The following is a 71800-nucleotide window of genomic DNA, read 5'->3' as shown; positions in this document are numbered from 1 at the left end:
TCTAAGTAAGTTATAAGTCGATGAATCAATTTACAAATAGATATATTTGATGATAAATTATATATACTAATTAGGATCTTCACAAGTCTATCCCTAAAAGAACCCGACCCTGTGGTCATAGCGTTTCGTGTTCTCATATATATACGGCTATACCTCTCTACACACACACACTTCATTGTAATACTTTAACTATATATATAGCTTGTTATAATATATGTTTGTGTGTGTGTTTATATATATATATATAAACACACTACGCTTCGTTGTACTACTTTAACTACATATATAGCATGTTATATATAGTATATGTTAGTGTATTCATTATTTGTATTACAAAAGTGTTAACGAATTACATTTATATTATTTAGATAGTAAATATAAAAGTAATTCAAAAGTTTGACCAATGTTAATGTAATAACCGACCAACTTTGGTCGGTTATTTTGCAGAAAATAACAATTACCGACCAAAGTTGGTCGGTAAATGCTTCCCCTGCATTAACCGACCTACGTTGGTCGGTAATTTTAAATATAAATTCTTAAATATTATAAAATATTTTAAATAATAAAATAATTATTAAAATTTAAAAAATTGGGTCCAGATTACCGACCAACGTTGGTCGGTAATCCAAAATTTTCTTGTTTGACCAGCTGGGTCAAGTCGTTGACCAATTTACAAACCAACGTTGGTTGGTATTTAATTTTAAAAAAATATAAAAAAAAATTCCAGTTTACGTCCAAGCTGGACGATTTTTGGTTGTTTTTTTTTGACCGACCAACGTTGGTCGGAAATATTTGGTCGGTTTTTAACGGATTTTTAGTAGTGAAAGAAAAGAAAGTTTCATAATTTAAAGAATGGATGAAATTGTTTCAAGTTTAATTATCAAAAATCAATCAATTTTTTTTTGTTGAGACTTCAATACTTTTATAATAGTATAGAATATTTAGATAGATATAGACTGCGAGTTGTAGTAAATTTTATTTCGGCGAAATTAGATGTATGATAGAGTAATATTTAGTAGAACCTAGCAAACTACAAAAGGAAATAATTTCCTATGTGCACTTACAATTTGAATATGAAAAAATAACCTTACAAAGTACAAGCATACATAAAGAAAGTTTATCAGCGTCATTTTAAAAGATACAAAAAGTCATTCACACTCTATTTGTAAATAATTATTTTATTTTCAACAAATATTACTTTTTATTACTACTATTAATAAGAGGGAATGCGAGGAGCTTCAGGTCAAAGTGATTTAACCAACAAAAATGTCAAAGTGAGTTAATGAATCTAATGTAAAAAAAGAAAAAGAAAAAAAGGGTAATATACTACAGCTAAACAAAATGTTAAAAAGAGTTTATAAATTTAATGTAAAACAAAAGGTAAGATACAACCGTTAAACCAACTCTACGTAATAGTGTAAGCAAATAAAAAATATTAAAATGAGTTAATGGATGTAATATAGAACAAAAAGTAAAACAAAAACTGTATGATATAGAATTAACACTTCATGTCCAATAATTTAAAGATACTAAGATCAATAAAGTACAAATAACATATAATGTAGTGATAATTTTAAGAAAAAAAAAAGTAAAACAAAACTATTTTAAAACATGGGTTTCTTCTCTAAATATCTCATTTTTTCAACTTTAAGCTTTAGGGTTTATGGTTAGAATTTACGAGGATCAGAACTTAAAAAAGGTAAAACAAAAGCTCCTTTTTGGAGAATATTTTTCTTATTATTTTAAAGTTTATTTGTTTGAGCTTAAAATGATTAAAACTTAAAAATAACAATAAAAAGAGTGTGAGAAAGGTACTTATGTCCCCCATTTTGTAATATCTCATTTTATTTGAAATTTAGAGGATAAAAAAATCAAAGTAGAGACATAGATCAAACAACTCATTGTGAAAAAAAAAATAGCAATCATTATTAGGTACTCTTAGTTAGTTGGTTTGCCTATTCATTTATAAAAGATCAATAAATCTATTTGTTTTACATGTTGAAACTATCACGTTTGCTGCTCATTTATTTTTGCTGGGATACTGAAAAAATTAATAATTTCTCTTCAATTATCCAATATTTCGTGGTTCTTAAACATCAAATTGGTTTGTAAATACGATTTATTAATTTTTGAAACAAGTTTAAAAATTAAGAAAAAAGAATATATTTATGTTGTAGGCATTTATTTGAATGGAACACATGGAATGAGATTTTCTTATTAAAAATATTGAAGCACTTCTTCCATAACTCTAAATTCAGAGAAAGTAATTTAAAAATAGAAAATAAATTTCGGATAATTGATTAGAATGTGAGCACAACCGCATTGATAAACCTTTGCATTATTTATAATTAGTGTACAATAAAAGTTTTTACATGATAATATCTTTTAAAACCTCAATTCAAGCATCTATATGTAACTTTTACATTTAAAATGATACTATTATTTATATTATTGGTATGTTGGATTGCTGCCATTAAATATTTGTCTAATTCAAAACAAAACAAGAAGAAGGAAAGCTGGCACAATCAACACTAAAAATCATAGCACTGTATAAATTATAGTTGTATCACAGCTACACAAAGTCGTGGCAAAGACAATGTACAAAAAGATCCTACAATTATCAAAAAGAATACAATCTTCATAACTTGTAACAAATGCGAGAAATGAAATCATTGGGGAAAAATAAGTTAGTCAAAATACCCTAAAAATGAGAATACAAGAATGCACAGTTCATATTTTCAAGTTTTTTATTTATTTTTAATATCAAACGAATAACAAATTGAAACCACAAGAATATTTATAATGTCCAAATTAGATTAGCAATTTAAAACAAAGACAACTAAAAACAAACACAAGCTAAGCAATGTCACAAGATTAACACATAGCGGACGTTCATGCTAAAAGTTCACAATATACAACGCCAACTTTTACTAGTGATTCCATATTATTGAAGCAAATAAAAGGTCAACTGACCATATGAGCTACACAGCTTTTACAGGCCTTAATAATCTCGGTATTCTTTTTCCATCCCGTGGCTAATGATATTATGCCCTCTGGTTAAATGCTAAAGAATCAGATTGGGTAGAATTCAAGATACTTGTAGCATTTTTCTAGTTGTTTGGCCAAGTTTCTAAAATTTGCTTATTTTATGAAGTGCTTTTTTTAAAAGTGTTTTTCAAAAAAATATTTTTCGTAACAAATAATTTGTGTTTGACTAATTAATTTGGAAAACACTTTTGAGCAACAATTAGTGTTTGGCCAAACTTTAAAAAAGTGTTTCTAAGTGTATTTTCTGAAAAATACTTTTCAAAAAAGTGCTTCTGAAGAGAAGCTACTTTTTTCTGTTTCTCAAAAACTGCTTCTGCTTCTACTCAAAAACACACTTTTTCCTTAAAAAAGTTTGGCCAAACACTTTAACTTTGAGAAAAAAACACTTTTGACCAAGAAAAAAACTTGGCCAAACAAGCTAGTCAAGCTTTTAAAATCAATTTATTTTAATAAGTGCTTTTTTTCAAAAATTAATTAGCCAAATACAAACAATTCTCACCAAAATCACTTTAAAAAAAAAACACTTCTCAAAGAGGCTAGACTTGACCAAACAGGCTAGAATCACATTGTGTAGAATTCAAAAGCTGTCACTTTGTACATAACTATTATACACAGTTCAACAATTAAACTGTTCCAGGTAGTAACTCCTCAGTGACTAGGAAAGTCTTCGACGCAGCCTTAAACGATGCCGTTTACATTAGATAGTAAGGACAGCTAAATTTAAGGAACAAAGGAGAGTAAAGTCCACAGCTGGAGTGCAAACAATTTTAACCTGTTAACTCGACGAGCGAAACAAGGTAGAATTGAGTGAAAATGATAAAGATACTTGAACAAACTACTTTCACTTTATTCAGGTAACAACGTCAGAATAACACAAGAAAGTTTGTTTGGTACAACATACAACCCAATCACCAAAACAGTATACTCTACCAAAACAAACATTGATTTTCTTGGATTAATCCTTCAGCACAGCAACATATTTGAAATATACTACTATCAGCTTCACATTGTGGGCCTTATGTTGAGACGGGACGCGATCTTCTGACCAAGAGATTTGTCAGCCTGCACCATATTCATGCAATACATTGTTATCTTTCTGTCGCTGGATATACGTGGGACTAAAGAAACATCTAATGGAAAGGACTCAGACCTGTGACCAGTATGAAATCCAGATACTGCGTATCTCATGAGTGACTCGAGGATCGGATAGAGCATCAACCCATCTGCAGATAAATCTTTCTTGCCTGCAATAACAAGGCCACCAGATAAGCAATTGAGAGGGTGGAAAGTTGGTGAAGTTAAAATAGCAAAGGAACTAAACTACCTGTCAGGCGCCCAAGATCTGTATCTCTCTCCCGGCTGCTTGAAGTTGTTCTCTTTTTCAACGATGCACTGCAATAGATGACAGCGTCAATTCATTACGGTTTATGAAAATCAACTTCACACCAAAATCAAGCTTTTCGACATGAACAATAAAATAAACAGATCATTACCTTGTCGCGCTTTCCAGTCAAGACACGAAGAGGAATTGGATACTGTTCTGCATGACGACAAGGATCAAACCTTGAGGGGAAATAGTTGACCTGAGAAAGCATACAGCATCCAGTTAAAAAATGAAAAGAATTAGAACTATCCACATATCCACCTTTAAAGAAGGTGTGGGAACCAAAATTCACAACATCGATTCATAATCGACCAAGTACCTACTCCTGCCCTCCTAAGTTCACATAGACATAACAGAACAACTAATCTAATAAGTGAATAACGATGACTCCTTTTATTCCTTTGTGAAATGGATAAACATTTAAAATTTTGCAATCCACTAAAAAAATTACTACACCAACAACTTGTGTAGGAAGGGTGCACTATACCTCTTCATCACGGTGCATGAAATTCATGAAACCTTCATGGTGATTATTGTGATGAGCACACTTGGGAGCGTTAGCTGGGAGCTGCAGATAGTTTGGCCCAAGACGGTGTCTCTGGGTATCAGAATATGAGAATATCCTAGTCTGGAGAAGCTTGTCATCTGAATAGTAAACACCAGGGACAACAATGGCAGGGCAAAAGGCAAGCTGCTCATTCTCTGCAAAGAAGTTATCAATATTCTTATTCAATACCAAGCGACCAACTGGCTGCAATGGCAAGATGTCCTCAGGCCAGGTCTTGGTTACATCTAGGGGGTCAAAGTCAAATCTGTCTTCATGATCAGGATCGATAATTTGGATGAACAGTTTCCACTCTGGATAGTTTCCAGCAGCAATTGAGTCATAGAGATCCTTGGTGGCGTGACTATGATTTGCTCCTCCTACCTTAATAGCATCGTCCTCCAACAAGCACTTGACTCCACAAGTTGGCTTCCAATGGAACTTCACATAATGTGCTTTCCCAGCTTTGTTGATGAGCATGTAGGTATTAACACCGGAACCTTCCATGTGCCTGTAATCTTGTGGGACACCGAGATCATCGAACAGGAAGGAGAACATATGCAGACTTTCTGGATGATGAGAAAAGAAATCAAGGATCCTCCAGTTCTCCTGAATGTGGGACTTTGGATTTGGCTTCAGTGCATGAACCATGTCAGGGAACTTCATTCCATCACGGATAAAGAAGACAGGGAAGTTGTTTCCAACCAAATCAAAGTTACCCTGCAGTACAAAAAGGCACACAAGCAGAAATATGCAAATTTCAGTACCAACAAAAAATAAATTAGAGAACAACAGATTCAACAAAAATAATCCATGGAAGCAGCACGTTCATGTTCAGCAAATACAAAAGCAGCACCTTCGTTGTTCAGGAAACACACGGTGGCCTTTAAGTAAATGGTTATTGCCACCACAGGAAAATCATAAGGAATAGAACAGGGAAGAGAGGACACTCGATACTTTGCTGATTTTGAACATTTAACTTTAACACGTAAAAGATCAGCATTTCTCTTTAACAAGTGAATACTCCCTGTTGATATCATATTTGTTCACATAGGCACAGAGGGTTGATGTCTAAAATTACTCGGAAGGACCAAACATATGGAAAATCATGCAAATTAAGCATTACTAAAGGCTGAAATTGAACCACTTCTCATATAGAATACTTAATGTTTCAATTCTTAGTTTCCAAATGGTCAACGCTTGATGCTTCAATGTTTTTTTTTAATAAATCAATTGCTAATTGCAGTCAGCAATCCCGAGAAATGAAATATAAGCTTGGTTTCGGACAACGCTCTCATACAGCTTAACAGGCATACATTCAAGGATACTAAAGAATAACAATCTGACTAGAAAAACAATGCAAGAAAACCTAGCTCTGATTGAAAATTACCTCTCTGGTGTAAAATTTTACAGCAAATCCTCTGGGGTCCCTGAGGGTTTCAGGGCTTCCACGCTCGTGGATAACAGTAGAGAACCTCACAATAACAGGTGTCTGGACCCCAGGAGCTCGGAGAAAATCAGCACATGTAAGATGGGTAATATCATGTGTGACCTCAAAGAAACCCTTGGCACTGGCACCTCTGGCATGAACAACGCGCTCCGGAATTCGCTCACGATCAAAATTGGCAAGCTTCTCCACCAGATGATAATCCTCAAGAAGAATTGGCCCTGCCAAAAAAACAACGAGTTTCAAAATTCTTCACCCATTGCACATAATCCACTAAAACTGGAAAATGTTGCAAACATTACTATGATGTCTCTAAAACTGCAAATCAGAGATTTTTTTTGTACTGATCTCATGAGAAACACCTTTAATACAAAGGACAAATGGCATGAATTGAAATATAGAAAGAGTTCTTTAGCACTTTAATCAAGTTCTACCAAGTTTTGCCTGATTCAAATTATTCAAATGCCATAGAAATGGAGAGAAGTGACGATCTTGACCTTTCAACCGTACAAGTTTTCCTTTCTTATTACAATGTTTACTGCTGAACATTATGGACGATCAAGCATCAAGCTAACCACATGTTTAGATCTAGCTCCTACTCATACCATGTTAATTATTTCTTTAAAAGAAAAGTGAAACATCATTGCAGATGTCCAAGAACAAAAAGAGTAAAGCAAATTCTTAGTTGTCATTCTACAACTGATCATCTAGATCACACTTTTTCCATCTGAGCATCAGAAGGACCAAATCAGGCTAACAAAATAAGAAACGCAGTTCCTGTTTGCTTATGCATTTATGTATTCATAACGATTAACGCAAACCGGCTGATGCATTCACCTTATACCTGATTTAGAAATACAATAAGGAAGACATGCACACAGAGATGACATGTACTATATTGTCCTAACCTCTATCATCTTAACCATTAAAGTAACAAACCAAATGTATCTCCCTAACTTCAAATTATATGTAGTAAAACATTAAGGAGAAACTCATCACATCTAAAACAGCAAAGATATCATACTGGAATTTGGTTTCCCACACCCTTTTAAAAAAAAACAAGTTAGAAGGGATAACTGTTCCTATCAGCGTCCGTCAACCATTTTTTTTTTCACAACCCTCTTCCGTTATTAGCGGGGAATATGGTCTTATACTAAATATTAAAATAAAAAAGAATATTTTACACACCAGAAAAAAAGGTGAGAGAGTAAAGAAGTACCTCTAGTTCCAACAGTCATGGAAGAGTTGTTGTTCCACACAGGAGCACCGGAATTAGTTGTCATGAAGGGGGAATTGTTAGCGCTTGAAGGACGATACTGCGTCAAAATTTCACAATCGTTAACCATGAATGTCATGTACACATACAACAACAACCCAGTATAATCCCACTAGTGGAGTCTGGGGAAGGTAGTGTGTACGCAGACCTTACCCTACCCTGGGGTATATAGGCTGTTTCCGATAGACTCTCGGCTCACTCCATCCAAGAACTCCCCTTGGGGTGACTCTGAACTGACAACTTCTTGGTTGGAAGTGGAGAGTTCTTTACACATACAATATAAAGAAAACCAAATATCCATCGGGAAAAAAACTCATAATTCTAGCTCTATCAATTTCCAAAACCTTAAATAATAATAATAATAATAATAATAATAATAATAATAATAATAATAATAATAAGCTAAATTAATTTTACAAACATCCATACGAAACCATAACAAAACAAGAAAACAAGGATTAAAAAAATGAGTCTTCTCAAGATCAAACTATACACACATACACACACTCAAATCAACAAAAACAATTCTAAATAAAAATTAAATTAATTTCACGTGTATCCTCACCGCAAACCATAAAATAAGGATAAAAATGCCAAATTAAATCCAAAAAAAAAAAAAAAAAAACTCAAATCAAGAAAAATAATTTGAAATAAAAACTCAATTACTTCGCGCTCATCCTTGGAGAAACCATAAAGGAAACGAGAAAAACGTACAACGAAAAAGCTTCGCAGGAAAGATAGCAGTCTATGAATCAAATGAAACAACAAAAAGAAAAATCATTTTTTTAGAAAATCAAAAGAAATCTTATGCAATCATACAGATCAAATTATAAAAAACAATCAGCAAAAAAATAGATATCGAAAGCAAAGGATTTTTCTTTCGAATAGAGATTGAGAGAATACCTTGTAGGGATCCATGGCGAGATAAGAGGAAAAGAAGATTTTCGTCGAGAGAGAGAGAGAGAGAACCGAAGAAGAAACTCTCAGTCGTGTGGGCAATCTGTTTTGGAAAGAGCAAATTTTATTATTTATATATAGAGGCGTGGGGTCATTTTCAACCGCCTAACTCTCCTTTTTGGCTCGCGTTTCTATTTTTCTCATTTTTAAAAATAATATTCATTGCTTATCCACGTTTTTCTTAAATACCACTCTTATTATGAGTTTGTTTTCCTAATTAAAGTGACAAAAAGAATAAAATACGTCATTCGGTTCATAATAAGTAATTAATTTATCTTTTTATTTTAATCTAAAATAAGTATTCATTTACATAATTAAAAAAAATTAATTTTATTATTCCAAAATTTACCCTTCTTTACATATTTCAATATGTCAAGGCAATAATTAATTAAGGTTAATTTAGTAAATATATATGTTTTTCTCTAGGAGTCCGTATTTCATTAATGAATGTGTCAAAGGTAAAATGATCACTTATTGTAGACGGAAGAGAATCATATTGTTTTCACCATATAAATTTTAGTTTTACTCTGTAATGTAATCTAGTAAATCACGTAGTCAAATTTTGAATTTACCAAAACATGTAAAACTTTTATGTTAGAAATTAGGGCATGGGTGAGGAATTGTATAGTCAATTTCAAGTGCTTAAGAAGAGGGTCATAAAACTAGCTAATTTATGATAGTCTTACAATACAAATATCATTGTACTTGTAATATTAGATGAATAAAATATATAATCTCTAAACTTTAATAGTTAATACTAAAAGTCTCAAAATCAATATCAATTTATAAATTTTTAAATTATATTATAAATATCATAAGGTTTGAATTATAATTTGGTTAATAAATAGTTGTCACCTAACTGTGGATTGCACATAATCTGAAACTAAATTAAAGAAGAGGGTCCGCGAATCAAAAACTTGTACTTTATGCAATGATTTTTTCCCTTTTTGTGGTGAATAACATTAAGATATTTCTGCATCTGAAAAAAATAATAGATCTGAATTTTGGTAGTAATAAATAATTTCACACGTCATTGGAAGGGGAAAAAAGAGTTTTGTTGAGGACGTGAGTTCTTATCCAACTTTTGGAGTTTATCAAAAGCTAAATCACAGCCACCAGTTAAAGACGTTAATGAGTTGGGCCGTTATGATGACGCCACGTGTCACGGAAGGACCTAGAACTGTGTGCAAAGCCCAGAAATATTCCAAAATGGGCTTGAGAAAGCTATCTTGGACTTATTTGGTGAAATTTAAAAATAGCCAGATTTATAAATAATAATTAAAAAATATATAGTCATAATTTTAAAAGCAATCAAAATTTAGTCATTTTTGATATAAAGATAAATATAAATGAAAATACTGTTCAAAATTCGAAAAATATTCTAACATAATTTATTAAAGTTTGAATTTTTTTACATGTTAACTTCCAACATATTATGATGGAATTCCAGTACAGTATATTATGATGGAGTTTCAGTATAATTTATACTGAAATTCCATCATAATATACTGGAGTTCCAACATAAGATACTGGTCCAATATAATATGCTGGAAGTTCATACACATGTCCTCTAATCTCCAGTATATTATGCTGGAACTTTATGTGTGTTGGAGTTCCAACATAATATGCTGAAAGTTCATACACAGGTGCACCAATCTCTAGTATATTATGCTGGAACTTTTTGTGTTACAGCAAAATAATGACTATTTATCAATAACTTTACAAACGTTGATTATTTTTCAATTATCAATCCAAAAACCGACGAATCCCTCCTAGTTTTTACACGGGATTATGCAAGTGTGAACGCAGCAGAATTAATGGAGATTCTGTTCATAGGGATTAGTACAGTATGGGCCGTTCTGCTACTCATTAACTTTCTGGGCCCACCAACAACATTTATACGACGTTTATTGTTGTTTCGATTTTAGTGGTTCAATAAAGGAAATTTTACCTTATACATCATATTTATTATAAATTAAAATTATTTTAAAATATTATTTTTTATATTTTATAATAAAATAAGTATTTTATGGTATATATTACCATTGAGGCATAAAATAATTAGACATACCTATTTTTAAGGGATTATCGTTACTGTATTCATGAATACATGACGCGAATACATGTGAATACATGCGCGTACAGCTGTATTCATGAATACAGCAGCGCGAATAAATGTGAATACATGCGCGTACAGCTGAATTCCCCTGATTTTAGGCATTTTTTGCTGCTGGATTCGTGAATACATGGCACGAATGCATGCGCGTACAACTGGACTGCCCGCATGTGAATACATGCGCGTACAGTTGGACTGCCCTGATTTTAGGCACTTTTTACTGTTGTATTCATGAATACATGACGCGGATACATGTAAATACATGCGCGTACAGCTAGACTGCCCTGATTTTAGGCATTTTTTACTGTTATATTCATGAATACAGTATCGCAAATACATGTGAATAAACTACAGTAATAACTGAATAGTAGTTATAGGAAGTAATTATGTATATGATAGCTATAGAAAGTTAATAGCCACTAAACAACAGTGGTTTCTGAAAATTCCTCTTGAATAAATCAATGGAAAGGCTGTAACTTTGTTTCCACATGTCATTTCAGTTGTAAATTTATACTTCTTTTGTCTCATATTAACAGTCGTGGTTATTAAAAATAGTTGTCTCAAATTATTTGTCATTTTAAAAGTTCAAGATAAAATTGATTATTTTTTTTCTTTTTACCCTTAATAATAATTGTTCTTGAAGATGGAGATAACATATAAATAGAACAAATATTCAATGAATAGAAATTATATCTTAAGACATAAATAAAGATAGAATGATCCAATTCCTTTCCATATTAATATTTTTTAAGGGGTGTGTAAAAGAGAAACACGACGAGACTGATGGAGTAATTTCTCAATCTCATGTGCAAGCTGGAATCCAGTTCCAAACCAAGAAGAAAACCAGAACGAAAATAGGAACCTCCCAACCAAGAAGCGAATTAAGAGAACGCGGAACGACCTGACCAGTAGCATTGATTTGAGTTTTCCCCGAATCAGACTTACATTTCTAGCTAATATTTTTATCCCTTTTCTAGTGATCTATAACGTCAATTATTATTCATATTTTTTTTAAAACTTAGAGCAATCAGTTAAGGTGGTGGTCTTTTTCGGACCCTGCATAAAAAGACCCTGTATGAATGTGAGATATTTTGTGAATCGATAGTCCTTTTTATTATATGGGGAAACAAGATTAGTTGGGGCGCAACCCTTTTTGGATCCTCCGTGAACGTGAGATATTTTATGCACTGCACTATCTCTTTTATTACATAGGGAGACGGGATCAGTTGGGGTGCGGTCCTTTTCGTATCCTGCGTGAACGTGAGATATTTTGTATATCGGACTGTCGTTTTTATTATAAGGGAAGACGGGAAAGGAGAAGGAGAAAGGTTGTAATTGGAGTGAACATACACTTCTTGTGCACAAAACTTCCACTAATACCATTAGACTATGGCGGTCTCAATTGATATTGATTTCGAGAGATAATTGTCAATAATTTTCGCGATTAGCATACATTCAGCAACTACAGCAATTGCTTATAATATATTTTGACGTATATGTATGCTTCTAAGTTGCATTTTATGACTACGTTCTAAATTTTGATAAACAAAAATATAATAAAACGAAGCAACTACTACATACTTAGGAAGATACAACCAAGCATCTTTCAAAAAAGAATCTTTTCTCTTACCAACTATGCTAATTTGATTTGACCAAATCTAACAAGTTACTATCTTTTCGATATAACCAACCTATGCTAGTTTGACATTTACCCGCATTTGACTTTTAAGTTCTTTAATTGTGTAAATATTTTCTACATTGTTAGTGAATACTCCGATCATTTTTACTTAGCACGTTTTGACTTTTTACACACTTTATAAAACAATGATTTACACAGTAATTTTACCACAATAACCCTATTAATTGATACTCAATAATTGAACCCAAATTCCCAAATAACTTCTTAAGAAAAAAATACTCCAAAGAACAAGAGAATAAAAAAATGACTTTAGTGAACTTTTGTGTTTAACAAGGGTGTGAATTCCAATATTGAATATTGGAAAGCTATAATTGACCATTATTTATTCAAGAAATGCTGGTTAATGAATTAAGGGTAAAACATGAAAGAAAAAAATTGTCTTTTCTTGATATGCATAAAGTGACAAGTAAAAATGAAAATCTATTTTTAGTATACCGCCAAGTAAAAGTGAACAGAGGAGTATAACTTTACTTTATAGCACTAGCCGTAGATAGATGGAAACGTCAGGATGGAGAGGGCTAGTCTACCTAATATGCAAATCTTGAAAACATAGGTCAAAGAACAAGGAAAGCATATAAATAAAGTGGAAGCAAAACTTCAGAAGATGAAACAAAACAAATGTACAGATAGTATGAACTGATTATACCCAAATGAATACCAAAGTTCAGTTCCGGATGACTTCTTCTTCTTGATCCCTAGAGGGCTAATCCAAGTAAAAAGCTCGCTATCAAAAAAAAATACTATTAATGTTTAAAGAAGCCTACAGGCTCTGCTCAAGATCTTGTAACCTGTGAAGCAGAAGGCTGGAAATAGGCCGTGCATCAGTGCAACACGAGTTATTGTCATTAGACTCGCGCTCATCATTTCTTGGTTGGGACTAATGGAGCTGTCTGCGTTATGTTAGTAAACAAGGTGGATTTTCCCAAAACATTTAGGGCCTTCACTCGTTGCATCTCCTTTCCTGCGATGATTAGAAAAAAGGGAAATTTTATTGAACTGTTCTTGTGTTGGTCGCTTTCTGAAAGTTTAGCAAAAGCGCCATTAGTGAATGGAAACCATGAATGTGAATAAAGAACTCGCAAGAGTAAATTGAAGGCTTAAAGCCTCAGTCTTGATTTCTTTGAAACCAGTGGCAATTTAGGAAGCTTTCAAACCGATATTTCCCTCTCCAATTCCTCATTGTGCACGTTAGCAAATAAAGCCACTAAATACCTTCCTCTAGACTTCCATTCTATGTGTTTCAAACCTAAAATGATTTTTCGCAGCAACTAATGAATTACATATTTCAGGACAGTGTTATCAAAGGCGAAAAGCGCAAAAAAGCTCTAAGGTATGTTGGGGCTTTAAGCGCAAATAAAGCGTAGGCTTTAACGAAGAAAGGTGCAAATGGAGAAAAACTACAAAAATGTATGTGTAGTCCAAAACTAATATCTATAAGCATGAATACCAAATATATGGACTAAGAAATTGAAGAAAATTTACAATAAAGTGAAATATCAATTATTTAGTGTGGCCTGTTCAGGATTACGCTCATTGGCAAGGAAAAGTATGCCTTAGAGCTTTGATGACAACGCTGAAGCGCCCGCTAAGCGCGGCGAAGCGCTCAATATGTTTTGAGTCTCGCTTAAGGGCGTAACTAAGCGCACCTTTGATAACACTGTTTCAGGAGAGGCAAATTTGAATCCAGCACTTAGCCATAGTGCCTAACACGGATATATTGACTCAAGCATGCTCCAGGCTGCTAAATAACCCCACCAACAAAACATCTCTAGGAGTCATTTTGTTGCGACATCAGTCTACGGAATACGTGGGTGGTAAGCTTAACACTTGATTTATTACAAGAACACATCAAGTTAAGTTAACCAAAAATGCAAGAGAAGAGACTGAACTAGCCAATGCAACAGCATCTACCAACACATTCAGTTGCTTCATCAATTCACCACAGATTATGGTGGCAATACGGAAAGCACCAGTACCACATCTGATGACATTATAAAGGGGCCCCTCCTAGCACTTACAAATGACGGTTTGGAGACAAAACAAAAAATTCCTTAGGTGGCATTTGTTTTCAAAAATTGTAGAAAATTTCTTTCAATTTTGCAAAAAGAAAGAAAGAAAGACATGCAACCAAACCCCATCGGAGAAAAGTTTTTCTGTTTTTGAAACATACGCTAAAGTCCACTCTCTTTCTGAAAGTTTAACCTTACAGACCTTAACTTGAACCCAAAAACCAATGAAATGTATGGTCAGCTCACTCCCCCCATTCTAGCAGAATTGTCTGACTGCTTTTCTTTAACCAGCATTCTAACTAATTTACACCATTAATTTACTCTTAAAAGCTTTTTGCTTTACCCATAGTCATAAACACACGTATAAATAGACATATCAACAAGAAGCAAGCTTTCACCAAAATCAGTAAAGGTTTATCCGTAACTAAGAAGTAAAGTTTTATTCATTTGAATATATACATGCATACATCTACACATGTGAACCATTCAGAAATTCTCATCCATTAAGGGTAGGAGAAAAAACCAATAGTTGAGTGTCAGCTCACCTTCCTCTATTGTCAGCTGGATAGCCCTTTTCTCCAAATCAACAGCATGTCTGCTAAGCTCAGCTGGTGACAAATGTAGAAGCACTGATTGAAAGACAAATCATACAAACAGCATTAATAAGCAGTCAAACAGAAATTAGTTAACTACTGAAGCTATGTAGCAGGACTCTAACACTCACTCTGAATGTAATCTGTTCGGTTCAATTCATCACACTGTTTCAGGAACTTCTGCAGACGAATAAAATGTTCTGTCAATTGTTGATCCTCCACCTTGACATCCAAATTAAGCACTGGCTCTGGAGAAAATTTAGAAGAAACAATTTGAGCAGCATGAGTGCTGTTGGCGGCCTTGCCAAGAGAATTAGGAATTGACGGTCCACCACGTGAATATGTCGTCATAGGTGTCAAATGGTTTGGCATTGCTACAGGAGGATGACTACTACTACCCTCTCTCTGTTGATTTTGTTTTTGAGGAATTTCTCTCTGCAACTGACACGGATGCTTTGATGCCTGAGTACCCTCCACAAATTTATCCACACTGTTCTGCATTCTTCCCTTACCTAGTTCTAAATCAAATCTTCTTCGAGCATTTAGTATATGTTCATTCGTACCATTGCTGCTCAAAGACATATTAGAATTGGTACTTGAAGGGCGCTCAGGTGTAAGCCTCTTAGTTCCGCACACCCTAGTTGGATCTGCAATAGGTCTTGCCCCTAAAAAAAGTGAATTTTCTTGATGACTACTTATCAAGCTGCTTTTTTGGTTCTGCACGTCTCTCAAAGCTGTCTTTCTCGTTACACCAGGCAGCTGCTTATCAAACGTTGGCCCAACAGCTCCACTATTGGTGACACCACTTCGAAGGGGTTCGGAGTTGATCATTTTGAGATTATTCTTGGTACCTTCCGGAAGTAGATAATTGTCTAAATGAAGCCTGATCAGAAAGCAAAGATGTAGAATATATCATGCTTCCTTAACGTTACGAAGACTCTCGAAGAAGATGGTTGAGAGGAAAAAACAGAACTCTTAATGGATTTTACCTATATGAAGAAGATTTAAGAGTCAGTAAGTCACCTTTTTATACACTGCCGGGGAAGTGCACTTTATTCTTACATTTGTACAACATAAAATGGTGTTTCCCGGGGATACTAAACTAATTTTTCGCAGTTGGAGGTACAGGAAGACACCGAAAACTACTACATAGATACTTTCTGTTTGTTTGGTACAAACTCAAACTTGTAGTTAAGGGAATAAACTAATTTGTTTATGGAGTTTCTCTACCGTTTTCTCGGGAAAAAAAAGGATTACTAGTACATATCGAAGCATAGAGAAAGGAGTCCTATATTAGGAGAAACTCCCAAATCCCAACGACCCATGTCCTGTTAACTGAAGATAAAGAAGCCAATAAATACCAGCTCTTTATTTGTAACAAATTATCATCCAGTAGCATAATTCATAACTATTTCAAGAACATTGACAGCAACCAATTTCATGAGGTAAAAAAAGTATTTAGTAAATTACTGTTGTATATAGATAATGCCGAAAATCATTACTCAGAGCTAACTCTTACAAGAAAATATATGGCTAAGCAAATATAGATCTGTTTGGAAAATATTTAAATAAACTCCTTAAAACACATTGAGCATTTGATGGACAAACATTTCCTGTATACTCGGCTAATTACTTACTATTATAAACAAATACAGTAAATAGATAAATACTTTCCCAAAAATTAACAACAGCCAAATAAGTACAAACAATAAAATAAGATAATGAAGGACAAAAAAATTTGAAAAAAAAGCAAAATAAATAATTTAAAAAATCAGCTTAGAGTAAAATTAAGAACAAGCATGTTTCTTCTATATAAATAAAATAAAAATTAAAGCAGTCGCTCACTACCGAAATTGTACACAGAAGATTCTAGAAGCACCCACAAATCCTCTAAATCTTCGTATAAAAATGAGAACCCACCTCCGAAAATTTCCAATTTTTGCCTATAACTATGAATGTCAAATTAAAGAACACATTTTCAATTTTTAAATATTTTATTAACAAAAACTCATATTTCAAAAAATAAAATTCAAATTTATGGCAACAAAGATCGAAAGTTTTTTGGAGATAAAACGTCGAAAACGAGTGAGATTTCTCAAAGGGTACTTACTGTAAAAGCTGATTATAGAAACTGTGCGCAAAGTTGGAGAGACGGCGCCAGTAGGAGAGGGGTTTCAAAAGAGGCAACTTTGGCTCCAAATATTTATTAAAAATAAAATTTGCCGAATTTGTTTCATTTAAAATCATAAATATCTACAGCCCTTTATTACTTTATTTCCTGAAATGTCCTTTAAAGTGGTTAATTTACTTGAAATTGACATTATCCATGACCAGATTTTGACAAATGCACGAGACTTTAGTGACTTATTATTTACACTAAAAAATAAAATAGGAAGCACGAGAAAATGTTTTTTAATTGTACAAATTTCTGTTTCACTATTGGTGAACAACTAATCATAGGGTCATTTGGTTTGACGATGGTGATTATCATAATTACAAGATTACTTAATGGATGAATTCTAAATGGCAATTGCGTAATACGTGAATGAATTTAAGGTATGTATATATATACTTGTTATGAAAATAATTATATTGTGGATGTCAATTTATTACTCCGCTATAGATCTCAAGAAGATTATTCATTTAGTACTCTGTTGAAGTTTATCTACAAGCAGCTCAATGAAATGATTTGCAACAGTTTCTTATTAAATAGGCAGGTTGCAAGTAGCTCATGCAGACATCTTACAAGCACCTAAAGAAAAATCTTGCAGTTACTTCCTGAAAAGCCTTGCAGCTGCTTCCTTTCTTCTATAAATAGAAGAGTTTTCAGTTCATTGTGTACATAAGTTTGAAGTTTGAATAATATATCAGTTTCTCTCTATACTTGTCTTTACTTTACAGTCTTTATTTTATAACACGTTATCAGCACGAGACTCTGTCATCTCGAGCAAATACTTTAAAAGTATCACAGGTACAGACTTTTTTTTTTCTAAATAATGTCAAATCTTTCTAAACTTGAATTTGTAGCCCTGGATATATCGGGCAAAAGCTACATATCTTGGGTGCTTGATGTCGAAATTCATCTTGATGCGATTGGTCTGGCAGACACCATCAAGGACAAAAATCAGGCATCAAACCAAAACCGTGCCAAAGCAATGATATTCCTACGCCATCACCTTGATGAGGGCCTAAAAATATAATATCTTACTGTTAAAGATCCAGTTATACTGTGGGATAATTTGAAAGATAGATATGAGCACCTAAAGATGGTCGTTCTTCCACATGCACGATATGATTGAACTCATTTGAGGCTACAAGATTTTAAATTTATCAGTGAGTATAATTCTGCTATGTTCAGAATTATTTTTCAATTAAAATTATGTGGTGATAATATTATTGATCATGATATGTTCGAGAAAACTTTCACCATTTTTCATGCCTCGAATATGCTCATGCAACAGCAATATCGAGAGATGGGATTCAAAAAGTATTCTGAACTTATCTCACATCTTCTTGTAGCCGAGCAACATAATGGACTATTAATGAAAAATCATGAAAGTCGACCTACTAGTTTTTGTCCATTCCCTGAAGTAAATGAGACGAACTTCCACCAAGCTAAGCGTGGAAGAGGACATGGCTCCAGTCATGGTCGTGGTCAGGGAAGAAACACTAATCATGGTAATAATGATACACCAAAGAACCATCCTCACCACCAGCAGTGGAAAAGGAAGGGACAAAAGCATGAAGCGGTGCAAGCAGCAAACACAGAAAATGCATGCTATATATGTGGAGGAAAAGGGCACTGGTCACGTACATGTCGTACGCCAAAGCACCTGGTTGAGCTGTATAAAGCCTCCCTGAAGAAGACTAAGAAAAATACTGAAGCAAATTTTATTTCTGAAGATAATTTAGACTTCATGCATTTGGATGTAGCTGATTACTTTGCACTCCCGGAAGGAGAAACAAGTCATGTGATCGGTGATGAATTTGTAGAGATGTAAATATTTTGATTTTTGTTGTTTGTAGTAGATAGTATGGTTATGTAATTGTTGTACATAAATAAAAGTTATGCTTTGATAATGATGTTTACTATCATATTTATTTTGTTTATGTCATTTTGAAGAATATGGATAATCCTCAAATTATGTTTGGATCAAAGTTCAATCATGAAGATATTTGTGTAATTGATAGTGGAACAACTCATGCCATATTCAAAGATCAGAAATACTTTTCTTATTTGTATAAGGAAAAAGCAAATGTTTCTACAATTTCTGGTAATATAAGTTTGATTGAAGGCTCCGGAAGAGTTACTGTATTTATGTCTAAGGGAACAAAACTTATTATAGACAATGCATTATTCTCCTCCAAGTCCCGAAGAAACTTGTTGAGTTTTATAGATATCCGCCGAAATGGGTATCATGTTGAGACGATAGATGAAATGAATATGGAATATCTTTGTATTACAAAGAATGTTTCTGGCCAGAAGTGCATTGTAGAAAAGTTACCAACTTTATCTTCTGGCTTATACTATTCAAAGATTAGTACAGTTGAAGCACACTCTATCGTAAACCAGAAGTTTACTGATTCAAATACTTTTGTGCTTTGGCATGGCCGTTTGGGCCATCCTGAATCAATAATGATGAGACGAATTACTGAAAATTCGAGTGGGCATCCATTAAAGAACTTGAAGATTCTTACAAATGATGAATTTTCTTGTGATGCTTGTTATCAAGGCAAAATGATCACTAGACCATCATAAGGTTGGCATTGAGTCCCCTGCCTTTTTAGAGCGTATACATGGGGATATATGTGGACCTATTTACCCACCAAGTGGGTTGTTCAGATATTTTATGGTCCTAATACATACATCTTCAAGATGGTCTCATGTGTACCTACTATCATCTCGCAACCTGGCGTTTGCAAAGTTATTAGCCCAAATAATTCGATTAAGGGCACAATTCCCAGATTATCCTATAAAGGCTATTCGCCTTGATAATGTTGGAGAATTCTCATCTCAAGCTTTTGATGATTACTATCTATCAGTTGGGATAAAAGTTGAACATCATGTAGCTTATGTTCATACTCAAAATGGCCTTGCAGAGTCATTTATTAAACGCCTGCAATTGATAGCAAGACCACTACTTATGAAAACAAAATTGCTCACTATTGTTTGGGGCCATGCTATCTTGCACGCAACATCACTTATCCGTCACAGACCGACACATTATAATAAATATTCTCCATCATAATTAGTTTTTGGTCATGAACCAAATATTGCTCATCTACGAATTTTTGGATGTGTTGTATATATGTCAGTAGCACCACCACAGCGCAATAAGATGGGCCCGCATATAAGGTTAGGAATATATGTTAGGTTTGAATCACCCTATATTATTTGCTATCTTGAACCATTGACGGGAGATTTATTTACTGCTCGATTTACATATTGTCGGCAATTAGGGGGAGAGAAAAAGAGAAATTTTGTGAAAAGTTTCATCATTATCTCATTTTTATCCACATACCCCTATATGTAATCAGGAGGTCCAGAAGATCATGCATTTACAAAATATAGCAAATCAAATGCCAGACGCGTTTACTGATTTGAAAAGGATAACTAAGTCACATATCCCTGCAGAGAATGTACCTATCCGAATTGATGTCCTAGCAGGACCATCTACTAGCATGAGAGCTAGCGAATCTAAAGCACGCCTAAAACGTGGTAGGACTTTGGGTTCTAAGGATCGAAATCTTCGAAAAAGAAAATCAACAAATGATCAAAACGATAATATAAAAGGATCTCCTGAAGAGACCCAAGATCTAATTAGTTCTGAGATTCCTGAAAAAATCAATGAATCCGAGACTCAAGTGATCGAGAAACTTTTAATAAGTTCTAATGGTGATGGGATTAATTTAAATCGATCTGAAATAGTGATGGATAATATTTTTGCTTATAATGTTGCACTTAACATTATGCAAGATAGTGAGGATCTTGAACCCCGATCTGTTGAAGAATGCCGGCAAAGATCTGATTGGCCAAAATGGCAAGGGGCAATTCAATCAGAATTGAACGCACTTGCTAAAAGAGAGGTCTTTGGACCAGTAGTCCAAACACATACTGGTATAAAATTAATTGGTCATAAATGAGTTTTTGTGCGAAAAAAGAATGACCAAAATGAAGTTGAAAGATACAAGGCTCGCCTTGTCGCACAAGGATTCTCACAACGACATGGAGTCGATTATGAAGAAACATATTCACCCATTATGCATGCCGTAACATTTCTATATCTCATCAGTTTAGCCTTACGTAAAAGGCTTGAAATACATATGATGGATATTGTTACAACTTATCTGTACGGGTCACTTGATAATGAGATTTACATGAAAATTCCTGAAGGATTTAAAATGCCCGAAGCATATTCGAAATCTCGGGAAATGTATTCAATCAGATTACAAAGATCTTTGTACGGTTTAAAGTAATCTGGGTGCATGTGGTATAATCGTCTTAGTGAATATTTGCTGAAAGAAAGTTACATAAATGATGTTATCTGTCCATGTATTTTTATTAAAAAAATGACGTCAGAATTTGTTATATTTACTGTTTATGTTGATGACATAAATCTTGTTGGAATTCCAAAAGAGCTCCAAAAGGCAATTGAATATCTTAAGAACGAATTTGAGATGAAAGATCTTAGAAAGACAAAACTTTATCTTGGATTGCAAATTGAATATTTAGCGGACGGGATTTTTATACATCAATCTGCCTATACATAAAGGGTTTTAAAAGCGCTTTTACATGGACAAAGCGCACCAATTGAGTACACAAATGATTGTTCGATCACTTGAAGTGAATAAGGACCCGTTCCGACCTCCATAAGAGGATGAGGAACTCCTTGATCCTGAAACACCCTATCTCAGTGCAATTGGTGCACTTATGTATCTTGCTAATGCTACAAGGCATGACATAGCATTTTCTGTTAATTTACTAGCAAGATATAGCTCTTCTCCTACACGGAGACATTGGAATGAGATTAAGCATATTTTGCGATATTTAAAGGGAACTCTTAATATGGGTTTGTTTTATGCTAATAAAGGTAGTGCAGATCTTGTTGGTTATGCAGATGCAAGTTATTTATCTGATCCCCATAAAGCTTGATCTCAAATCGGGTACATGTTTATATGTGGAGGTACTGTCATATCACGGCGTTCCACAAAGCAATCAATTGTTGCTACTTGTTCAAATCATGCTGAGATAATAGCTATTCATGAAGCAAGTAAGGAATGCGTATGGTTGAGATCAATGATTCATTTTATTCAAGAAAAATGTGGTTTGGAATGTGATAAAAGATCCACAATTTTATACGAAGACAATGTTGCATGCACAGCCCAATTAAAGGGAGGATTTATAAAAGGAGATAGAACGAAGCACATTTCACCAAAATTATTCTACACACATGATCTTCAGAAAAATGGTGACATCGATGTGCAACAAATCTGTTCAAGTGACAATCCAGCAGATTTGTTCACTAAATCTTTGCCAACTTCAACTTTTGAGAAGATGGTATACAAGATTGGAATGTGGAGACTCAAATATTTGAAACACGATTTTCATCAGGGGGAGTAAAATACGCGTTGTACTCTTTTTTCCTTACTGAAATTTTTTTCATGAGATTTTTCTTGTAAGGTTTTTAATGAGTTAGCTAGAAATGCGTATTACTAAATATGTGTACTCTTTTTCCTTCACTAGAATTTTTTCCACTGAATTTTTCCTAGTAAGGTTTTAACGAGGCACAATACCTTTTAATGAACATCTAAGGGGGAGTGTTATGAAAATAATTATATTGTGGATGTCCATTTATTACTCTGCTATAGATCCATTTAGTACTCTGTTGAAATTTATCTACAAGCAGCTGATGCAGACAGGTTGCAAGCAGCTCAATGAAATAATTTGCAGCAGCTTCTTATTAAACAGGCATGTTGCAAGCACCTCATGCAGACAATTTACAAGCAGCTAAAGAAAAGTCTTGCAGATGCTTCCTGAAAAGTCTCGCAGCTGCTTGCTTTCTTCTATAAATAAATGAGTTTTCAGTTCATTATGTACATAAGTTTGAAATTTTAAATAATATATCAGTTTCTATCTATACTTGTCTTTACTTTACGATCTTTATTTTATAACAATACTAGTAATGTAAATATTTTTCACATGAAAAATGATATGAATGTATAAATATTAAATACTTTTTATATTATCAGTAAATAAAACTTAACTCTCTATGAAATAATAATTAAAAATTTAGTTGATTGTACTAAAATATTAGATACAATCATACAAAGACCGTCAAACTGGTAACAATACCCATATTAATACTGGTCTAATAGGTTTTCGTTTTTGCTATTTTGGCAAAAGTTTGAATCATTTATTGCTTAGATTAGAAAATGCATCTAGATTATCCTCCGTATTGACTAGAAGATCAATGGTTCTAAGTTACAAAAATACTCTTTTGCACAAATATAACATGCTGGGTAGGTGCAATACAAGAAAGAGTTAAGTTCACTCTACTGTTGAGACTTTCATCTTTATAAAACCTCGAATTTACAATAAATTACAACCTAGCATGATATTGGAAAGATTTGTATACTTAACTCTAATTTTCATCAAAATGAGAAATGAATATGGAAGAAACTCACGTCATATATCACTTGTCAAATTAGGCATCTGTCCAAATCAATACCCTTCTCGTAGTCTGTTGGGATAAACTTCTAAAATCAGCTTATTTTGAGAAGTACTTTTCAAAAAAATATTTTTAGTGATAAACAGTTTGTGTTTGACTAATTAATTTGAGAAATATTTTTGAACATTAATTTGTTTTGGTCAAGTTTTTAAAAACTATTTTTAAGTTTATTTTTCTCAAAAGTGCTTCTTAGAAAAGTGTTTTTGGAGAAACTATTTTTTTTTATTTCTCAAAAAATGTTTCTGCTTCTCCTCAAAAGCACTTTTTTTCCTTCTAAAAGCTGGGTCAAACATCTCAATTTTTGGAAAAAAAATACTTTTGGCAAAAAAAAAAGCACTTTTGACCCAAAAAAAAAAAAAAGCTTGGCCAAATAGGAAATAAGAAGGCACTTATAAGTTGTTTCCGGTCCTAAGAAAATGAAAAAATACAAAAGATAGAGCGGATTTTTCACAACTACAAAAATGAAATGTTCTCATATTTGCTGCAAAAGTGAGTTGGTCCAGCAGATTAATGGACTTGATTTTGCCTTAATAAATTGCAAGTTTCCAGCAGGAAAAGAAGAAGAAAACAATGTACAACGCTAAGCAAACGGTCAATGCGGAGACACGAGCAATGAATTGAATCCCTTTCGTCGCAAAATTATACACATAAATAAAAATATTTTTTGTACATATGTAAAATATACAAGAAAATTTACAGGTTCAAAACCAGCTGTGGCATTTTCGGATATTTTCGAATCCTCTTGTCAAAATTCCTGGCTCAACCACTGTACAGTATACACAATCTCGACTGTTTGTCTCACAAGAAATAAAAAAGAGGAGAACAAAAAGATTGAAATTTTACAAGGATATACAATTCCAGCTAAGTCAGTAAGTACATTTTGACATTGCATTGTCAGTATGGAATCTGCTCAGTTTTAGTCATAAGCTGTAGTATTGATTTTGCTTTCCTTTGTCCACGGTCAGTTCCTTCTTTCCCTATCTCTACTAAATGCTCATACACTCCATACTGTAGAGCAGCAAGCATAAGATTTGAATTGTGTGTACTTAACTCAAGAAGCACAGCTGCTGAACATTCTTTGTTCTTTGGAGTACCATCTCTAATCAAATTTACAAGAGTTTCGATGAACGAAAGCTTTCCAATTTCCTGTCTACCTTCTGGATGTGTTGCGAGAACTAACAATATGGATAGAGTTTCATCAACCATGTCTAAGTGTTTTTCCTCTAGTAGTTGAACTAATGGAGCTACAATCCCAGCTTGGATCCCGATACTTTTGTTTGCGTGGTTAAAACATAGATTGAAAAGTGCAGTTATAGCATCCTTTTTTCCTCTGATTGTCCCATTTTTCAATAGATCAATCAATGGCAGGATACCATTTAACGAACCTATAGCTACTTTATTTTCATCAAGCATTGATAAACTAAACAATGCTGCTGCAGAGTTCTCTTTAGCACCAACGCTTCCATTCTGTAATACCTCGATTATTGCTGGAATGGCGTCTTCTTTGGATATAAGTTTCTTGTTTGATTCATCGATTGACAAGTTTAAAAGAGCGGTCACAGCATGCTCCTGGATTTTGGAATCCGGATAGGACAATAGTTGGACGATTGGTGGGATTCCTCCGCTGTTGGCAATGAAAGTTCTTTTCTCCGGATTTTCTTTTGATAGCATCCGAATCTTTGTCACAGCTTTTCTCTGCACTTCTAAATGACACGAGGATAAGTCTTCAATCAACGACAATAGTTTTTCATCACTTCCAGCAGAAGGACTTTCGGGGTTCGTAGGAGCCTGCTTTGTTGGAAGTTGAAAGTTGTTCTTTAAACACCATTCCTCGATTAAATTCTTTAAAGCAAAGTTTGGTGCCAATGACAAATGTGTCAAAGTTTCCCCTGTTTTCGGACATGTACGATGATTAGTATCCACCCAATGCTGTATGCTCTCTCTTTCATACGTCTGCAACAGATAACAAGTTGGAAAAGAGAAAAGTTACTAACTTAGCTGCTATACATATATAACTTGATGAATTGTCATGGATCAGTTCATTAGTTAAACATTCTTACACGATCGTAGAAGCCCTAACCTGGCTCTAATACCAATTGTTGCGGAAGATAGTGGATTAAGCAGCACACAATCACACATAAAGGAAATAGAGAAGAAAAATAACACAAGGGTTCAATGAGGTTCGGCTAAGCCTAATCCTCGGGGCAGAAGCAGAGAGAGCTTTCCATTATGAATGAGAAGAATAACACAATACAATACAAAGAATCTCCAACTACAACCCTATACATACCAAGTAGTTATAAACCTAAGAGAATGGCTGTTCCAATCCTACGAGGAATAACAGAGTGAAAAGTCTTACCTGTCCAGTTGAAACAATAACCGGGTCTGTCATAATCTGTAACGTTATCGGACAGAGGAATTCATTTGGGATTGCCAAAGAAGTGGATTTCTCGAGAGCTTTGGGAATAACAGGTTCGTCAAAAATACCAGTTTCTTCCATCCCTGCTAACCTTTTCAATTTGTTTAAAAGATCTATGATTTGTTGCGTGCTCTCAGCATTGTGTGCTCGTCTTTCTTTAATCACTTTTCTTATTGATATTGTTTCAGCCTTTAGGTCCTCAACAGTATGCAATTCCAGCTTGTTTGCAAGCCTTTCTATGCTGGCACTATCTGCATTTCTGTCATTCTCTGTGGATAATGATACCATTAGATCCATTGCAAGTTCCATATCTTGAGTATCGATTCGTTTCCTAGCTCTTTTGAATTGAACAAGCATCAACTCCACCTGAAAGTATTACATCATCAATATATTATTCACATCATAAGCTGCAGTACTATCATATCAGCAAAATAGGTACTAACTGTTCTAGTCAAGAATGTTAAGTAAAGCAAACATTTGGACATTACGAGCAGGTAACTTTCAACAAAAAGATAGCAAAAGTGAGCAATCTCAAAAAAAGAGTTCCTAAACAATTGACTCCATCATAAGATCTCATCGTGAATCTAACAGGGTACAACGCAAAATGCACCTTCAATTTATTAACCAGCTCGAGAATGCACCCGTCTTACTTTATTAAGATGAAGGACGAGATACTCTATATCCTGTATTGGTCATAGGATCACTCTATAAATAGGTCAATTCTTTGTGACCTCCTACCGTTCACGACAGAGGCGGACCCAGGATTTGAAAGTTGCAGGGGCACCACTATCAAATACAAATTTGAGCAAATGCTGGAACGGGAATCGAACCCAACAATGCACTAAAAGTCAAGTTATGCCCTCGCAAATCGGCCAATGTAATTTCCTAAGCTTTGAGTCTTAGGGTGTCAATCTGTTATTTAAAATATATACATATATGTTTTTCGAAATTACCGGGGGTAGGTGACCGCCTATCCTAAGGGTAGGCCAGCCTCTGGTTTACTATATAGACTTTGGTCTAACTATATGCCTATTCAGCTATGCTTCCCTCCTCTCATATATGAATAAATAAACAACGTTTAACAACATTATATCAACAATTATGCCTCAGTCTCAAACTAGTTGGTTATGTGATCCTCAATTACCACTATGCTCTATTTAGCCTCTTTCATCTAGTTCTTTAGAAGTTAATACTGTGATGCAAAAACTTGATCCTCAAAGGATCTGACCTGTTCCTTCTCTTCATCTGAAATTCCAAGTTCTTCATAAGGCATACCATCCAAAGCATGACTTAATTTTTCATACACAGAATGAAATCTCCGCATTACAGCCTCGCTTTCCAAAGCCTGCATAACAGTGTACAAAACGATAAATAAATCCCCGCAATATATATTCGAGACACATAATATAATTAAGAGTGGTTTTTCTAATAGCTTAAACTTTTAAATGAGGTGGACACACATATTAGCATGGTACCAGAGCATGCTATAGGTCCCTAGGTTCAAATCTCCTCGACACCCAAAACATTTTCACGTGTTTGGTCAATGAAAAAGAATTAGGCCCACACGTGAAGGGACGTCTTCAAACATAATATAATTATTCAGTAAAAGTTAAAGGTCTCTCTAACAGATTAACCTTTTGAATGAGGTGGTTACGAAAATTGACATATATCACCTTCTAACAAAAAAGGGCACACGGTGCACTAAGCTCCCGCTATGCGCGGGGTCGGGGGAAGGGACGGACCCCAATGGTCTATTATACGAAGTCTTACCTACATTTCTGCAAGAGGCTGTTACCACAGCTCGACCAGTCATATGAACAGAAAGTCACATGACAACAAATTTACCAGTTACGCCAAGGCTCCCCTCCACATATATCACCTTCTACCAAAAGCAAAACATGATGATAATATGAATAAGAATAGAATTAGTAAAATAAACAATTTTGCTAACCAGGTAAAGTTTGCTACCGCCATGACAAGATTTTAACAATTTTTTGGCAGAATGGAAAGCCTTCTTCATCTTTACCAAACATTCGATACCCGATTCAGGAATTTGCTCTTCAAAATCTCTAATTTCTTCCAAAATAGGTAATAAAAGCTTCATCCTTCGAACAAGATTACGACTTTCCTTTCTTTGTGTCCTCCTATATTCAGCATAAGAACTTACGGTTTGAATTATACCCATTAATTCGTAAACCAATTCTCTTTTATCTTGTGGGCTAGTTTGACAACTTGATCCATTTTCTTCCTCCATTGTAAAACCTTGATTTTCAATATCCATTTCCGCAGCAGTCACCATTTGAAACAAAATTAAACCTCCAAAAAACAAGCCCCAGAATCCAGATCAAAAGCTATGATTTTGGCTTCAATAAAGGTTGTTTTTTAGGAGGATATAATTAGGGAGAGAAAAACAAAACCCTTAATCAATTTCGATGAATTTTTCAGGCTTTCATTTTCTCTTTTTCGGTCAATGTTCTGTCTCTGGAAATTTTACCCGGGTTACATGCGGGTATGGATTAGAGGAGAAGAAAATAGGAAAAACGTTTTTTGCGGCTTTGGAAATGCCAAGATTTTGAAATTCCGTTATCTTAGCGATTACCCATTATCGCGCTTTAATTCCACGTACAATTAATACATTGTGTATTTTTGTTTTGTACTTCTCATAAGGGAAAGTATATATAATACAAATATTGAAGAAAGAAGAGAGAAAGGTTCCAACTCATATCGTGCAATTTATTGGAGTATATATTAATCCATCTATTATCCCAAGGTCTAATTTCATGATTCATTACTATTTTTAGTTATATAACGAGTCTCACATATCCAAAAGATCGACACGTCAATATTTTCAACTCAACTTGACATATATTATTTCAAGAGACTTCATGCAATTACAAAATAAAAAATTTAGTCAAATTATGAGTTAATACATTAAAGGAGTCTATTACTTAAATGGTTCTATGCATATAGCACTCAGAAGGTCATTCAACCAAACTTCTCAAACTTTTGATTGTCAAACACCTATTTATCCTCTAAATTATCAACTATCTCTTTCTTTTTCTTTTTTATTTTTTTAATATTGTAATTTTCTCTTTTTAATCTACATTATGAACATACCTAGAACAAATAAATTTAATTTTTAAAATAAAAAATAAAAAATAGTTTTTCAGCATACATAATATCGGGATATAATATAATTGAGCATAATTTTTAATAATATATAATATATATTATAAAAATATTTTTATTTTAAATAATTACTTTTAATATTATGTGCATATAATAAATATTTTAAAACTTTTATTTTCTTTCATTCTCAATTGTGTACATAAATTTTGAGTTTTCATTATTAATATCAAAAATATTATTACTAACAAATTATTCTAATAAAGTTTTTTACTATGCTCAATATTTTATTATTCCAATATTATATATGCTTAAATATTATTTTTATTTTTTTAATTTATAAATAAAAATTATTTATTCTATAGGTAAGTCCATAATATAAATTAAAAATAGAAAAAAATTATAATATTAAAAAGTTTTAAAATAAAATAAAAAAGAAGACAAAAGTTGATAATTTAGAGCGTAAAATAGGTATATGGCAATCAATTTTTTTTAAAATTTAGTTGAGTAACATTTTGAGTGCTATAAGTATAGTTAAGTGACTTTGCTTTTACAAACGAAAGAAAGTTGATTTTAGAAAAGTAATTTCGAATAGTTGAATGACCATTTGAGTAATGGACCCCTTGTCATAGGTATATATATATACTGTATTTACATGCATGTTCGGTTTCTTTCAATGAATGGCTTTGTACATTTTATTTACATGTTGACGAAGATTTTGAAATGATTTTTAGTTATATTTGTGAAAACGTAAATTCATGTTTTTTCGTGATGTGTTTGTTTACCCTAAAAATGGATAACAATTAAATTTATAAAATCATATGTGAATTAATTCAATACAAGTGATTTATGACGTTAGATTAAGCAAAATAAAAGACGTAATAAATGGCCAAATCAGTGATAAGAGTGAAACCGAGCTCGATTAATGGCTTAACGGGGAACCTGCCTTCGGTTCTGAGCTTGCACTTATGAAGAACTTATTAACAAAAATAAGAACTTTGAATAACTTTTAGAAACAGGAAGAACATAAGTATATTGCCTTGGAATGCGTGTTATAATATTTCCTAAGAAAGGTAGAAATCTTCATTTTTGTTAATCACTGATTTTCTGTCGATACGGGGCGAGATTCACGCCGTGATATCCAATAGGGCACGGACATCACAGCCCTTTGTTAGTCATGTGCGGTTGTTTGGTAATGCTCTCCGAAGTCGTGGGACTCGAACCGGACCCGGAGGACGTGGTCCCGATGCCCCCGAGGGCGGTTGTTTTGCTCGAGCCCCGATACAAGGGACTCTTCGCTCTGATTCCGACTCCTTACGGTCACGTCCCTGCTCCGTTTGCCTCACCGAAAAACCGGGTAGCTCCGTGAGCTCAGTTTTACCCGTATACAGATAGTTCCCTCGTTTCTCAAAGAGTAGGCTTGCCGAAATGATGGGAAACGATAGATGTTCTCCGGTTCCTTCCTTCGTACGTTACATCGAGGGAGTCGAAACGTCCCATCAGTCGCATCGTTCTGAGTTCGGACACATGTCACTCATCGGCTGGTTGCCACTGAATGCGAAGCGTCGACTGTTTCCCTATAAAAGCTTCCTCCCTTTGTTCTTTTTTTACTTTTCGACTAAGTCATCAAACCTTCTTCAAACCTTCTTCAAACATTCATATCTTCATCCCTGTTCTTTAATTTTCAAAGTGATTTCCAGATTTTTACCCATCTTTAAATCTTCATACTCTGTTCTTCATCTTCAAAACCCGTTTCTACAAAACTTTGCATTCTTTCCTCAAATTTTCAAAACCTCCCCTAGATAACAATGGCCAAAACATCGAAATCTGTTCCTCAATAAGTTGCCTCTTTATCTTCTCAACCGGCCACTGGTACTGAGGCGGTTGCCTCTGAAGTAGTCGCCCTCGAAACAGCTTCCCCCGATGTGGCTGCTAACGAACCGGCTCCCGAGCCTCCCTTGTAAGCGTTCATTCCCGGGGGCTGCTCAATTGCTGACAACTTTTAAGTCGAGAAGCCCTCACGCAAACAGGACTGGGGTGAAGGAGTCTCGAGGTACATATGCTCCGTGACTGAAGACTTTCTTTCCAAAGTTCGAAAAGACTGCAATTGGGAGGGAAGAACGTGGTAGTCCCCGGGCCCGAGGATGCCGTTACTACCTACGTGGAGGGATAGTTAAGTGTTTATACTTACCCCTTCACATTGGGCCCGGTGGACCCGATCGTTCTGGACTTTTGCAAGAGGTACGAGGTGTGCCTCGGGCAAAATCCATCCATCGCATTGGTGGATCGTGATCCTCCTCCGCTACTTTGTGAACAAGACCGAGTCTAGTCGGTTCATGATCGACCACCTACTTCGATTAAACAATCCCTGAATGTTCCGAAGGGGACTGATCAGGCTTACTCACTGGGCCAGCAAGGCCCCCTTTTCGAGTATCAACAAAGACCGAGACCGGGGCTGGAAGGGACGCTTCGTTCGAGTGAAAACAGAGGATTTGATCCCCTCGAATACATGCCATTCCTTGAGAAGTGGAATGCATCTCGTAAGTGCAATCTCTCTTTAACGTCAAAATTCTTTTTCTTCAATTTCTTTCTTCTCATTCATGCTTTTGTTTATGCAGCTGTTGATACCTGGTGACCGAGGAGGACCGGGCAAAAATGAATGAGGTGAATGTGCCATGCCTTTTCAATGAGGCGCAGCAGACGCTAAACCGGGTAAGGCATGTTACTTTCCATCGATCTACTGTTATCTGTGTTTGATGTTTTTCATGTTTTTTGCCTTTTTGCAGGCCTCGGTACTTCATCATGAGAGTTTCCTTCTGTACCGAGTTGAGGTCAATCATCTTGAGCTCGAGATCAAGGAGCTTGCCCAAAAAGGGACATGTACAAACTTCTCAGCAAGCAATAATAAGGGGACGCTAATAACCTTCAGGCCGAGCTAGATGCAGCTCAGAAATAAGCATCTGCCTTAAGGCAGGAGCACGCGGACTTGGTAGAAAAGGTAAAGGTTTTTGAAATTAGAAACAATGGTCCGATCATAGTGGCTAACAACAATACCTCGCAGGTCCATCAGAAGATCGACCAGATCGACCAACTCCGAAAGGAAATGGACGAGATCCAAGTAATGGTCGATGGGTGGAAAAACAAGATTGACCTGCTGGCCTCGGAGAAGGAGACCTCCCAGGCCAGACTGTCTTTGGTGGAAGTTCGGCTTCGGGTGGCGAAGGAGAAGGCTGATACACGGGCTCAGCAAAATGAGGATCTACGAACACAACTTGGCTCAGTCATCGTTGAACGGGATGCCCTTGGTAAGGATCTTAAAATATTGAGGTCCAAGTTGGAGATAACCTCAGCCAATACTGACGAGATGGTGACCCAATACAAGGCCGAAGTCGAAGCAGTTGAAGCCCACCTGAAGACCACTGCTGAATACATGAGACGGCTATGCCGAAGGGAGACCCTCGAAGAAATCCATGCCCGAGGCTTTGACCTATCTGCCGAGATCGAGGAGGCAAAAAGATTGAGGTCGAGGCAAAGAGGCTAGTTTAACCCCAAGGTGAAGAGGGCTCCGAGTGCTCCGAAGAATCCAAAGGCCCCGATGGTTCTGGTGACGAGTCGGGCTTCGGCAAAGATTAAGCGTAAATGCCTTAGGATTATTTTTTTAGTTTTTGCATTTTGTACATATTTTTTGTTGAGGCTGTTTTTGTTGGGCCTTTATAAAGATATTTCGGAATATATAAAATTGTCCCCTTTTGGCAATTTTCAAGTCTCTATTATCTTAGCATCTTTTTATAATTGCAAATATTTCTAATGTCGTAGCACATAATCGAACGTAGTAATAAGTCATTTTTCGAAGGTCCGAACAAAATATGTCCTCGATGTAATTTTCGCTCGAAATTCGTGAAAACTCAAAGTGACTGAAAGTTTCCCCAAGATGCTTGCTTAGATGTTCTTAGACTATGCTTTTGCCGAGGGTAACCTATGAATAAGTTTAGAATTTTGTTGAAGGCCTTATGTTTTGATTACGGGCTTCGGTCGTCTCCGAACCGTTTTTAGGGTAGCCGTAGCCTTTTAGGTTTAGGCACTGCCTAATAGGTTTTGTGTATCCGGATTTCGATAATCCGAGCCACCCAAACTTATTTCGGATGACAGTCCCCGAGTGGGGATAGCCCTTTGGGCTCGGATAGGGGTGGCCCTTGGGCTCGATAGTCCCCGGGTAGGAAGAGGCTCGGCGCTTTTTAAGAAGCAAAAGTATGTAATAGCAAGGTAGAAACTTCCTTTCATTTCCGTGTGTAACATACAAGATTGAAAGTGTGTAAAAGCTTGTATTATGGCTAAGGTGGCCTACGCAAGCACAAATCACTTGACTATTTGGCCCTTACAATAAATCCTAACCACCGAGCCTAGACTATTTGAGCACAAAGTTTCCTTCCTTCCCTGCTAAGAAGCTCGACCCAAGGGTGATGGCCCCCAGTATTTGAGGTCGATCTTGAGAGGGCTCATATACTATTGATGAGACCATTGAGTCCGATTTAAAACCGGTTTTCTATTCTAAGTTAGCACGATTTACTGTTGCCTCCTTAAAAACCTTGTCGGAAAACCCATTTGGGATAAAACCGGTTCAAGGGAAAAAGAGTGCAACGCGTGCTTTCAGACCTAATAGTCATATTCTTTTTTGGTTGTTGCCTGCAAGTGTTAGTCTGATTCGTAATATTAAATAAAAAAAAGGTGAATGAGCCCGTACCTTAGTAGTAGTACCGCTTTAAGTGTGTCACGTTCCAGTTGTTTGGTAGCTATGCACCGTTTCCTGCTTCGAGTTTGTACGAACCCTTACTGGTAATCCCGATGAATCGATATGGTCCTTCCTAATTCAGTCTCAACTTCCCTTCGTTCGGGTTCAGGGTGTGCAGTGTTATTTTTCTTAGAACCAAGTCCCCAATATTGAAGTGTCGGAGGTTGTCTCTTTGATTGTAATATCTTTCTATTTGCTGTTTCTGGGTGGCTAACCAGACTAGGGTGGTCTCGTGCCTCTCGTCCAATAGTTCCAGGCTCGTGCTCATGGCCTTACTATTTGACTCTTCGGTCGCATATCGGAACCTAAGGCTCAGTTCTCCCACTTCGACCATTATTAGTGCTTCAGCACCGTAGACCAACGAAAATAGAGTGGCCCGAGTACAAATTTTGAGGTCATACGGTATGCCCACAAAACTTCGGGCAGAATTTTCTTCCATTTCCCTTTGGCATCGGTCAATCTTTTCTTCAGGTTTTGAAGTATGGTCTTGTTTGTAGACTCTGCCTATCCGTTCCCACTAGGGTGATAGGATGTTGACAAGATATTTTTGATCTTATGGTCCTAAAAAAATTTGCTTACCTTGCTGCCGATGAACTGCTTCCCGTTATCACACACTATCTTGGCCGGTATTTTGAACCGAAAAATTATGTGGTCCCAAATGAAGTCGATGACTTCTTTTTACCGGACCTTCTCGAACGTTTGAGCTTCGATCCACGTATAAAAATAGTCAGTCATAAATAGTATAAATTGAGCCTTACCGGGTGCCCACGGCAGGGGACCGACAATATCTATTTCCCACTTCATGAACGGCCAAGGTGACAAGACCGAATGTAGCGGCTCTCCGGGTTGATGGATCATCGGTGCATGCCTCTAGAAGCCGTCGCATCTCCGTACAAAGTCCTTCGCATCTTTCTCCATGTCTATCCAGTAATAGCCGGTCCTGATTATCTTATGAACCAAAGATTCTGCCCCTGAATGGTTTCCGCATGTGCCTTTGTGAACTTCCCTCAAAACATATTCGGTGTCTCCCGACCCCAAGCATATGGCGAGTGGGACATCGAACGTTCTTCTGAATAGAGTACCTTCGGATAGGCTAAACGTGTCCGACTTCGTGCGTAGAGCTCTAAATTCTTTAGGATCCGAGGGCAGCTTCCCAGTCTTCAGGTAGTCTATATACTTGTTTCTCCAGTCCCAAGTTAAAATTGTTGAGTTTATTTCGGCATGGCCTTCTTCCACTATCGATTTCATGAGTTGTACGACCGTTCCTGAGCTGAATTCATCGTCATCATTCGATGACCCCAAGTTAGCTAGGGCATCGGCTTCGCTATTTTGATCCCGGGGTACGTGTTGTAGGGTCCATTCCTTGAATCGATGCAGTGTTACCTGTAATTTGTCCAAGTACCTTCACAATTGACTTGATTTACCACAAGGAGGGAATGACACTTAGCTTCAACCACTTCGGCCCCAGGCTTTTAGCCAATTCGAGACGTGCAATCATGGCCTCATACTCGGCCTTATTGTTAGTCAATTTCACAGTTCTAATAGATTGCCTAACTAAGTTACCCGTAGGCGGCTTCAACACGATACCGAGTCCGGAACCCTTTGCATTCGAGGCACCGTCTGTGAAGAGGGTCCAAATTCCCGAGGAAAAATTCCTTTTCGACTTCGAGTATTAAAGCCGGTGTGAAGTCGGTCGTGAAGTCTGCCAAAATTTGAGATTTGATGGCGGTTCGGGATCGATATTCAATATCGTACCCGCTAATTTCTATGACCTATTTGGACAATCAACCCGAGGCTTGGGTTTGTGCATTATGTTCCTTAGTGGGCAAGAAGTTATGACGCATATGGGGTGGCATTGAAAATATGGCTTTAACTTTCTGGAGGCGCTCAGCAAAGCGAGCGCCAATTTTTCTAGGTGAAGGTACCTTGTTTTGACCTCGCCTAGAGTTCTACTAACATAATAGATAGGAAATTGCGTACCTTTCTCTTTTCGGACCAAGACTCCACTTACCGTTATCTCGAATTCCGCTAAGTACAGGAACAACTGCTCGTCTGCCTTCGGAGTATGGAGTAGGGGCAGACTCGAAAGGTATCGTTTGAGTTCTTCCAAAGCTTGCTGGCACTCCAGGGGCCACGAAAAGTTATTCTTCTTCTTCAATAATGAGAATAACAAATGGCTCTTATCGGAGGACCTCGATATGAACCGGACCAGGGCGGCTATGTGCCCGGTTAGCCTCTAAACGGCCTTGACATTGTCCACCATAGTGATATCTTCTATATCTTTGATTTTGTCAGGATTGATCTCGATCCCTCGGTTGGACACCATGAATCCAAGGAACTTTCCAAATCCGACCCCGAATGCGCATTTCTCCGGGTTCAGCTTCATATTGTATTTCTTCAGTATGTTGAAGGTTTCTTGCAAATGTTTCAAATGGTCCTCTGCTCGTAGTGACTTAACTAGAATATCGTCAATGTAAACTTCCATTGATTTTCCTATTTGTTCTTCGAACATCTGGTTAACTCGGCGTTGATAAGTGGCACCAGTGTTTTTTAGTCCGAACGACATTACGTTATAATAGTAGGTGCCAAATTTAGTGATAAAAGAAATTTTTTCTTGATCGCCCCAGTCCATCCGGATTTGGTTGTACCTAGAATAGGCACCGAGAAAGCTGAGTATCTCATGCCCGCCCATAACATCGATCCTGCGATCGATGTTAGGCAAAGGAAAAGAATCCTTGGGGCACGCTTTGTTCAAGTCTTTGTAATCTACGCATATTCTTAATTTATTTACCTTTTAGGTACTACTACTACGTTAGCCAACCAATCCGGATACTTAACTTCCCGAATGGAACATATTCTAAGGAGTTTGGATACCTCGTCTTTGATGAATGCATGCTTGACTTCGGACAGAGGCCTCATCTTTTGTTTAACCGGGTGGAACTTAGGATCCAAGCTTAGCTTGTAAGTGGTTATTTCTGACGGGATCCCTGCCATGTCTAGATGGGACAAAACAAAACAATCTACGTTAGCTATAAGGAAATTAATGGTGTCGGAATCGTCAAGGGTGATGAACGACCTAGGAACTCTGTAATCATCATCCTCGCTCGCTTCTTGCTTCTCCGATTCGGCCGGGTCCAGTGTCGATGATTGCTATTTAGTTTCTTCCTTCTAACCGGTTCCGGGTTCTTTGATGTCGAGAGTGCGGACATGGATCACCTCGTCAACCGCGTACATTTCTTTTGTGGCCGGTTGCTTTCCGTAAACCGTCTTGATCCCTCCCGGTGTGGGGAACTTCAATGCCTGGTGTAGTGTCGAGGGTATCGCCCTCATGTTGTGAATCCATGGCCTTTCTAATAGAGCATTATATCTCATATCCTCTTCAATCACATAGAACTTCGTTTCCTGAATGGTCCCGGCGGTGTTCACCGGCATGGTTATCTCCCCTTTAGTAGATTTGCATGCCATGTTGAATCCGTTTAAAACCTGGACTGCAGGCACCATTTGGTCTTGTAGACCCAGCTGCTCTACGACCCTCGATCTGATGATATTGGTCGAGCTACCTGGATCAATTAATACCCGCTTAACTCGATACTAATTTATGAGTACAAATATTACCAGTGCATCGTTATGCGGTTGCACGATGCCTTCAACGTCCTCATCGCTGAAAGAGATGGTCCCCTCCGCCATGCAGTCTTAGGTTCATTTTCCCCTTGTAATAGATACCTTAGTGTGCTTTAGCATTGGCCCATGGGGGACGTCGACTCCACCAATGATAATGTTGATGACGTGCTGAGGTTCCTCTTGCTCGGTCTGTTTGTTGGAGTCCCTATTCTTGAAGTGATTTTTGGCTCGATCGCTCAGAAATTCCCGGAGGTGCCCGTTATTGAATAACCGGGCCACTTCTTCTCTTACTTGTCGGCAGTCTTCGGTCCTGTGGCCGTGAGTGTCATGATACTTGCACATCATGTTGGGGTCTCTTTGGGCAGGATCAGACTGCAATGGCTAAGGCCACCTGGTATTTTTGATGCGCCCGGTGGAAGATACGATGCCTGCAGCATCGACACTGAACTTGTATTCCGATAATCTTGGTGCCTCCCTGGCCCCGACCGGCGTGTCGAAACCGTTTTTACTCATGAGTCCTCGGCTATTATGGCCTCGATCGCTCCTTTTTTTGTTCCTCGTAGGGTTACGTCCAGATCTATTACCCCTTTGATCTCCGCTATACGGTTGATACCGATATATGTTCGGTCTTGGTTCATGATCGACGACTCTTTTAGAGCTGTCATTAGTTCCGATGGGATACACGGACCCGGAAGGGGCTTCGAGCTGATCATCCTCGACTCTGATTTTTGATTGGTACCTGTTATAGACGTTAGCTCAGGTTACCGCCGGGTACTTTATCAAATTCTGTTTCAGCTGTTGTGAAGCCAAGGAGCTTTGGGGGTAGAGTCCTTGAGTGAACGCCTGAACGTCCCAATTGTCCGCAACCGGAGACAGGTCCATTCGTTCCATTTGAACCCTCGACACGAACTCCCTCAGCATTTCGTTATCTCTTTGTTTCACTTTAAAGAGGTCCGATTTTCTAGTCTCGACCTTGATGGCCTCGGCATGAGATTTTACGAAGGCATCTGCAAGCATAGCAAACGCATCAATGGAATTAGGGGGTAGGTTGTGATACCATATCATTGCTCTTTTTGATAGGGTTTCTCCGAACGTTTTCAACAGAACCGACTCGATTTCGTCATCTTCTAAGTCATTTACCTTGATGGCACACGTGTAGGAGGTCACATGTTCATTTGGATCCATGGTTCCATTATACTTTGGAATTTCGGGCATATGGAACTTCTTCGGGATCGGTTTTGATGCTGCGCTCGGAGGGAAAGGCTTTTGGACAAATTTCTTGGAATCTAGGCCCTTATATATCGGGGGTGCTCATGGGATTTGATCAACCCTGGAGTTATAGGTCTCCACTTTTTTATTGTTTGCTTCGATCTTCTTTTCCCTCGATTCCACCCGCTTTGTCAGTTACTCAAGCATCTTTATTATTCTGTGGTTGGTCTTGGGTTCAACTTTACCCGGCCTTTCTATGGTTGGTTCATTTCTTCGGGTATTTTCCCGTGATGGTTCTGGCTCAACCCTGCTGGGGGCGTGGCTTTAGTTCTGTAGCTGGGCTATCGCCGCCTGTTGAGCTTATAACATTTCGAAGATCACCCGCAAATTGATCTCATCGCCTTCACCGTCGTGCTTACCTCGGGCTCCTCCGCGAACGCTATTCTCGGGGTCGGTAGGTAAGTTTGCGTCGATGGCCACATGCGAGTTGGCATCGACTGGGTCCGCGATTGGAACTCTGTTAGGGTCAACAAGGGGCACCTCGTTGCTAGGCATTATATTATTGTTCTTGCCATGGTGGTCAGACTCAGCATCAACGTTCAAATGGGCAGATTAAGAGTTTGACATTCTTAAATTGACCTGAAATTAAAATCTCAAAGAACAAGCGTAAAATAGAGTGCGTTATGAAAATTTGTATCAAGTTATCACTATTATCCCATGGTAGGCGCCAAACTGTTTACCCTAAACAACGAATAACAATTGAATTTATACGCGGTTTTAAGAATATGTAGATTAATTCAATACAAGTGATTTATGACGTTAGATTAAGCAAAATAAAAGACGTAATAAATGGCCAAACTAGTGATAAGAGTGAACCCGAGCTTGGTTAATGGCTTAACGGGGAATCTGCCTTCGGTTCCGAGCTTGCACTTATGAAAAACTTATTAACAAAAACAAGAACTTTGAATAACTTTTAGAAACAAGAAGAACAAAAGTATATTGCCTTGGAATGCATGTTACAATGTCTCCAATGAATAATAAGCTTCCCCTTTATATAGTAGGGGAATTTTACCCTAAGTACAATCCTAAGAAAGGTAGAAATCTTCATTTTTGCTAATCACTGATTTTCTACCGATACAGGCCGAGATTCACGCCGTGATATCCGATTGGGCACGGACATCACGACCCTTTATTAGTCGTGTGCGGTTATTTGATAATGCTCTCCGAAGTCGTGAGACTCGAACCGGACCCGGAGGACGTGGTCCTAATGTCCCCGAGGGCGGGTGTTTTGCTCGAGCCTTGATACGAGGGACTCCTCGCTATGATTCCGACTCCTTACGGTCACATCCCTGCTCCGTTTACCTCACCAAAAAATCGGATAGCTCAGTGGGCTCGGTTTTACTCGTATACAGTGTTGACGATTTTCTTTCATTATATCAAAGTAATTAAGAATCGATAGAGAATACGAAGCATCGTCTATCACTAGTATGACACGAGAAAGGAACGATCCGACTCGTCAACAGGAGCCCTAACTGGGGATTAATTTATAAAAATATATTTATAATATCATTGCTTTAAATATCACAATTTATTTAATATGAATTATTAATTAGATCTATGTCATTAACTCATAGATTAGTATACAGCCTTGGTTCAAACTTCAAAACATGTTTATTCAACGATAATTTGGAGTTTTTATCCAAATCCGATGTCGCTTTAGGTTAGGGAGCTGGACGATAATAGCTCCTTCTCATTCCAAAGTGCACTGCCATCCTTTGACCACCCCCTTTCCACCTCTAAGTAGTGGTGTTGGTGTGTTTCGTTGCAATCATTTTGGTCAATCCCTTTCCTGAATCTTTGGTAAAGGGATTATAGGAGATGGCCCTTATAGCATAATAAACCAGCCCCTCATTTGACAGAGTAAGTGGGCGTTTGGACATAAGAATTGTAAAATTTCAAAAAAAAATAAAAATAAAATTTAATTGAATATGATATTTGATAATTAGAGTGTGTTATGGTTATAGAGAATAACTCGGTCCCTTGCTTCCATTAGTGAGGCGCATGGATCTCATCTCTTTTTCTTTAGCTAGAATTATTCCTTTTGCATATGTAGTAGATAAAAAAAGAAACTAATGAAGTGTTTGATAACTCACACTCACAACTTGCTTACACGGCGCGTTCAGCTATTTAACTCCATTAACATTTTATTGAAGAATTAGAGTGCAAGCTAATTATTTTGGGGGGCAAAATTGCAGGGTATCAAGTCAAAGACATACACTAAAATCAAGCAAATTAAATCACGCTAAACTAGATTTAAATGGATGTCACGTAATTGTACTGATATAAAATCATTATAATGCAAGATGAAAAAAATATATATTTAGCATTGGAAGTTCTTGATCATAGAGATGAAAATCCAGCAAACCAAGAGATCAGAAATGAACTACTGATTTTGTCAAGAGAACATACACTATTAATAGCTAAAGAGATAGACAATTATGATGGGAAAAAAAACTAAAACAATTATATTTTCTATTGTGATATCTTCAAACATTTTAGGTCATTTTCCATTATAAATTTTGTCATTCGTAGCATTATCATAATTCATTGAATCTATTATGTGACAAAAGCAGTTATTCTCATTAATCCACCTGTTTATTTTTGAACTAGTTCCAAAATTTTAGTGATTGATTATACAGTACAGAGTACAAAAAATTAACAAACTGCGAGGTCTCTGCAAATATGCAGATTTTTGGCAGTTTGGTAGGGCATTTTTTCGGATGTAGTTTTGGCTTATTCCATTGGAGACCGTAACCAAAGACATAATAATTCAAAAATATATATTTACGAACAAGATTCAGCTCTTTATAAATTAATTTCGCTTGTAGCACTTTCTTTTTCTATATGATTCATTGGATTGCTCAATGAAATATTTAATAGCTAGTGGTCCAAGTTTTTGACCAGCACTGTTTAATGAATATAAATTACTTCCTTTTTGGTACATAAATATAAATTACTTCCCTATTAAAACATAAACTTATTAACCCTCCTTTTGACAGAAACCTGACATCTGTTTACCCATTTCAAAGTTCATTTCAGATTTATATTCGGATAATGCATCCATAGAAGTAATTAAATCACAAACAATTATTTATTATTTTCGTGTGTGGAGGGTGGAGGAGGGATGAAAATAAGATAAAGTAACTAATATTTCCAACAGATTAGATTAGATTCGTTTAACATAGTCGAGCATACGAGGAATAAAAACTCATACGATATTTTTCTACTTTGCGAGTGATGTTGTGGAGATTCAAACTCGCAACCATTGTTAAAAGTGAACATTCAATAAAATTGTCGTTCAATCAAATTCGTTTCGATCACCTGAATAGCCATCATCCCATTAGACAAGAAATAGCTAAAATCTAAAGTAACTCAATAAACTTCCATAATATCAAATCTAAACATGATTTATTTATTAACTAATACCATTACAAAAATAAAATTTCATATTCTTCAAAGAGAGAAAATGGAATTGCCCAAAAGGAGTAAAAAGTACAATTGTAATCTAAAGCATTGATTATTTGAGATAAATGACTTAAAAAAAAGTGACAAAAAGCAAAGATATGATGAGGAGAAATGATTTTGAAAGGAGAAAGGTCAAGGTAACCGTTAGGCCTCAGCTCGGAACTTCGCGACCTTTCATCCAACGGCCATAATTTACTAGCCGTTACTTTCAAAATATGAACAGACATATATCCGATGTTTACGACTTAATTCCATATATCCATTTCCCATTTCACTCTTTAATGATTCTCAAAATCAACCCCAAGAACAATCTTTAGAGAAAAAAAAGGAAGATAAAGAGAGAGAGAGAGAGAGATCTTTGACTCCATTGATTGATAAATTTTGATGGGGTTCTTCTAATTCATAGTCTCTCTCTTTTTTACTGAAATCGTTTAAGGTTCTTTCCACTCAAAGATTTGATCTTTTGTGATAATCAGTGTAAGGAATTAGTCTATTCTTGTTAAATCTGCAGGTTGTTGATTGGGTTTTCATATATGAAATTTCTTATCTAGCTAAATTCTTGGCTTTTTTTTCTTGGTTTGATTATTCAATTGGGGTTTTAATTTATTTATTTTTTAAATTTTGTATCTGATTTTATTGTGGATTTGAGCAGTCAAAAATGGTTGGATCAGACGAGAACTTTTCAGGTGTGATGAGGGCTTCAAATCTTCAAGGTGAGTTTTATTAATATTTGATTAATTTCTTTTGTGTTCTTGAATTTATCTTTGTTTTGCTTCTTTTGTGTTTGTGGATTTGACTGTTAGAGACGCTAATCTATGAATTGGGAAATGTATGGTTTTTTGTTATTAGGGGGGTTAAGGCCTGGTGTTGGAGGAGGAAAATTGACTGCAGGAGTGGGACAAAATAGGAGGGCATTAAGTACAATCAATAGGAATGTAATTGGCGCTCCCCCTTTACCCTATGCTGTCAACAAGAGAAATGGCATTTCTGAGTAAAAACTTCTTAAACCTTAGAATTCCAATTCCATTTCTATTTTTTCTTGATTTTATAACCTGTTTTGATTTGATTTGATTTTTTCATTTCTTTCTAGCAACAAAGCCAATGCTGCTAACAAAATCCCTTCTGTTCCGATTCATCGTCCAATCACAAGGTTTGACTCTATTTCGTGTCCTAAACATTTGTTTACACCTGATCTCAAATTCCCTTTAAGCGAATGTGGAGTCCTTGACATTTCAGGAAGTTAGCTGCACAAATCGCAAGCAAACAGCAGCAACCTGCAGTCGAGGTACATTTTTTATGCGATCTTGGTCTATTTTATGACTGAGCTGCTGTTAATATTGTTGTATTTCCTTAGGTAACAAAGCCACCAGTCCCAGTGGCACCAAATAGAAATGGATCAGAAGACTGCATTATTATCGATGCTGAAGAATACAAGGCCGCTGGTGATTCTTCCGTGCCAATGTTTGTGCAACATACTGAAGCAATGATGGAGGAAATTGATAGGATGGTAAATTCTGACATGATCTGTATATCTTTGGTTCTGAATATTTTTGTGGATTGCCATTGATCTTGTATTATATGATTCAGGATGAGGAGATAGAGATGGAAGATGTAGAACACTGGCCAATTGTGGATATAGACAGTGCTGATAAAAAGAACACGCTTGCAGTTGTGGAGTACATCGATGACATCTATGCTTACTACAAGAAGACTGAAGTATAAATGTTACTCCACTCTCCCGTCTATTACGTGTATAGGATACGGCCTGTAGTGTTTGTAGAACTCTCATATTTTTCAACTGATTATTTGATTATTAGGGATATGGTCTCATTGGGTGAAAGTGTGGTATTAGTTCTTTGCTGATCCACCTTTATGATCATTAAGCTTAATAGTGTGCCACGTTGTTCACAAAATCTAGGCATTTAATTTCAGCACAGACTACATCTCTTTAGCTAGTCCGATAATACAGAGCATTGAATGTAGCTACCTTATGTTTCCATCTCTTTCTTTTCCCCCTATATGTAGAAGTGTATACCCTTTTGTTTAATGGAAGAGCTGCTATGTGTCATTTTCGATTGCAGGTTCTTAGCTGTGTCCCTCCAAACTATATGGAACAGCAAATTGATGTTAATGAAAGGATGAGAGCCATCCTCATTGACTGGCTGATTGAGGTATACAACCAGTCTGTTGCATATCATTTCTGAATTTTATGAAGTATAATATAGTAATAGTTTTGGTCTCATTAATGTCTAATTCCAATATATAAAGGTACACTACAAGTTTGAACTGATGGAGGAGACCTTGTACTTAACCGTGAATCTCATCGATAGATTCCTGGCGGTTCAGTCAGTGATTAGGAAGAAACTTCAGCTTGTCGGAATAACAGCTATGCTTCTCGCCTGCAAATATGAAGAGGTTTCTGTACCTGTAGTGGAGGATCTAATTTTGATATCTGACAAGGCTTACACCAGAAAAGAAGTGCTTGACATGGTCAGTTAAAAGACCAAAAATCTTTTAAGTAATGTTTAACAGGAAACATATTTCCATAGTTGTATGACTCTTAACTGATTTCTTGTCGATGCAGGAAAAGTTGATGGTTAATACCTTACAGTTCAACGTAACAGTGCCTACAGCATATGTGTTTATTAGGCGATTTCTTAAAGCCGCTCTGTCTGATAAAAAGGTTGGTTAGACTTCTTTACCAGAATATTGCATGAAGAAGTAACAACATTCTGAATTCCAACTCATGTAACTTCTTGTTTAATGTTTAAATCAGGTGGAGCTCATGTCTTTCTTCTTGATAGAGCTATGTTTGGTTGAATATGAGATGCTTAAATTCCCACCATCAATGCTAGCAGCTGCTTCCATCTTTACTGCTCAATGCACTCTTGGTGTTTCTAAGGAGTGGAATAAAACCTGTGAGAAGCATAGTAGCTATGCTAAAAATCAGCTTTTGTAAGTATTGTTAGTAAGGATGAATATATCTATTTATTGAATTGAGAAAGGTGTTTGATTGTGTGTCCCTTCCATTATTTTACGACAGGGAATGCTCGAGATTGATGGTTTCTTTCCATCAGAAGGCAGCAAGTGGGAAGCTTACTGGCGTGCACCGCAAGTACAGCACTTGTAAATATGGCTATGCTGCTAGATGTGAACCAGCTTCTTTCCTGTTAGAAGCAGCATGGTTCTAGGATGTCAAGAAAGTAATATAGAGAGTGTGGTTAGTTGAAAGCAATTGAGCAACATAAGTTGCCCCGAGTGAGGGGAGGAGGAGGGTGCACCACATGCTTTTTTATTTGTTTGTTTGGTTTTTCATGTACATTGTTGACATTTTGGTATTTTGTGAAATCTAGTTCACACTTGTGGCTCAGTTTTTGAATGTTTTGCTCAGTTCTCAGTTTGCGCGTCTTAAAAGAGAGTATTATATGGTTGCACTGCTTACAAGAAAAAGGAAAAATCTATTAAAGTAACTGCAATCAAATAGACTTTCTGCATATATGCATCTTCCAAAACAAGGAACTCTATGTCTTTATCGATTCCTTTGAGAAATTTGCAACCCATTTACTCCTTTTTTTGGGTCATAGAAATCCTGTATGCTAGTAATCATGTAAGTTTGACAATGTGTGGGCGGATTTTGGCGGGTACTATAAGAGTTAGAGGGCGGCCTAAGAAGTAGTGGAGAGAGGTGATCAGACACGACATGGGCGGGTTTTGGCGGGTACCAGAAGAGGTAGAGGGCGGCCTAAGAAGTATTGGGGAGAGGTGATCAGACAGGACATGGCGTGACTTCATATTTCCGAGGGCATAGCCTAAGAAGTAGTGGGGAGAGGTGATCAGACAGGACATGGGCGGGTTTTGGCGGGTACGAGAAGAGGTAGAGAGCGGCCTAAGAAGTATTGGGGAGAGGTGATCAGACAGGACATGGTGCGACTTCATATTTCCGAGGGCATAGCCTAAGAAGTAGTGGAGAGAGGTGATCAGACAGGACATGAGCGGGTTTGAGGTGATCAGACAGGACATGGGCGGGTTTTGGCGGGTACGAGAAGAGGTAGAGAGCGGCCTAAGAAGTATTGGGGAGAGGTGATCAGACAGGACATGGCGCGACTTCATATTTTCGAGGGCATAGCCTAAGAAGTAGTGGAGAGAGGTGATCAGACAGGACATGAGCGGGTTTTGGCGGGTACGAGAAGAGGTAGAGGGCGGCCTAAGAAGTATTGGGTAGAGGTGATGAGACAGGACATGGCGTGACTTCATATTTCCGAGGGCATAGCCTAAGAAGTAGTGGAGAGAGGTGATCAGACAGGACATGGGCGGGTACGAGAAGAGGTAGAGGGCGACCTAAGAAGTATTGGGTAGAGGTGATCAGACAGGACATGGCGTGACTTCATATTTCCGAAGACATAGTCCTAAATAGGAAGGTGTGAAGGTCGAACATTAAAAGTAGTTGAGCAATTTTTCTACTATTCTCCCGTTTTTCTTTGCGCCTGCTGTCATTATTTGTTGCAGAGTGAATGTGTGAATTATTTGCAAAAAGGATTTGGTTCCATTGCCGGGACTTGAAACCGGGTCACTCAAGTGAGAGCCGAGTACCCTAACCAACTAGACTACAACGGATCTTGCACGACAATATCACATATCAGTAATACTATCAACAATAACATCAAACAAAAAAAAAATGTGTTGCCTTTTCTATAGTAGTTAGCAGTTTTAGTGTAATTTCTACAAGATGCATTTTCTTTCGGTCTGCCAAAAAAAATGAATTTTTTTATGGAATTTGTTTTGTTTTCTTAATTTACTCCCTTATTTTCTTTATGGTTAACTAATTGAAGGGGGAAAAAATACTTAGTTACTGTTATAAAATAAAGACTGTAAAGTAAAGACAAATATAGAGAGAAACTGATATATTATTCAATTTCAAATTGATGTACAAAATGAAGTGAAAACTCCTCTATTTATAGAAGAAAGGAAGCCGATACAAGCTGCTACTGCAAGTTGCTGTGTAAGCTGTTTGAAAGCTGCTATTGTACCAGATATAGATAATGTTCTACCGGGGAGAATATTTATCCATAACGGAGTACCTAAAGGATAAGCTCATTGTACCAGATATAGATAATCTTCTATCGGAGGTAATATTTATCCATAACGGAGTACCGAAAGGATAAGCTTCTTCAGGAGGCTTATTTCGAATAGAGTACTAAATAGATAAATATATTTACAGCTAAGTCTCATATGGATAGGCTTCTTCAGGAAGCATCTTTATATTTAAGACCATTTCTGTATAGGCAAATTGATGTATAAATATTACGTCTGCTAAATGTTCTATTTGCAAACCAAACAAAGTTTTATCTTTCTAAGATCTTTCATCTCAAATTCTTTCTTAAGATATTCAATTGCCTTTTGGAGCTCTTCTGGAGTTCCAACAAGATTTATGTCATCAACATAAACAGCAAGTATAATAAATTCTGATGACATTTTCTTTATAAAAATACATGGACAAATAATATCATTTATGTAACCCTCTTTCAACAAATATTCACTAAGGCGATTATACCACATGCGCCCAGATTGCTTTAAACCGTACAAAGATCTTTGTAATATGATTGAATACATTTCTCGAGATTTTGAATTTGCTTCAGATATTTTAAATCCTTCAGGGATTTTCATGTAAATCTCATTATCAAGTGACCCGTACAGATAAGTTGTAACCACATCCATCAAATGTATTTCAAGCCTTTCACGTAAGGCTAAACTGATGAGATATCGAAATGTTATGGCATCCATAACGGGTGAATATGTTTCTTCATAATCGACTCCAGGTCGTTGTGAGAATCCTTGTGCGACAAGATGAGCCTTGTATCTTTCAACTTCATTTTTGTCATTCCTTTTTCGCACAAAAACCCATTTATGACCAACTAGTTTTATACCAACATGTGTTTGGACAACTGGTCCAAAGACCTCTCTTTTAACAAGTGCGTTCAATTCTGATTGAATTCCCCTTGCCATTTTGGCCAATCAGAACGGGGTTCAAAATCCTCACTATCTTGCATAATGTTAAGTGCAACATTATATGTAAAAATATTGTCCACTACTATTTTAGATCGATTTAAATTAATCCCATCACCAGTAGAACTTATTAAAAGTTCCTCGCTCACTTGAGTCTCGGGTTCATTAATTTTTTCAGGAATCTCAGAACTAATCAGATCTTGGGTCTCTTCAAGAGATCCATTTATTGTATCGTTTTGATCATTTGTCGATTTTCTTTTTCGAGGATTTCGATCCTTAGAACCCAAAGGCCTACCACACTTCAGGTGTGTTTTAGGTTCACTAGCTCTCATGCTAGAAGATGGTCCTGCTGGGACATCAATTTGGATAGGCACATTCTTTGCAGGGATATGTGACTTAGTTATCCTTTTCAAATCAGTAAATGCGTCTGACATTTGATTTGCTATATTTTGTAAATGGATGATCTTCTCGACCTTCTGATTACATATAGGGGTACGTGGATCAAAATGAGATAATGATAAAACTTTTCTCACTATTTCTCTTCTGATTTCCTTTTTCTCTCCCCCTAATTGTGGAAAATTTATTTGATCAAACTGACAATCTGCAAATCGAGAAGTAAATAAATCTCCTTCAATGATTCAAGATAGCGAATAATAGAGGTGATTCAAACCCAATATATATTCCTTCCATTCTCTGTGGGCCCATATTACCGCATTGTGGTGGTGCTACTGGCACATATACATCACATCCGAAAATTCGTAGATGGGCAATATTTGGTTCATGACCAAAAACTAATGGTGACAGAGAATATTTATTTTAATGTGTCAGTCTGAGACGGATAAGTGATGCTGCATTCAAGATAGCATGGCCCCAAATAGTAATGGGCAATTTTGTTTTCATAAATAGTGGTCTTGCTATCAATTGCATGCGTTTAATAAATGACTATGCAAGACCATTTTGGGTATGAACATAAGTGTAACGACCCGATCGGTCGTTTTGAGCATTTGCACTTCGCTCGGTAGTTTACGGGTGTGAGTAGCTCCGTATACGGTATTTTGACTTGTGTGAATCGTCGGTTTTGGTTTTCGGATTATTCGGGACTGATTTGGAAGAATGATTCTCAACTAGGGAGCTTTAAATACGAAAGAGTTGACCAAGTTTGACTTTTTAGCATTTGACCTCAGATTGGAATTTTGATGGTTTCGTTAGCTCCGTTGGGTGATTTTGGACTTAGGAGCGCGTCCGGATTGTGATTTGAAGGTTCGTGGTTGAATTTGGCTCGAAATGACGATAGTTAAAATTTTGGAAAGTTTCATTGGGAGTGGACTTTTTGATATTGGGGTCGGATTCCGATTTCGGAAGTTGGAGCAGGTCCATAATGTCGAATATGACTTGTGTGAAAAACTTGAAGTCATTCCGGATTGATTTGTTATATTTCGGCACGAGTTATTGAATTTGAAAGTTCGAAGTTCATAAATTTCAATTTGAGGTGTGATTCGTCATTTTTATGTTTTTATGTGTGTTTTGAGGCATCGAGTAGGTCTGTATTACGTTATGGAACTTGTTGGTATATTCGGATGGTGTCCCGAGCGGCTCAGATGAGTTTTGGACGAGGTTCAGATCATTTTATTTCATGTTGCATTGTTGAAGGCTGCTGGTTCTGGTATGATCGCACCTGCGATTGGTTTGCGCAGGTAGGATGGCCGCAGACGTGACAAAGGCGTCACATATGCGAGATGAGAGCTGGATGATGAGGCCCAATGTTTTTCCACGAAAACGGTGGTCGCAGGAGCAACGAATTGTCCGCAAATGCGGAAATCACTGGGCAGAACCTATAATTCGAGGTCTTTGGTTTCTATCTTCATTTTCAGATTTTGGAGGTTGGATTGGGCGACTTTGGAGAGAATATTTTCCACACAACTGGGGGTAAGTGTTCTTTACTCATTTTTTATCTTATATCACGAATCTACCTTCGTTTTTGGTAATTGGATTGTGAATGTTAAAGAGGAAATTGGGGGGTTTGGCCTAAAGTTTCATAATATGATTTTTTGAGTTTTGAACATTTAATTAGAGTCGGATTTGAGTGAAACTACTATGGTTGGACTCGTAATTGAATGGGTTGTTGAATTTTGTAAATTTTGTCAGGTTCCGAGGTGCGGGTCCGGGTTAGGCTTTTGGCTGATTTTGGGCTTTTGATTCAAGATTTGATCTTTTTCGATCGGGATTGGTTTCTTTAGCATTGTTTGACGTATTTGAGTTATTTTTGGTTAGTTTTGAGCCGTTCGAAGGTCAGAACGCGTGGGATGGCATTTTGGAGCATCTCTTGGCTTGCTCGGTGTTGGAATTGGCTTGTTCGAGGTAAGTAACTCTTCTAATCTTGGAGCTGAGGGTATGAAACCCCGAAATACGTGTTATGTGATAAGTGTTGAGGTGACACACATGCTAGGTGATGGGCGTGTGGGCGCGCACCATGTGAATTGAGACTCTATTATTTCCATCGCACTTTATAGTGACCATATTTTGTTGATATCCGTGTTTTCACCATGTGATAAAGTAATTGAGCTGTCAATCATGCCAGATATCATGTTTAGGCTTTATGCCGATACTGTTGGAACCCATAGTGGTCGTTTCTTGCTGTCATCTTACTGATTTTATTGATATTTTGTACTCAGTCTTATTCATGCATTCATATCATATCTCAGTCTTCGTTGTTATTTATTGATACATCATATCATTGTTGTCAGGCTAGTTTCATGACATTGTGAGCTCGTGAGTGAGACTGGGGAGATTGATGACTGAGTGAGGCCGAGAGCCTGATTATGAGTGGCAGTTATGGGATCGGGCTGCACGTCGCAGTATGCTATATTGATTTATGCCTGGATCTGGCTTATGATAGCGCTTGGGCTGTAGGAGCCCATTCGGAGTCTGTACACACCGCTAGTGAGCGCGGTTGATTATATTGAGAGATGGATCTTCCCTGGACATGTATCTTGTCCGAAGCATTTATATACCTGAAGATGGATCTTCTCCATGGCGCCAGATTGGCCTTCCTCGGTACCGAGTGACTGATGGTCAGTGATGTAGATGTTCCGGGATGGATCTTCCCCGGGCCGTATGGGCCATATATAGTACCGAGTGGTTGAGCACGATGAGTGAAAACTATGAGGTAGTGAGATTAAGTACTCTGAGAGTGTGAGTACATGATTCATCTCTGAGATACATGGCATTGGCATGCACACATGACATACAGGCATAGAGATGCATTTTTCCTCATGTTGTACGGTATCACGTCATTCATGACTTTTTTACACACATTGGTATGTGGGCATAGAGAGGTATTTCACACTTGCTATCTGGAAAGAAAATGAAACATCTTATGTGTTGTGGAAAGGAAATTTGGAAAATTACAGTTTTCAAACTTACTCGTATTTTTGGCATTTTCGGTAAAAGATTTGGGTTTTCACTAAGATACTTGAAAAGCATGACTGTTTTCTGGAATTGTGAATGAGCTGAGCATTTTACTTCTGAGATACATCTTTTATTACTTATATTATGTTGTTATGAATTGTTGTGGGATATTGGTATTGGATCCGACCTTGTGCTAGCTCGTCACTACTTTCAACCTGAGGTTAGGTTTGTTATTTATTGAGTACATGTGGTCGGTTGTACTCATACTACACTTCTGCACCTTGCGTGCAGATGTTGGCTGCTGATGTTGCTGTGTTCGATGGGAGCCGACATTGAAGATGTACCTGCATCCCGGTTGTAGTTGCCTCTTGTTCATGGTAGCCTTAGATTCATAAAACTCTGTTAATCTATTTTTCAAACAGATGATGTATTTACTTCATTTCAGCTTTGTAAACTCTATTCTTAGAAGCTCGTGATTTGTACGACCAGTCATTGGGGAAATGTATAAGATTCAGATATTTCTTTACTTAATTGCTTTATTAATTGTTATTGGAATTGGTTAGTGGTTAATTGGCTTACCTAGCGGGTTGAGTTAGGTGCCATAACGACTAGTCGGATTTTGGGTCGTGACAATAAGCTACAGGATGTTCAAATTTTATCCCAACTGATAGACAATAATCATCAAAAGCTTGAGATGAGAATTCTCCAGCATTATCAAGACGAATAGCCTTTATAGGATAATCTGGAAATTGTGCCCTTAATCGAATTATTTAGGCTAATAGCTTTGCAAACGCCATGTTGCGAGATGAGAGTAGGCACACATGAGACCACATATATCCCCATGTATACGTTCTAAAAAGGCAGGGGATTCAATGCCAACCTTCATTGGTGATGGTCTAATGATCATTTTGCCTTGATAACAAGCATCACACGAAAATTTATCATTTGTAAGAATCTTCAGGTTCTTTAATGGATGCCCACTTGAATTTTCAGTGATTTGTCTCATCATTATTGATCTAGGATGGCTTAAACGGCCATGCCAAAGCACAAAAATAGGATGGGTATTCTACATCGAAGCGGAGTTATGTTGAGATATTATCCCTTGTGTTAGATTTGTGTGTTTTAGTTCTACGGTGTGTGATAGGTTCTTAGCATTGCGTTGTGGTGGTACTTGTTGAGCTTGCAGGACAGTTCTCCCGTCTGAGTCAGTTTTCCATGATTTGAGTATATTTGGAATGTTGCTTATTGTTGCACGGATTGCACGGGTTATGGATTTAGATTGTATTGATGTGTCATGTTACTAGAGTGGTCGTGTTGGATGAGATGAGGTCATTGGACCTAGAATGGATACTATCGGAATAGATTACAACATGGTTGGAAGGATAATATCGAAAGTCCGCTTAGAAATTTTCTATAGTTCTTGTCGAAGGAGAGGGAGTTCCATGACTGGTTGATCTGATGAATGGTTATGAGTTCCATGTTTCTTTGATATGAGGTTGTTACCGGTATTGGGTTGATTTGAGCAGCTACTGTGATTAGAAATCATTGCTTCGAGCATTTGAGCTATGTTGTATTTGAGTTTTGAGTATTTGAGTTATGGTTACGGCTTTTGGTACAACTTGTTCAGACTTATACAGTATGTAGATGCGAGATTCTGATCTTATAAGAAATTTCAGATGTTGGAAATGGGATTCTAAGGCTTGTGGGCTAGGTTGTATTGAGAAATTTCAGTTATGTTATGTTATCGAACCTGTATGGGATAGGGTGACGTGAGATCACTCCCGGGTATGTGCATGGTAAGGTTGTACGGCATTTGATGGCTTTGAGAACAACTCTGGGCACGTTCGAGGACGAACGTATGTTTAAGTAGGGGATGATGTAACGACCCGACCGGTCGTTTTGAGCATTTGCACTTCGCTCGGTAGTTTACGGGCGTGAGTAGCTCCGTATGAGGTATTTTGACTTGTGTGAATAGTTGGTTTTGGTTTTCGGGTTATTCGGGACTGATTTGGAAGAATGATTCTCAACTAATGAGCTTTAAATTCGAAAGAGTTGACCAAGTTTGGCTTTTTAGCATTCCTCGGATTGGAATTTTGATGGTTCCGTTAGCTTCGTTGGGTGATTTTGGACTTAGGAGCGTGTCCGGATTGTGATTTGGAGGTTCGTAGTTTCATGCCGCAACATGCTATATTGATTTATGCCTGGATCTGGCTTATGATAGCGCTTGGGCTGTAGGAGCCCCTCCGGAGTCTGGACACACCCCTAGTGAGCGCGGTTGATTATATTGAGGGATGGATCTTCCCTGGACATGGATCTTGTTCGAAGCATTTATATACCTGGAGATGGATCTTCTCCATGGGGCCGGATTGGCCTTCATCGGTACTGAGTGACTGATGGTCAGTGATGTATATATTTCGGGATGGATCTTCCCTGGGTCGTATGGGCCATATACAGTACCGAGTGGTTGAGTATGATGAGTGGAAAGTGTGAGACACTAAGATTGAGTACTCTGAGAGTGTGAGTACATGATTCATCTTGAGATACATGGCATTGGCATGCACATATGACATACAAGCATAGAGATACATTTTTCCTCATGTTGTACGGTATCACGTCATTCATGACTTTTTACACACATTGGTATATGGGCATAGAGAGGTATTTCACACTTGCTATTTGGAAAGAAAATGAAACGTATTATTTATTGTGGAAAGGATATTTGAAAAAATTATAGTTTTCAAACTTACTCGTATTTTTGGCACTTTCGGTAAAAGATTTGGGTTTTTACTAAGATACTTGAAAAACATGACTATTTTCTGGAACTGTGAACGAGCTGAGCATTTTACTTTTGAGATACATCTTTTATTACTTGTATTATGCTGTTATGACTGTTGTGGGATATTGGTATTGGACCTGACCTTGTGCTAACTCATCACTACTTTCAACTTGAGGTTAGGTTTGTTACTTATTGAGTACATAGGGTCGGTTGTACTCATACTACACTTCTGCACCTTGCATGCAGATGTTGGCTGTTGATGTTGCTGTGTTCGACGGGAGCCGGCATTGAAGATTTACCTACGTCACGGTTGTAGCTGCCTCTTGTTCATGGTAGCCTTAGATTCGTAAAACTATGTTAATCTATTTTTCAAACTGATGATGTATTTACTTCATTTCAGCATTGTAAACTCTATTCTTAGAAGCTCGTGATTTGTACGACCAGTCCTTGGGAAAATGTATAAGATTCAGATATTTCTTTACTTAATTGCTTTATTAATTGTTATTGGAATTGGTTAGTGGTTAATTTTCTTACCTAGCGGGTTGGGTTAGGTGCCATCACGACTAGTCGGATTTTGGGTCGTGACAATAAGCTACAGGATGTTCAACTTTTATCCCAACTGATAGACAATAATCATCAAAAGCTTGAGATGAGAATTCTCCAGCATTATCAAGACGAATAGCCTTTATAGGATAATCTGGAAATTGTGCCCTTAATCGAATTATTTGGGCTAATAGCTTTGCAAACGCCAGGTTGCGAGATGAGAGTAGGCACACATGAGACCATTTGAAGATGCATCTATTAGGACCATAAAATATCTACACAACCCATTTGGTAGGTGAATAGGACCACATATATCCCCATGTATATGTTCTAAAAAGGCAGGGGATTCAATGCCAACCTTCATTGGTGATGGTCTAATGATCATTTTGCCTTGATAACAAGCATCACAAGAAAATTCATCATTTGTAAGAATCTTCAGGTTCTTTAATGGATGCCCACTTGAATTTTCAGTGATTCGTCTCATCATTATTAATCTAAGATGGCCCAAACGGCCATGCCAAAGCACACAAATATTTGAATCAGTAAACTTATGGTTTACGGTAGAATGTGCTTCAACTTATCAAGACCCAATTTAGGATCATGACTGTAACGACCCGACCGGTTATTTTGAGAGTTATAGCCCCATTTTTTCCATTTCTACTTCTTTTTTTGTTATTCAGCTATATTATGTTATATCAGGTTAGTTGGTTCGGGACCGGAGTAGTTTCAGAGTGAATTGAGACACTTAGTCTCTTAAGTAGAAACTTAATTTGGAAAAGTCAACCGGATGTTGACCTATGTGTAAATGATCTCGGATTTGAATTATGATGGTTCCGTTAGCTCTGTTAGGTAATTTTGAACTTAGGAGTGCATCCCGAATGAAATTTGGAGGTTCGTGGTAGAATTAGGCTTGAATTAGCGAAGTTAGAAATTTGTTGATTTTGGTTGGTAGTGGAAAATTTGATATCATGGTCGGAATGGAATTTTCGAAGTTGGAATAGGTTCATAGTGTCATTTGTGACGTGTGTGCAAAATTTGAGGTCATTCGGACGTGGTTTGGTTGGTTTCGGCATCGGTTGCCGAATTTGGAAATTTAGAACTTCTTAGGCTTGAATCCGAGGGTAATTTGGTGTTTGGATGTTGTTTTGAGTGATTCGAAGGTTCGACTAAGTTTTTATGTTGATATATGACTTGTTGGTATTTTTGGTCGAGGTCCCGAGGGCCTCGAGGTGATTCCGGGTGGTTAACGGATTTGTCGAAGTTGGAATTTGCAGCCTGAGCTGCTACTTCTGCTATTTTCGCACCTGCAGAAAGAAGAGTCGCAGGTGTGAGGCCGCTGGTGCGCGTGAGGAGTGCACAGGTGCGGGCAACGCTGGGCTAGGCAGGATGCGCAGGTGCGAGTTGGAGGTCACATCTGCGAGCCCGCAGGTGTGAAACCTGGGGCGTAGATGCGGAAAAGGGAAATACTGGGCAGGCTTCGTAGAAGCGGAGGAAACGTGCAAGTGCGCCTTCGCAGGTGCGATGGGTTTGCCGCAGATGCGGAGTCTGGGCGTGTAAGTGTAAGTGAGTTGCGCAGGTGTGGCTCCTTGGATTGCAGGTGCGGTCGCGCGTGTGCGAGTAAATGGCCGCAGGTGCGAGAAGCCTGGGCAGAGTGTACATATTAGGGATATATGTGGTCCTACTGAGTGCGAGTGCTGAGTGACTGGGAGGCTTGAGTGATTGTGAGGCATGCCCGAGTGGCAAGAGTGATTATGAGGTATGCCCTAGTGGCATGAGTGATTGTGAAGTTTGCCCGAGGGGATGTTTATGATTTCATCATTTTTACTCACCTTTGCATTTTTCCTCTGTCTGAAAACTGTTGAAAAATATCTTTAAATAATTTTTACTGGAACTGGTTTAAACGAGATATTTTGATTCAAACCGTGATTTTAAAAGTATGTGGTATTTTACTGAGATTTCCCGATATGATTGTTATATGCTTTATTGCTCGTCACTACTGCTCTGTCTTTATTTATTGTTGTTACTTACTGAGTTGGCGTACTCACATTAATCTCTGCATCTTGTGTGCAGATTCAGGTGTAGCTGGACACAGTAGCAGTTATTGATTGTTCTGGTTGCAGATTTTCTTGGAGATAGCAAGGTAGCTATTTGGCGATCGCAGCCCCTGCTCTTCTCCCTCTTATCTTCCTCTAGTTGTATTTAGCTATTTTTCAGGCTGAGTTAGCCTTGATATTATTAGACAGATTGTAGTAGATGCTCATGACTAGTGACACCCCAATGTCGGGCTTTTCCTTCCACACTTTTATTTTGATTTGAACTCCTTTACGAAGGTTTTTAAATTAAATAATATTGAAATTATCTTTGAAATGAAAATATCAGTTTGTTTTGGAAATGAGTCGGCTTGCCTAGTTCCACGATAGGCGCCATCATGACAGGGGTTAGTTTGGGTCGTGACAGTTTAGTATCAGAGCCTAGGTTACATAGGTCTCACGAGTCATGAGCGGGTTTAGTAGAGTCTTGCGTATCGGTACGGAGAAGTCTGTACTTATCTTCGAGAGGCTGCAGAACCTTTAGGAAAAATTTCCACATTCTTGAATTCTTGTTGTGCGAATCTTTTGATTTTAGTAACTAAACATCTGTTGTTTCATTCTCTCACAGATGGTGAAGACTCGTACTACCGGTCAGGAGGGCCAGCCACCTGTACCACCAGCCAGGGCCGCGAAAGGCCAAGGCCGCGGTAGAGGCCATGGTAGGGGTAGAGGTGCAACCCGTACAACAGCTGGGACAGTACCTGCAGATCTACCGGTTGTCCCAGATCAGGACCAGGTTCTAGTTGTTGATGAACCAGCTCAGGCACCACCTGTGCCTATTGTGATTCCAGGCTTTCAGGAGGCCCTAGCTAAGATTTTTACAGCATGTACCGGCCTTGCTTAGGCGGTCTCTATTTTGATGGCCGCAACCAATTCTTAGGTCAGGGGAGGCACTCAGACTCCCATCGCTCGCACACCCGAGCAGGTTATTCATGGACTTCAGACACCGGAGGCACCACCAGCCTAGCCGATTATAGTTGTTCAGGATTATGTGGTTCCTGCTATGCTTGAGGATGATCAGCATAGGTTGGAGAGGTTTGGGAGACTCCAGCCACCACCTTTCAGTGGCACAGAGAGAGAGGATGCTCAGGACCTTTTGGATAGGTGTCAGATGGTACTCCATAATGCTGGTAATCTGGAGATTTGTGGGGTCTCATTCACTACCTTTCAGTTTTCTGGGGCTGCACTCAGATGGTGGGAGACTTACGAGAGGTGTAGGCCTGTTGGCGTAGCACCATTTACTTTGCAGAAGTTCTCCGTGGTCTTTTTGGAGAAGTTCGTGCCTCGATCCCGTAGAGAGGAGCTGCACAGACAGTTTGAGCGACTTCGCCAGGGTGATATGTCTGTGACACAGTATGAGATGCGGTTCTCCGAGTTGGCCCGTCATGTGATCTGATTGGTTCCCACGGACATGGAGAGGATCATGAGGTTTATTGATGGTCTCACTTATCAGTTACAGTTGCTCATGACCAGAGAGAGGGTTTCAGGTGCTACTTTTGATGATGTTATCGACATTGCTCGACAGATTAAGATGGTTCGCGGTGAGGAGAGGGTTGAGAGGGAGGCCAACAGGCCTCGTGGTCAGGGTGGATTCAGCGGTGCTCCTTTTGGGGGTCAGTTCCAGCACGGTAGATGTCGTCATTTCAGACAGGCTTAGTCAGCTCGGCCATTTCACTGTGGTGCATTATCTGGCCATGGTTCTCATAGTTCTCATCAGGGCCACTCATCACTTAGTGCCCTTCCAGCTCAGAGTTCGTCCCGTGCTCTACCTTTTCAGGGCTCTTCCATGCCAGGTTCTTCTACCAGTTATCCCGGTACTAGGGGTTCCCTTCAGTTTTCGCCGCCAACACCAGGGAGTTGTTTTGAGTGTTGGGAGCTTGGGCATATATGGAGTCAGTGTCCTCGTCGTCATGAAGGTCTATCTCAGCAGAAGAGTCAGCCTCCAACTACAGCAACAGTTACCTCACCACCCGCCCAGTCAGCTCGGGGTGGAGGTCAGTCAGCTAGGAGTCGCCCTAGAGGGGGAGGCAGATCAGGGGGTGGTCAAGCCCGTTTCTATGCTCTCCCTGCCAGACCAGATGCTATTGCTTCAAATGCTGTGATTACAAGTATTGTCTCAGTTTGTCACAGAGATGCCTCAGTATTATTTGACCCTGGTTCCACGTATTCATATATTTTCTCGTATTTCGCCCATTTTCTGGATATGCCCCGTGAGTCTTTAGTTTCATCTGTACATGTATCTACTCCTGTGGGCGATACTATTATTGTGGACCGCATATACCGGTCATGTGTGGTGACTATTGGGGGGTCTGGAGACCCGAGTGGATCTATTGCTGCTCAGTATAGCTGACTATGATGTGATATTGGGTATGTATTGGTTATCTCCATGTCATGCTGTTCTAGATTGTCACGCTAAGACGGTGACGTTGGCTATACCGGGAATTCCGAGGGTTGAGTGGAGCGGTTCTGTAGATTATGTACCGAGTAGGGTGATTTCATATTTGAAGGCTCAGCGCATGGTTAAGAAGGGTTACCTATCTTATTTGGCTTTTGTAAGGGATGTTAGTGCAAAGACTCCTGTCATTGATTCTGTTCCGGTAGTACATAATTTTCCGGATGTGTTTCCTGCAGACCTGCCGGGCATGCCGCCTGACAGGGATATTGACTTTGGTATTGATTTGGTGCCAGGCACTCAGCCTATTTCTATTCCACCGTATCGTATGGCACCAGCGGAGTTGAAGGAATTCAAAGAACAACTTCAGGAACTCCTTGATAAGGGGTTTATTTGGCCTAGCGTGTCACCTTGGGGTGCACCGGTTCTATTTGTGAAGAGGAAGGATGGTTCCATGAGGATGTGTATTGACTACAGGCAGTTGAAAAAGGTCACAGTCAAGAACAAGTATCCTTTACCTCGTATTGATGATTTATTCGACCAGCTTCAGGGAGCGAGGGTGTTCTCCAAGATTGATTTGAGGTCCGGTTATCACCTGCTGAAGATTCGGGATTCAGATATTCTTAAGACAGCTTTCAGGACCCGATATGGCCATTATGAGTTCTTGGTGATGTCTTTTGGGCCGACCAATGCCCCAGCAACGTTCATGCATTTGATGAACAATGTATTCCAGCCCTATTTGGACTCATTCGTTGTTGTATTCATTAATGACATCCTGGTGTACTCTCATAGCCAGGAGGAGCACGCTCAGCATTTGAAGATTGTATTACAGAGATTTAGGGAGGAGAAGCTTTATGCAAAGTTCTCCAAATGTGAGTTTTGGCTCAGTTCAGTAGCATTCTTGGGGCACGTGGTGTCCAGTGAGGGTATTTAGGTGGATCCGAAGAAGATAGAGGCAGTGCAGAGTTGGCCCAGATCATCCTTGGCCTCGGAGATTAGGAGCTTTCTTGGTTTGGCGGGTTACTACCGTCGCTTTGTGGAGGGATTTTCATCTATTGCATCGCCTTTGACCAAATTAATCCAAATGGGTGCTCTATTCAGGTGGTCGGATGAGTGTGAGGAGAGCTTTCAGAAGCTCAAGACTACTTATACCAGTTCCAGTGTTAGTTCTGCCATCAGCTTCATGTTCTTACACCGTGCATTGTGATGCCTCGAGGATAAGCATTGGTTGTGTTTTGATGCAAGAGGGTAGGGTAATCGCCTATGCCTCGCACCAGTTGAAGACCCATGAGAAGAACTATCTTGTCCATGATCTTGAGTTAGCAGCCATTGTTCACGCCTTGAAGATTTGGCGTCATTATTCGTATAGGGTTCACTGTGAGATCTATACTGATCACCGGAGTCTGCAGTATCTGTTCAAGCAGAAGGATCTTAATTTGCGTCAACGGATATGGTTGGAGCTTCTTAAGGACTATGATATCACTATCCTATACCATCCGAGGAAGGCCAATATGGTGGCCGATGCTTTGAGTCGCCGGGCAGAGAGTTTGGGGAGTTTAGCATATCTTCCAGCAGCAGAGAGACCTTTGGCATTGGATGTTCAGGCTTTAGCGGGCCAGCTTGTGAGATTGGATATTTCGGAGTCTAGTCGGGTATTGGCTTGTGTGGTCTCCAAGTCTTCTCTTTATGACCGTATCAGGGAGCGTCACCCGTCATATTTTTTAGCTATTTTTAGTGTTAAAAATATTTATTTAACTTAACTTTAATTTTTATGGAGTTTTTAGTCAATTTTTACTTCAAATTACAATTTAAAAAAAACAAAAAATATTTCACCTTTAGTTTAAGGTCAATTAGTATATTTATATTTATAGTATTTTAATTTTACCATGACTTTAGCCTATTTTCTCTACTTTTTACTTTATTATAACATTTTAAAAAAACAAATACCAAAAAATATTTTTTCATTTTTATATATAGATCACTTTAGTAGTTTATTCTAATTAATTAGTATATTTTGGTAGTATTTTAATTTTTATTTTTATTTTTGTTCAATGAGAAAGAATTAAGTTTGGGCCAATTGGGAGCTCATTTTCGAATTTTAGTGGCCTAGCAAGACAAAGGCCCATTCTTCCCAATCTCTTTTAGCCTAAACCCTTTTCTTACCCATAAAACCCCTCCCTTAATCATAGTCATCGATCTACTTTCATACAATGACCAAGGTTCGTTCCCCAAACCATATAAAACCCATATTTTAACAAAACCTAACTCCTCTCTTCATTATTCTAGCGGCAACCCACTCCAAAAAATATCCCATTTCCCCCCTTCAATATCTGATCTCCAACACCAGCTAAGAGCGACCACCATCTAAACTCTAAAGAGAAACAGACCACAACATCACGCCTGGTTTATAACTAGAAAATTTTGCTTTCCGTGTCATTTTCTTTTTCGGCTGCTCTCTCTTAATTTCTTTTCCTTTCACATTTTGAAGTTATATCTAAGTTAAGCTAAGACTATATGCAAAAATATACAGTAACGTGTTTCCTTTCTTTCTCATTCCTATGGTGTTTAAAAAGAAGGATCAAGACTAGCTTTAGTTTTTGGAATTCGTGTGACTTTCAATTTTGAAGAAAAAAAAATCGTGACCTAACTTGCTACGAATCAGTGTTTGAGTGTCAGTAAAGAAGATACAAAATACTTTAGTTTTCCTCTCTGTTTTTAATCTGATTTCGAGAGGAAAAATCATAACTAAATTTGGTTGTAAGCCGAGGTTTGAAGCTAGTTTGAATCGTCGTCGAGGCTTGTAGTCTGAGGTTTTCGGGCAGATTCGCGGTTCCGTCGAGGTTGTTTCTGTCCAAATTTTCCGGTGTTAAACATTTTTAAATTCAAAATTACTTTGTTTTGAAGTCTATTTCTCCCTTCCTTATATTGTTTATGCCTAATGTGATATCATGCTTTTACTAATTTTTCTGTCATTGCTCTTTGCTGTTGAATGAGTTCTTGCTTCACTCCTCTATTTTGAGAATGTCTTAATATCTCTTTACTTTACTTGGTCTTGTTGTTTAGTTTAATGTGTGTATGAATGAGTTTAATGGCTATGATGAATTTATTATTACTGTTACAACCCTTCATTAAGAGGTAGATGTTTGATGCTTCAAGACTAACTTTTCCTTACGTAAGAATTTAATTCACTAATTAATTAGATTGATTTTAAAATAAGTGTTAGGCTATGGAATTGGGAATCGAAAATGAAAAGAAGCTTGAGCATCAGAAATATTTTACGGTTTATATTCTTTTATTTTCAATTGCTAGAATGCTTTAGGCAAACTAATTAATCGAATCCTCGTGATTATGTATACGTTCGCGTGATATAATTACGATTTTCAAACTTAAAACCAAGGTATACGTTCGCTTGACTTTGTCCAAACAATCTTAATAATTAATAAAGCGTGATTAATTATGTACACGTACGCGTGACATGATTCTTGACGCGTCGAACGAAATGAGTACATGTATGCGTGAATCGTTTTAATATAATTCCATAGTTGTGAATAATCAAGAAATTTAAAAGCATTAAAAGGTAAATGTACATAGGTTTTAAATATTAGTAATTGATCAATCAATTAAGCCAGGTATTATTAAAAGCGACCGTGCTAAAACCACGAAACACGGAAATGCCTAACAACTTCTCTCGGGTTAACAGAATTTCTTACCCGATTTTCTATGTTCCCAAAAATAGAGTCATTTTCCTCGACTTGGGAATTAAAATAAACCGGTGACTTGGGACACATAAATTATTCTAAGTTGCAACTCTGAAATTGAATAAAATAATCCCATTTTGATTAATGTCACTTAAATTGGAAAAACTGCCATATCCCCTCGGGAAAAAGGAGGTGTGACAGTTCTGACGACTCTACTGGGGACTTGAACCCAGAATCTACGGTTCAGGGTTCGAAATTCGAGCTTGTTAATATAATCTGTACTTGGCTTCATTAATTGTTGATATTACTGTGTTTGTGGGCCTAGTGTGCTAATTATCGCTCATTTACCGCTTTGATATTGTTTGAATTGTATCAAAACTGTCTTCTTACGCCTTCCTTCTGAGTCTTCTAAAAATATGGTGCACACGTACGCGTGGCTCAATTTTATGTTAGAGGTTATACCAAATAGAACAAGGCTTGGATCAGCAAACTAGGCTGGGTAGACTTTCGTGCTCCCGGTACGTTGCCCCACCTCAGCTCGAGTTGTCCGCTTGGGTAAATCATGTCTAGAACACCCCCCAGGTTTAAAGCTAGAATAACATAGCCTCATGCCGGATCCCTAGTAGGAACGTTTGTTTGCATCATGTGCATTTGACGTAGGGGACTCAACACAGGGGTTGGGTCTGTCTAGGACAGGTGCACCTGAAATAAAAGACCATCCTGATGCATCTTACGTACTATGTGCACATTTATTTGTTTCGGCTTGTTGATCAGCTAAGGAAGGAAAATCAAGAGAAAAACCAAGAGTGAGATAGGAGAGAAAATTTACCCGGTTCTAAAAACCCAGGTATTTGGAAATGTCCCGAAATTCTGCCGAAAGTTTTGGGAAAATAAATAAATTTCAAAATGAGTCAATATCATATTTTCCTGGTTGTCTCAAAACTGGCCGAACTACGCGGGTTTGATTCTCACCGAATGTGAGATACGTAGGCAAACCTCATCGGTTCCGACCCACAATTTTCAAAAAAATCTAAAAATATTTTCCTTTACTTCTTCTTTAGATTTTAAAAATTCAAAAATATTTTTTTTTTAATTTCATGTCAAAATCCTAAAATATTTTCATTTATATTTCGAAAATTGAAAAGAAAATTCAAGATTCAAAAATATATATATTTTTAGAAGTATTTCTTTCATAAATTCAAAATAAAAGTTCTTTAGAAGTTTTTCTTGCGAAATTCCAAAAAAACAAAATTTGTTGAAGTTAAAATATATATATATATATTTTTTTCTTTCTTCTTTAGAAATTTTTCTTTTCCAAAATTCTTTAAAAAAAATAAATCGATATCCAAAAATATTTTTCTTTATAAGTCTTTCTTTCGGAAATTAAAAAAAACAGAAAAAAATTCAAAATCCAAAAAAAAAGAGTGAGTTTATTTACTTTATTCATGATCTTCCCAAACTACGCAAGATCTGATTTATGTTCCCCCATGATACGTAGGCAACCTACATCGGGTTCGATCAAATTATTTTTGAAATTAAAAGGAAAAAAGAAAAAAAAAAAGAAAAAAAAAGTTGAAGTTGTGGGACGAGAGGAAATAAAAGAATGATAATCAGAAAGAAAAAGAGAGGAAAGAAAATGAGCAAACCAAGGAGTGTTAAGGAGGAAAAAGAAGCGGGAGATGATGCCCTATGACTTTCGTACCCTCGAAGTCATTTTAGAACCGTTAACTGTGACTAGGTGCATTGCAGATAATGTGAGATTATTTTATGTTAAATGCCCTAACACTAACGTGATGACTTTACTTTGTTCCTCTTTGTTGCTTCATTATAGCAGAGGGGTGGTTGGTTTGTGGTTCTTAAACTGGTAACTCTTCCCTACAACATAAAGTCGAAAGGCAATGACAGACGACAACGGAATTGAGTTGGTTGATACTGGTGCCCAAAAGCAATTGGTTGAACAAGACACTGGGTTGGTTGAAGAGGTAAGGATGTTAAGACAATACATGGTGGATATGTATCAGGCTTGGATGACTGGGAAGGCACCACCCCCGCCACCACCTAGCTTCCTAGATGGTACCCTCACCCAAGCCCCGGCCATATTGTCAGATGATCCACCATATTCTCCAGATTTTTCCGCTTATCATAGCTTTCCTAACCTCCCTAGTAGCTCCATTGTTTGTCCTCCAACTACATTTTCCAAAAATAGCCCTCTTGCCATGTCCACTATTCCCACCATCACAACTTCTCAACAACCTCTCCTCAGGTCCAACGGTGGACACTAATTCAAACCTCATGATGCCCAATACTACCCCCTAGAGGTGGTCCACCAGGTCCCGGACTCGTATAATCGTAACCCTCAGAATGAGCCTTATATTGAAAATGAAAAGTACGCAGGAAAAGAAGGGCGGGATGAGATATCGAGAAAACTGAAAGGCATAGAACAGTCCTTAAAGAACACGCAAGGGATAGAAAATTAGACTAACATGTCTTACAATAACTTGTATATGTTCCCTGATGTTCATCTGCCAGCGGGGTTTAAAATGCCAAAGTTTAACTTGTATAATGGGCATGGAGATCCTGTGACCCACCTAAGGGGTTATTGCAGTGAAATGAGAAGTGTTGGCGGGAAAGATGAGTTGTTGATGGCGTATGTCAGTGAGAGTTTGAGTGGGGCAGCCTTGGAATAGTATACTCGTCAAGATGTGAGTAAGTGGTATGCCTGGGATGACATGGCTCAAGATTTTGTTCGATACTTTCAGTATAATAATGACATTATCCCAGACCGTTCCTCCCTATCTAAGATGAAAAAGAAACCCGAGGAAAGTTTTAGGGGCTCAGATGGAGGGAACAAGCCCCTCGGGTAAGTCCCTTGATTGATGAAGAAGAAATGGTTAAGCTTTTCCTACAAACTCAGAGACCCACCTACTTCAGTCATTTGATCCCGGCTTTAGGTAAGCCTTTCAATGATCTGGTAAAAATGGGGGAGATGGTAGAAGAAGGGATCAAGTCAGGAAAAATCATGAGCTATTCTGCATTGAAAGATACTACAGAAGACATTCAGAACATCTCAGTAAGTTTGGAGGAAGAAAGAGAAATAGAAAAGATATTGTTGAGCCCCGCCAACGACAAGTCCCAGTGGGCGTTCCTGCTCAACGCTTTCAGCCTCAATACCGACCCCATGAACATCCTCATGCTCCAAATAATCCTCCCTAATGCTAATTTCCTCCACAAAATCCCCAAAGTCATACCTCACCCTCCCAGTACTTTATCCACAATGCACCACCATATGATCCACATCCACCAGACCCGCAATGGCCTGCACCATCTCCACATATGTCTTACCCACATCTACAAACATATCAACCATCTACCCGCAAGAGGTTCCAACCGAAGCCTGAGTACAAACTAAAAAGGCAGCAATAAAAAGAAAAGTCTTTCACTCCTATTGGAGAATCATATGCCAGTTTGTTCCAAAGGTTGAGGCAATTGGACAAGTTGAAGCCGATTAAGATAAAAATACGGAACCCCATTCCAAAGAAATTTGATTATTCTCAAAGGTGCGCATATTGATCTGATGCCCCGGGGAACAACATAGAAAAGTGTTGGCATCTGAAAAGAGCAGTCCAGAAGCTTATTGATGCAGGTGACATTATCGTGTAAAATCCAGATGCAACGGATACTAGCCAAAGTCTAGTGCATGTTCATAATGAGACGCATGTGGTGGAAATGCTTTGTGTTGAAAAGGGATATGAGAACTCTTCTGAGCTCGTTGGGGAGCCACTTGCCGCAAAGTTTTTAGCGGTATTAGTCTCGGTTCCAGAAGTTAATATTAAGAACGAGTCGGCAAAAGGGATCCAAAAGCTATTTGCTGAGGTCAATGTAATTGAAATTGGTAATGGTCTTGGTAATATTGATGTGGAACTCAGTGGCTAAGATGTCGATCTTGGTAATTGGAAAGACGCTCCTTTCTTGGTTAGCCGGGGAGGAATTCTGGTATTTTATTTTGTTGTCATTTCTGTTTTTCAGGTTATTTCAGGGTTGTAATCCGGATATTGTCTTGTGACTCTAACCCTTCTCTCCTTTTATTTTGCCTAGTTTGTTTAGTCGTAGTAACTCGTTTAGTGTTATCTAGGTTTTTTCCAAGGTTGTAACCCCGGTTTATTTTGCTTGTTTTGTTGTTCAAACCCTTTCACCGTTTGTCTAATACAATTTCCTGTTTTCTATTATTTCTAGTCAGTTTTTCTTTAGTTCCCTTTTCCTTTTATAGTTCTTTTCATGATGGCTCTAGTGACACGACATGCACGCGTAATTCTCAGTTTGGTCTTAAAAGTTAGTATAATCATGAAGCAATGAAATAATTTTGAAGATGATAAGGACATTTGCGGGAAATAAGTACAGATTTAGACATTTTGAGATCATTTAAAGCCCGAACTGTGTGAAACTGTGGCAGATAATTTGGGAAGTTAATAGGATGACAAGAATTTATTACAGGAGAGTGAATCCCGGACAATTTAAAGCAAGCAACTTTGAGTTCAAGTGCATCTCAAGTTACGAGATAAAGCCAAGGGAGTCTGCTCTCAACAGACGGATGGTATCCACCGTGAAGAAGAAATCACACAATGGGAGTTCTGTACTTGACAAGTCACTAAAGAAAAGTGGAAGGTATATCAGTGATATCAATGCCAAAGTAAAGAAATATTATGCATGATCTTCCTTTTTCATCCTCAAGTTGCATGTGTTGTACTCGGCATTTTCAGGGATTGGGAAGCCCCCTTTCAGCTACCCAAATACTTTATACCATTCGGTACCCCTTTTTTCCGCCTATGCTAATTTTCTTGACCTCCCCTCTTTTGGAATCAAGTTAGGGTCATTAAAAAAAAGAAGAAAAAAAAGTTCATGTCTCCATAGTTTTGTTTTAGAACGTTCATCCCAAAAGAAATTTCAAAGAGAAAAAAGAGAGATAAAGGAAAACGAAAGAAAGAAAAAAGGGAAAAAATATATAGCAACAAAAAGAAAGTATCCTTTTGAACTACGTTCGACCTGATTCTTGTCACCACAAGATACGTAGGCAGCCTTACGGTTCGGTCACACCAAATAAAATATTTCATAATCCCACGAAGTCAAGAGTGGGGCAGTTTTTCTTAGAAATTCCATCTAAAAAAAGGGAAGAAAAAGAAAAAGAATCAAACTCTCTTGTTTTAGAAATTAGGGCAAAGTTTTAAAATGGATTTCAAAAGTTGTAAATAAATTAACCCTGTTGTTTTAATTATTTTGAGCCTTCATGATATCCTTTCTTTCTAACCTTGTCCAAAAGCCATATTACAGTCCAAAGATGACCTCCCAGATAATCTTTGACAGTGCCGAGCTAGACATGCCAGGAGCATATGATGTTTGTACTATGGTCAAAGCCTTGCCATCTGCAGAATCAGAGAAATAAGAGGAAAAGAACAAGATGAGAGAGTCTTATTGGTGAAAACCCTCACGGGCACCGTAAGGCGACGATGAGTTGAGAGAAACAGCAAAATGAGAGAGTCTTGATGGTGAAAACCTTTCGGGCTCTACAAGTCGAATAAGGATCGTGAATCAGATAGGATAATCGGATCATTGAAGCCCAGTTTCACGGCTTGGAGATATAACAAGAGTTCAACATTAGACTTTCTTGACATGTCATGGTCATTAGAGTTGGTATCCACATCTGATAAGTTTCGACTTTATAATTTTCTTATTAGATATCATCTCTTTCCATTGTCCCTTACTCTGTTCCTTTTGCTTTGTTCAAAGTCCTCGTTTTGTGCCCGTTTGGTTCGAACAAGTGAGAAATGACTTCAAAATTTGCTATTGGCTTGCCAATTGCATAAAACGGAGTCTGGCTAGTACATCAAAGTGGCATAAGTCAGGAAAGAGCAGTATGCGCACCGAGTTGGCGACAATTGACGTACTTTGGGATTCATGTAAAATGCAAAGGTTCGGTAAATGTCAATGCAAGAGACAAAAGGTATTGATTTTGAACGGATCAGAGGTGTTTTCTGTGGCAAGGTTTGACAGATAAAGTGGTCAGCCAATAACAATCAAGGTCTTCCAGGTTGAAATCAAAGTTATCATGGCAAGTGTAGGAGCAATGGCCCTCAAGATCAAGGCCACAATCCAACGACCATGTTTTAAACTCACAAGTTTTCTTTGTTTGAAACAGGGACAAAGACTATGTCCAAATCAAAGCTTGGAAGCTTGAAACTTTCGGGTGTCGTGCCCAGATTTTGTTAGCACAAAGGCTGTTTGAGAAGGTTTTTACCTTTTAGACATCTTCCATAGTTGAAAAGAACCGTACCTTCTAGGCAGTCTCCCTAGTCGGAAGAGTCTTTAGCTTTCTTTAAGTTTAGGATCCCACCTGGAAAATAGGATCAATTTCTAGTTTTCTAAGTTGTTAATCTTTAGCATTCCTTTAGTTCAGGGGTCCCGTCTGGAGAATAGGGTCAAATTTTAGTTTCCTTAAGTTATTAATCTTTAGCATTCCTTTAGTTCAGGGGTCCCACCTGGAGAATAGGGTCAGTTTTAGGTTTTCTCCAGTTGTTAGTCTTTAGTTTTCTTAAGTTCAGGGGTCCCGCCTAGAGAATATGGTCAATTGTTAGTTTCCTTAAGTTTTAATCTCTAGTTTTTCTTTAGTTTAGGAGTCGCGCATGGAGAATAATGTCAATTTTTAGCTTAGTCAAGCTCAATTTATAGTTTTCCTCAAGCTCAATTTCACTTATAGGAGATGCACTTCCTAGTTTGGGTAGTTTGAGTTATTTAGTTTCTAGGAGATGCACTTCCTAGTTCAAGTTTCACCCCTAGGAGACGCACTTCCTAGTCTGGGTCTTTCAGGTCATTCTTTTAGGAGACGCACTTCCTAAATTGAGATTTCACTTCTAGGAGACGTACTTCATAGTTTGGGTAGTTTGTGTTCATCCTTAGGAGACACACTTCCTAGTTTGGATTATTCAAGTTTCAACCCTAGGAGACGCACTTCCTAGTTTGGGTCGTTTGAGTTCATCCTTAGGAGACAGACTTCCTAATCTGGGTCTTTCAGGTCATTCTTTTAGGAGACGCACTTCCTAAATTGAGATTTCACTTCTAGGAGACGCACTTCCTAGTTTGGGTAGTTTGAGTTATTCAGTTTCTAGGAGATGCACTTCCTAGTTCAAGTTTCACCCCTAGGAGACGCACTTCCTAGTCCGGGTCTTTTAGGTCATTCTTATAGGAGACACACTTCCTAAATTGAGATTTCACTTCTAGGAGACGCACTTCGGATCATTCAAGTTTCACCTCTAGGAGACGCACTTCCTAGTTTGGGTCATTCAAGTTTTATTTTTAGCAGACGCATTTGCTTAGTCAAGATTTTCTTGGTTTTACTCATAGGATACGCACATCCTAGTCAAGTCTCTAGTTTTAGTCTCATCATTGCATCCTTCATCGATAGCATAGGTGATTTATAGCTTTGCTAATAACTCATAAATCTTCCTAGTGCAAACTGGGGCAGAAAATTTTGTTTGTTTTGTTTGTTATGATTGCAGGCACCCACCTGGAGAACGAGGGTCAATATTTCAGAAATAGGTTTTAAGTTCATATCAGAGAAGCATCAGGAGCCCGCCTGAAGAACAGGGTCAACTTTTAATTTTTATGTTCAAATCAGAGAAGCATCAGGAGCTCGCCTGAAGAACAAGGTCAACTTTCAATTTTCATGTTCAAGTTAGAGAGGCATCAGGAGTCCGCCTGAAGAACAGGGTCAACATTTAGTTTACAATTTCAAGTCAGAGAGGCATTAGGAGACCACTTGAAGAATATGGTCAACTTTCAATTTTCAAGTTCAAGAAGCATTAGGAGTCCGCCTGAAGAACAGGGTCAACATTCAGTTTTCAAGTTCAAGTTAGAGAGGCATCAGGATCCCGCCTGAAGAACAAGGTCAACTTTAAGTTTACAAGTTCAAATTAGAGAGGCATCACGAGCCCACCTGAAGAACAAGTCAACTTGTCAAGTTTCAAGTTCAAGTCAGAGGCAGCAGAATCCCTCCTGAAGAATAGGGTTAACCTCCAGTTTTTCAATTCAAATCAGAAGTAGCATGACTCGCCTGAAAAACAAGGTTTTCAAACTCAAGTTTACCGCAAGTTTAAGTTTATTTCAAGTGCAAGCAGCATGGTGCCCGCCTGAAGAATAGGGTCAACTTCCAGTTTTCTTCAAATTCAAATCAGCAGGATGCCCACCTGAAGAATAGGGTGAATTTTCAATTTCATGTTGAAAGATCAAGTGGATATTCAAGGAAGATTCAAGACAAGAAGTAGATAAGATCTTGCATTTTTCTTTTATTATTGCTGTAATTTGTGTTTTCAGTTCATGATGTAATGGCAGGAACCGCGTACCGGAACCTC

The 71800-nt window shown here is 37.8% G+C and overlaps 5 protein-coding genes across 6 annotated transcripts; 1 reads left to right on the top strand and 4 right to left on the bottom strand.

The window, feature by feature from the left end:
- Positions 1–3874: 3874 nt before the first annotated feature.
- LOC104115789 (catalase isozyme 3) lies at positions 3875–8748 on the bottom strand. Its single transcript, XM_009626493.4, has 8 exons — positions 8603–8748; positions 7643–7739; positions 6367–6644; positions 4920–5696; positions 4542–4631; positions 4373–4440; positions 4199–4292; positions 3875–4110 (listed from the first exon to the last, which is right to left on the bottom strand). Exons 1-8 carry the CDS (start codon positions 8615–8617, stop codon positions 4051–4053), a joined length of 1479 nt encoding a protein of 492 aa, XP_009624788.1. The 5' UTR covers positions 8618–8748; the 3' UTR covers positions 3875–4050.
- A 4298-nt stretch (positions 8749–13046) lies between these two features.
- LOC104115790 (uncharacterized) lies at positions 13047–17334 on the bottom strand. Of its 2 annotated transcripts, none has more exons than XM_009626494.4 (4): positions 17184–17334; positions 15205–15956; positions 15026–15109; positions 13047–13432 (listed from the first exon to the last, which is right to left on the bottom strand). In XM_009626494.4, exons 1-4 carry the CDS (start codon positions 17318–17320, stop codon positions 13332–13334), a joined length of 1074 nt encoding a protein of 357 aa, XP_009624789.2. In that variant the 5' UTR covers positions 17321–17334; the 3' UTR covers positions 13047–13331. The 2 variants fall into 2 exon arrangements, with proteins under 2 accessions (XP_009624789.2, XP_033517088.1); XM_033661197.2 differs by having other exon boundaries at positions 15205–16062; positions 17184–17286.
- Positions 17335–24502: 7168 nt separating this feature from the next.
- LOC104115791 (U-box domain-containing protein 15) lies at positions 24503–28734 on the bottom strand. The gene is made up of 4 exons (XM_009626495.4): positions 28173–28734; positions 27450–27566; positions 26162–26587; positions 24503–25755 (listed from the first exon to the last, which is right to left on the bottom strand). The coding sequence occupies exons 1-4, from the start codon at positions 28518–28520 to the stop codon at positions 24697–24699; spliced, it is 1950 nt and encodes a 649-aa protein (XP_009624790.1). The 5' UTR covers positions 28521–28734; the 3' UTR covers positions 24503–24696.
- A 9779-nt stretch (positions 28735–38513) lies between these two features.
- LOC138910574 (uncharacterized) lies at positions 38514–38942 on the bottom strand. Its single transcript, XM_070201817.1, has one exon. It carries the CDS (start codon positions 38940–38942, stop codon positions 38514–38516), a length of 429 nt encoding a protein of 142 aa, XP_070057918.1.
- A 3793-nt stretch (positions 38943–42735) lies between these two features.
- On the top strand, positions 42736–45861 carry LOC104115792 (G2/mitotic-specific cyclin-2-like). The gene is made up of 12 exons (XM_033661199.2): positions 42736–42968; positions 43144–43204; positions 43341–43482; positions 43582–43641; positions 43728–43776; positions 43846–43998; positions 44079–44207; positions 44573–44662; positions 44760–44981; positions 45076–45174; positions 45268–45446; positions 45535–45861. The coding sequence occupies exons 2-12, from the start codon at positions 43150–43152 to the stop codon at positions 45680–45682; spliced, it is 1326 nt and encodes a 441-aa protein (XP_033517090.1). The 5' UTR covers positions 42736–42968; positions 43144–43149; the 3' UTR covers positions 45683–45861.
- Positions 45862–71800: the final 25939 nt, after the last annotated feature.

Source organism: Nicotiana tomentosiformis, chromosome 4 (assembly GCF_000390325.3).
Source record: "Nicotiana tomentosiformis chromosome 4, ASM39032v3, whole genome shotgun sequence".
In the NCBI taxonomy this organism is placed as follows: domain Eukaryota; kingdom Viridiplantae; phylum Streptophyta; class Magnoliopsida; order Solanales; family Solanaceae; genus Nicotiana; species Nicotiana tomentosiformis.
The sequence above is the reverse complement of the archived record's forward strand: the minus strand, read 5'-3'. Positions and strand labels throughout refer to the sequence as shown.

Excerpts from the sequence above, each read along its gene's own strand:
- LOC104115790 (XM_009626494.4), bottom strand. The coding sequence starts at position 17,320 with ATGATTTTAAATGAAACAAATTCGGCAAATTTTATTTTTAATAAATAT. Across the intron at positions 15,957-17,183 it reads TTCTATAATCAGCTTTTACA|GCTTCATTTAGACAATTATC; the intron begins GTAAGTACCCTT and ends CTTTCTGATCAG. Across the intron at positions 15,110-15,204 it reads CCGAACAGATTACATTCAGA|TGCTTCTACATTTGTCACCA; the intron begins GTGAGTGTTAGA and ends TCTTTCAATCAG.
- LOC104115791 (XM_009626495.4), bottom strand. The coding sequence starts at position 28,520 with ATGGTGACTGCTGCGGAAATGGATATTGAAAATCAAGGTTTTACAATG. Across the intron at positions 27,567-28,172 it reads GCGGTAGCAAACTTTACCTG|GCTTTGGAAAGCGAGGCTGT; the intron begins GTTAGCAAAATT and ends ACTGTTATGCAG. Across the intron at positions 26,588-27,449 it reads CAGATGAAGAGAAGGAACAG|GTGGAGTTGATGCTTGTTCA; the intron begins GTCAGATCCTTT and ends TAATACTTTCAG.
- LOC104115792 (XM_033661199.2), top strand. The coding sequence starts at position 43,150 with ATGGTTGGATCAGACGAGAACTTTTCAGGTGTGATGAGGGCTTCAAAT. Across the intron at positions 43,205-43,340 it reads GAGGGCTTCAAATCTTCAAG|GGGGGTTAAGGCCTGGTGTT; the intron begins GTGAGTTTTATT and ends TTTTGTTATTAG. Across the intron at positions 44,982-45,075 it reads GAAAAGAAGTGCTTGACATG|GAAAAGTTGATGGTTAATAC; the intron begins GTCAGTTAAAAG and ends TTGTCGATGCAG.
- LOC104115789 (XM_009626493.4), bottom strand. Across the intron at positions 4,632-4,919 it reads TCATGCACCGTGATGAAGAG|GTCAACTATTTCCCCTCAAG; the intron begins GTATAGTGCACC and ends ATGCTTTCTCAG. Across the intron at positions 4,111-4,198 it reads GGATTTCATACTGGTCACAG|GCTGACAAATCTCTTGGTCA; the intron begins GTCTGAGTCCTT and ends AATATGGTGCAG.
- LOC138910574 (XM_070201817.1), bottom strand. The coding sequence starts at position 38,942 with ATGGATCCAAATGAACATGTGACCTCCTACACGTGTGCCATCAAGGTA.